Source organism: Lepisma saccharinum, chromosome 1 (genome assembly GCF_977018435.1).
Source record: "Lepisma saccharinum chromosome 1, izLepSacc3.1, whole genome shotgun sequence".
Classification (NCBI taxonomy): domain Eukaryota; kingdom Metazoa; phylum Arthropoda; class Insecta; order Zygentoma; family Lepismatidae; genus Lepisma; species Lepisma saccharinum.
Window position 1 is genome coordinate 11149539 of NC_139229.1, and position 71881 is coordinate 11221419.

General features: G+C 38.0%; 1 protein-coding gene across 1 annotated transcript; it reads left to right on the forward strand.

Annotated features, from left to right (window-relative positions):
- The first annotated feature begins 9738 nt into the window (after positions 1 to 9738).
- Positions 9739 to 43504, forward strand: LOC145984159 (uncharacterized). Its single transcript, XM_083117687.1, has 6 exons — positions 9739 to 9824; positions 26583 to 26763; positions 28503 to 28581; positions 33655 to 33734; positions 34428 to 34479; positions 41511 to 43504. Coding segments are annotated over exons 1-6 (597 nt in total). The 5' UTR covers positions 9739 to 9822; the 3' UTR covers positions 41714 to 43504.
- The last annotated feature ends 28377 nt before the right edge of the window (positions 43505 to 71881 follow it).

The following is a 71881-nucleotide window of genomic DNA, read 5'->3' on the forward strand; positions in this document are numbered from 1 at the left end:
TGTTTCACTGGTGCATATTTTTATCATACTAACAAGCTTCTTAGGTATTCCAAACTCTACTAATATATTATATAATTTATCTCTTTTGACCGAATCATATGCTTTTTTGAAATCAATGAATAGCTGATGGACATTTTGATTATATTCCCACTTTTTTTCAAGTGTCTGTCTGATGTGAAAAATTTGATCTGTAGTTGATCTGTTGCGTTTAAATCCACATTGATAATCACCTATAATTTCATTAGCATATGGGGTTAGTCTTGTTAAAAGAATGTTAGATAATATTTTATATGTTGTTGAGAGTAGAGAAATTCCACGGTAATTATTGCAGTTCATTTTATCACCTTTTTTAAACACAGGAACAATTATGGATTCTTTCCACTGTTGAGGGATTTCTTCTTTATTCCATATTAAACAAATTAATTTATGAATTTGACAAATTAATGAATTTCCACCATATTTAATTAACTCAGCTGGTATTAAATCAATGCCAGGTGCTTTGTTATTCTTTAGCCTTTTAATAGCATCTTTAACTTCAGTCAAGTTAGGTTCTGGGACTAAAGGTTCTGCTGTGTGTACCTCATTCACTTCTGATTTATCTCCTACATGGACATTTAAAAGGTCATTAAAGTAGTTCTTCCATCTATTTAGAATATCGCTAGGGTCAGCTAGAAAATCACCGTCTTTATCTTTTATCAAGTTTACTTTAGGTTGCCACCCCTTTCTAAACTCATTTACACCTTTATATAAATCTCTGATATTTTTATTTTTGCTGTTTGTTTCAATTTGGTTAATTTTGCTTTTCAAGTAATCTCTTTTTTTACTTCTAAACGTGCCGTTAACTTCTCGCTTTATTCTATTATAATTGTTTAGATTTGTATCATCAGAGTTATTTAACCACCTAAGTCTAGCCTGATTTCTTATTTCTATTAGATTATGACATTCATTATCAAACCATGGCTTACTTTTTCTCGGTTTATGGTATCCTATACTTTCTTTAGCTGCTGATTCTATTGCATTACGTATGTGCTCCCAATTCTTATTTACGTCTGTTTCATTTATATTTTCATCATCATTTAAAACTTTACCAGAGAAGTAAAATTAACCAATCAGTTGAAAATATAAAAAAACAAGCAAATATGAAAAAATCCGCCCACATTCTAGAGCAGTGGTTATCAACCTTTTTCAGTCCGGGACCCACCTTGAAGGATATTACACTTCATGGGACCCATAAGCATGAGCGCCGGCAGAATTACTTGTAGGGGTGTGCACCTAGTTTATAATCATATTTTTGCTAACATCGAATGCTTTAAAGAGTCCTCTTTTACGCTTGCTTAAACAAATTACACATACTTCATTCTAGAAAAGTAAATATGTTAATTTAAAGACTAATTTACTCTAGTCTAACTAAACACACATGCTGAAATTGAGAGATGCCGGTAAAAAGCAATGGTAGAGGGCGAATAACAAAAATGTAGAGTTTAGACTACGTACAACACGGGTTGAATTTAAATTGTTAAAACATTATATCTTAGTAATTTAAATGTAATAGGTTTCTTAAGACATGGCAAATAAATTTTCAAGCCCAACTTCGCGATCCACCAAACGCCCCCTCGGGACCCAGCAATGGGTCGCGCCCCATAGGTTGAGAATCGATGTTCTAGAGTTTTCGGGAAATGGCTCATAAGTCAGAAACTGCAATTTCCTGTTGCTTCCATCTAAGTCACACAGTCAAAAAAAAATTTTAAAGGATAATTTTATATTGGGCATGTATAAAGATTCTAAAAACTAAAGATGCAACATGCATATCATATCTGGAATGTTTGCTACTAAAAGAATAAACATTAAAGAAAAATCTGTCTTCTGTAAAATTGCACATTTTGACTTAAGTGTTCCTCCCCCCCCCCCCCCCCGAATACACTAGTATTCATTGTTGATATTCTCGACACTTTTGTTTTACTCTGAATATGCTTGCGCTTCATCTGATATCCCCCTTCCACTTTTAATTCACGTTGTGAGGAAAGCACCAAGATTGTGATGTTTTAAAACCCGTTGTGGAAGTGCTTGCTCTCCTGTGAATGCTGGCTTGTGGTCTCCGCTATGAGTAAGCAGGTTGGAGGTACAAGGAACGCTTTCTGGTGTGTGTATTTACAGTGTGAGAGTGGTTCGTTCGAGCTCGAAGTGCAGAATGGGTACTTGTTTAACTGTGACGTCCATCGTTTACCGCGAGTGCAAGTGATACATTGTGTTGTTTCAAAGATGTGTTAAAGGTGTGATATATTGTGAGTGCGCCGTTTTTAACTTCCAATACACGACTTCGATACTGACTTGTTACAATTTTGAACACACAAGTGATTGCAGTGTCTACCGTCGTGACCACGTACTCCTCTGAATCTGTACTTTTGACCAGAGAAAGGGCGGAACGTCGCAGCCCATGTAAGCAGCGTAAGGTAAGTGCATTATATCCTATATTATTTCCATGTGGCACCGTGTCGATTCCTTTACAGCAACAAATATTGCTCAACGTATCCACTACAAAGTTATCAGTGTGTTGGGCAGCTTGCACGTCGAATTCGCTCTACGTGTTGGTTGAAACGCAAGATAATAGCAAGATTATTATTGGAGGAAACTTATGCAGTTTGTAGGAATATTTAGATATGAATTCGTCTTACAGTAATATTTCAGCCGTCTTAAGGTAGGATCTGAAACGAACCGATTGAAGGTGCACCAAATGGTAGGTACTCCTTTTTTGTGCTTTTTATCTTAATTGTTTGTTTATTGTTTGCTTTCTTTACCTCATCCTTCCACGATAACTGCGAATATCATGGGGTGGGACATAGCTGAACCAGAGCTGCATTTCCAACTTATCGATAGTTACTTCCATATAACACACATATTTGCCATGATTATCGTATTATATCGTTATCTTCATCATCGACATTATCGCGTTCAATATCGTTAACGTGTTACGGTGTGTGTATTTTATTTGCCCAACTATCTAACGGAAACCCTTTTGTCGATGACTGGTTGCTGCACCTATAGCGCATAGATATAGGTGAAACCATAGGCGTAGCTACGGGGTGTGCCGGGTGTGCCTAGACACACCCTAATGGGCTGCTTTATCAAAGAGAATTAAAGACAGATATTTCAATAAGAGAGAAAATAAGCGACAGTTTGTAAGAAGTTGAAAATGTCATTGCTTGGTACAAACGTGTGCATTATCGCTGATGAAACGGGTGTCTATAGATTTTCGATTTTTTGATGTCATTGGAGAAAGAAGATATTTACTGCATTCTACTCTGTACTGCAGCGTCTTTCTTCTATACCTGTCACAAGCTGCACGTGTGAGAGAGAGCTTTCTCCAAGCTTACCCAAGTTAAAACTAGATTAAGAGCAACTCAGAAGCAGGATAGATTGGAAGCCCTGCTCTTGCTATTTGTGGAACAGGAAAAGGCTTAGTCTATTGATGTAAATGAAGTTATTGATGAGTTTAAGAACATTGTACCTTTTGACAGACGTCTCTTGTTATAGATGACGTATATTTTGATGTATTTGTTTGTAACATTTATGAACATTTTGTGTGTGTGTAATTTCTATGCAATTTGATTTCTTTTCTACTACATATACTCAGAAATTTTCAACACTGTCATTTAGTGAATTTATATTCCTTTACAAACATCAGTGCAGTTAAAGAGCCAAGTGATTGTGTTTGCAAAATATGCTATTAAAAAGGTACAAGACCTCATTTTTTTAATTTGTGCACACCCAAATATAAAGTTCTAGCTACGCCTATGGGTGAAACGATTTAACTATCGGTTTTAGAAGACTAGAAGAGAGTTGAAATGTATAAACTACGTGCACAGTACGAATGACAGTAACTTAGATACGGTAAGTGTGCCTTATTACTGCTATGTATCTCTCTTTATGCGCGTTGTTGGGTATCGTTTAGCTTTTATTGTTTTGTAAATGTTTCAAGTTTTGTTTCGTTATAGGTTACGTGTGCTTAATAGTTTGGTATATGCCCTGTTGTGACCTTGAAAAGGTTGGCTGTAACCATGCGCAAATAGTGGTGTAGGCTGACGTAGGTTTTGTTCAGTTTCGACTAGTTCAGGTTGCAATGGAAATAATGAATAAAAACCACCCAGTAATAATCTAGGCAACGAAGTAGCAAGGGCAAGTAACGACAATGGCTGACGTAATTAATATGGTCACTTCTTCTTTACACACACTGTTATTACATTGACTGTTATTAATGTTTAGTATCTTATTTTGTTTTTCTCGTTATAGTTTGTATTTATTTTCGCCTAACATGTTCTTGATGTACTTCCAAAAAGCAAAGCCTAATGCCCGAGGAGGCTGATGACGAAATCTGTTGTCTCGCCTGACAGGAGGCGGCTTAAGTAGAGATTTTAACAATGAGGGGGGAAATATAAAAGTTGATAGGAAGCTATAGAAGTCATACGAAGAAGCAATGACGACAGAGAACGTAGATCGGAGTGAGGTGGTGATTATCACAATTTAGTTTAGTCATAAAGTTTATACCTAGATGTGTGATCTCCCACATAAAAAAACAACTTCTTTTTTAGTTATGATAACTGTGGAACATTTTTTTAAGAAATGAAAGAATTTGAATTTATGACTCCAAATAAACTATATAGGCTACATTGGTATGTGGAGGGTTCAGTACAGTTCAGACAAAAAATATAATTACAAAATGTCTATAATTTAAGTATTTACTAGCGCTATAAGATTCCTTATTTAATAATAGTTTTTTCAATTTGTTTCTGAACCTTATCATATGTTATGCTTTTATATCATTTGATGCGTTATTGACAGTGGCGGCGATTGGGTTCCAAAACCGGGTGGGCAAGGTGCCAAAACTGGGGGGGGGGGGCAAGGACAGTTTATTTCCCTTTGTAGATAAGTTTTAGCATAATACGGGAGCAAAAGTGGCAACTGCCCCTCCTCGCCGCCACTGGTTATAAATATTTTAATTGCCATCTGTTCGGGTTCATCTTGAACTAATGCTAGTCTGGTGGCGTATAGCTTTAGAAGCTGTTTGTTTCGGTTGTTATATGCATGTTCTATTGAGCTCCGTGGCGTAATATTTTTTCTCGCATATAATGCCATTTCATATAGTACAGTGAGGGGAGGGTTAATATTTTGTATTTCTTAAATAACGTTTTGCACAATTCCCTATGCTTTATTCCTGCTATAATCCTAATGGCTTGCTTTTGTTTCTAAATGCTTCTAAAGTTGCCGGTGAGTTCCCCCGAAATTCTATTGCATAGTGAATGAAACTGAAACATTACATAATATAGCCTGAATTAGTGAATTTGTTCTTTGTATTAAATTGTTTGAAAATATAAACTGATTATTGTATTTTTCATTCATTTTTTTCGATTTAACGCATTCTTACTGTGATTATTCTGGTCTAATAACTAACTGAACTTTATTTGGACGTCCGAAAGGGGGAGCAAGGGGGGCCGCGGACCCCCCTGGAAAATCAAGGACCACCAGAAAAGTATATATTCATAGCCTACATAATTTCATTTCATTCACAGTAATTTATGTTCATTATTATGAGGGTGTTAAAGGAACATGATAATTTCAGACTAAAGCAGTGTTTTTTTGAGTGGGCATCACTATTATGGGGAAAAATATGCCTCCTTTGGCCCCCTGGGAAATAATACCTTGCTTGCCCCTCCATGGAAAAAATTAAGTATAAAAATAACAAGTTTTTTGTGTCTTCTTTGTATCATAACTTGAAATTAACTATGCCAATTTCCGGGAAAGGGGTCGACGGACCGTTTCGACCCACCCCCTTTTTCGACGCCCATCCTCTAACCCCTCATTCATTAATGTTGCGTGCGAGTTTTATAGTATCTTTTTTTGCCTATTTCATTCACAAGTGTGTTAACTGATTTTATGTGTGCTAATACGGGAAAATGATGAAAAATCTGCTCATGTTAATCAACTTTAGTACTTATTGTTTATTGTTGTTGCCCTTTTTACCTGCCTATTTTGAGTTTTTAGTGCCTATCGGTCCCCAGCCTAGTAATTACGAATTCCTAAAGCTTATTGGGATAAAAAGTGTAGAAAATGTATTGTGATGTGCCAGACCGAATATATACGTGGAGACCTGTGGCAAGCAACATCGTGAGGCTCCCTTATACAGTCAGTTAGAACTTTTAGACCGTTATGTCAAATAGTTAGTTACATTTTTAAAAAATATTTTACAAAATTTTAAATCTGATTTTTAACGTTTTGGTGCTTTTCAAAGCACCCTCTCCCCCCATTGGAGGTCCCTTAGTAGATGAAGGTCCGGGGTTATAGCCCCCTTCTATTCGGGCAAAACAGTGTTAATTCATTTCATTTTTACTATTTCATTTTTACTATTCTTACTGGTTTCTTAATCTTAATCTTCGACCACCAGTGTTTATTTTTTTAACAATCTTTTGGTTTATTCGCTAACGTCCCCTAAAAAGGTAACTCTTTTCACTAGCAACTATACATAATATACTATTGCAGAATTGTACTTTCTTTCAGAACTTGAATCCTTAGACGTGAATACTTGCAACTTATATTAATCGAAATCCCATTAAATGTATACATATTTATAAACGCCCTGAGGCAAGTGTTTCACAGTTAATCTTTTGTTTTTACCAATGAAGGAAAAGAAAGCTGTGTGCAAGATAAAACATAATTATCTCAATCCGTTTACTTTGTTAGTATCCTTTGCAGTACAATGTTTATGAGAGATGGAAGATTATTGCAAAATAATATATCGTGAAGTTGATCAGGTAAATTCTTATACAATTAACAATTTTTCGTACATTAGTATATCCCGTAACATTTGTGACTTGTGTTTGCAGATATATTTCGAGTCTTGAGTATGCACCTTAAATTAAATATTTGAAATATTTATACTGTTAAATTGAATTGAATTATAATTTTTTGATACAATAATTACACAGACCCTTTATATCGTTAATGTATTTGTGTGTGTGTGGTTGGTGAGAGGCAGTAATAGGTAATGTTGAAATAGGGAAAACATCTGCTTGTACCCTTGGATTTTTTGAAAATTATACTTCAATTTTGAACCGGAAATTATACTTGAATTTTATCATGGTCCTGCATAACCATCTGGGCCCTAGTTCTTAGTAATTTCCCAAATGATGATTTGTTAAAAATAATATCTCTGAAGTTCTGTAAATAACAATGGTTGACCCTCTCTCTTCCTAAGTTGTCTTTAACTAACAATATATTTTGAATAGGGCTGATACCGACGCCGTTACTCTCAAAGATTCCCACCGATACCGATAATTGAAAATTGCATTTTTTTAAAAATATTGATCAATATTTGTGTGTAAATATTTTCCAATTATATGCATGAATTTACCAATAAATTTGCTTTAGAATGTTCAAGAATTACTTCACAATATTAAAAATAGATATTATGTAATAAAAAATAGTTTTCCTTTCATGTGTGCAAAAAGTTTGATTTTTGCATGATTTCCAAGATAATTAGACTCCGCGAAAATGTCGTGTGGCATTTTTGCGGACCCCTTGAAAGACCAAACTGCCGGAAAAGTATTGGCTGGTATCGCTAGATGATCGATACTTTCCGTTACCGATACCTCTGGCATCGGCCGATACCGATGCATCGCTATCAGCTCGGCTTTAATTTTGAATGAACATAAACACAAATTGATATAGAGTAAATATATCAAAAGAATGTTGTTAATCCACCAAAGAATTAACAAAAGAAACGTATAATTAATTTATCATACCATCAAGTCGATACATATTGGCTCTTTTTCGCTACGCCGTATAGTGTGACCTTCAGACTACGAATCGAAGAAACCGCAACCGGCATTGGATCTAGAATATCGCTTACACGTTCCATACTTAATCGAAAGTAGATCTCCCGTTAAAATAGAACGCGACTTTAATCTGAAAAGTTCTACGAGCTTTGTAGATTCACTTAGAAATCCAAATTGAGAATCATAGTCTTATAGAGAATTCTCGCACGTACTCGCAAATAGAAAAAAAAATCACTTTTCTCTCCGCAGAACAGATGAGCCGTTGCCATGGTAACCGTCAGGCGCCACCGCTCAGTGTTTCCATCTCACGAGGGATGTTACAAGTTTGGCTTTCGGTAAGCTCGTATCGTAACAACCACTTTACGCACACTATACATTCAGTTCTCGGGTAGAGTTATTTAACTGTCAACTCAAAATTGCGAAGAACGAACATTTTAATACTATTAGTATTATTATTTATATTATTGAATTTGGCTCATATTGCTGTCTGACCTCCGTGGCGGAGTGATTAGCACCAAGCAACGACAGGATCGCGGGTTCGAATCCCGGCCTGGGCATGGGTGTTCTTTGTGAGTGTCCCTTCATCAATTTCATCGTATCATCACTCATCCTCATCTTCACGATTAACCAAAAGTGGCAGAAATGCAAAGTTGAACAAACTAAAATCATTCAGTCATATTTGCTCTCTCTCTCGTTTTTGTTTTTTTTCTTCTTCTATCTCTATCGATCTTCTGTTCTCTCCCTCTCTCTCTGTGTCTGTCTGTCTGTCTGCGTGCGTATATCTAGCTTCTTTAATCTCTTTATCATCGCTTCTTGCATATCACTTCATTTCTCGCATCTTTAAAACATTTATTTCTTATGATGACGTAATATGACGTCAATACGACCCACTTGGACTAAACTTTTCGATTTTGACTCCACTTGAAAAAAAAAACTTTGTGGTGACAGCTGCGAATTTCATGTGGCTTTTCTGTGTAGAGTCAAATAGCTAATTCGCGCTGCGACGCCAAGGGTCCCGGGTTCGAATCCCGCTCGGGCTTGGTTGTTTGTGAATGTTCATTCATCATTTCATCACTCATCCCCATCTTCGCAAATTAGTCAAGAGGCACAAAACGCGAAGTAAAATAAACTAAATCAATCAATCAATCAAATAACTAATAGTTTATTTTCACTAAATTATCATTAACATTAGCTGGTAGAACAGCCACAGGCTGAACCTCGCCCTTTAATAAAGAAAAATTGAAACATTAAAAGCTTATTCCTGAATACGGTACAGTATTACACGCATACTAGTTATCGATTTATATGTAGAATGATAGGAGGATATCAAAATGTAAATTTGCTTTTAGCGTCTTATGTAATTGTGCTTTTTGTTATTTTGCGTCGCTTTTCTACCCCTTTGGGCTAATTGGAACAATGAGGATAAATTGAGTAGATAATACTGACAAAGGGATACTTGCAATACCCGATGGCGTAGTGGTATCGTCGTCGCCTTGCAGTCAAGGGGTCCCGGGTTCGATACCCGGTCGAGGCACAAGTGGTTAGGATCCCACTTAGAACTCAAACAAGGCCAGAACTTGAATCTGAAACCTTAGATAGCGAGTTCGTGAACCGACCACTCAATGCACTTGTTCACTGTAGTGACTTTTATGCAAAAAAAAATACCGTGTAAAGTCATTGTAATGGCACTATTACCACGTTAAGGCATTAGCACTCAAGATATAATCGAATTGTTAATTAATTTTCCTATTGGTGATGCATACAACTCTCCAGACATTGGTATAATTTTGGTTATATGCTCAACGCATATTTTATGCCACAAGTTACCCTTGCCAACTAGATACGGCTTTGCACAGAAATTTTGGGGAAATAAGATTCTTGGAGTTGGCACCACTGTCGAAGTTGGCAGAGACGTTCCAGGGTTGTGGACGTATCAATAACCCAGAGCTCCAGAACAAGTAGGCCTACATTTGAAGACCCAACACACAAAACCAAAATGTAAGTACTTAATGTTCAATACGCTTCTCATATTACCATGCTTGAATCTTCTGGGGGTAGCAAGAAGTAAAAATCGTCGATTCTAGCACTTTATCTTCGCTTGTAGTTTCTATTCTCTATCGCTAGCGCGTTGCTGCTACCAACTCTATTTTAGAATTATAAGTTTGCGGAAGAAGCGTGTCGATCAATTACTGCTTCTCGAGTATCACGGTGTGGTTAACAAATCAGCGAGCTTGTAATTTGAGGATTTCATTGCGTGAAGTTCGAACTGAAAATTCCCGTAACTTTCAGTACAGCGTTTGTTTGTACGCATTGCGGTGCTTGAAACGGTTTCATTTCTTTGAGCTGTGACTCACCGCTGACGAAATTCTCCTAGGATTAGCCTTTCTATCTGGGAGTTACTACTTCGGTTTTTTCGTTCTTGTAATTTGAGTTGAACTAGCATTGAAACTTATTTACACATAATCCATTTCTTTCTTACGTATCTTCCGATGTATAGCGGGAGAGCGTAATTGATCCCATCTTTAGGCAGACAGGAGGCTAGACTGAGTGGTGCTAATGCGCTGGATCAGTAGGTCGATAGTTCGAATCCACGTCAGAGTAAAAGCATAAGCATTGCAGTTGTGCATGAACACGACTGATGATACTCTTTAGGAACGTAATTGCATTAAAGGGACACTGAACGATACAGTTTATGTAGGGCTAAAGTTTCCTTGCTTTTCTTTACACACCGCTATACGCTTCGTCTATCCTTGAAGTCGTCTTCTTCTGTTAAACGCGTGTCACTTTTCTCGAAAAACTATTCTAAATTTAGAATACTTCTAAATTCAGAATAAGTAAATGTGTTCATAATTCCATTTAGATTGATTGATAGTGTTACCAGATTACAAACTTTAAAAAGGAAAACATTTTTTGATCTCCCAAAAGATTTTACGGAAGCGTTATACTACTCGACAACTCTTTTAATGGCACAACGAGAAAATATAATTTATGCAACAAAACTCTTACAATACCAATTACAAAAATATTAGTGCAGTGTTTCAGGTCAAAACCTATTGTATAATTTGCAATCAAAATGTATGTATGGAATATGGATAGCATTTCATTGCCTTTTATTTAAACATTCGGTATTTCAAAAATTCAATAATTATCGAAGGAAGCATACTCTTACCTATTATTAGAAACTTCTTGAGGCTCACCACGAACCGCGGTAGATGTCGCAAGTGCTTTGAGATCAAAACGTCGCGTGACGTGGCGGTGACAACAGAAGAGACGCTAATATCCAACAATTTTTCTTGGAAGAAAAGTGTCTTGTGTTTGCGCTTGCAACTGTGTGTTCGATTTCTTTACTTTGAAATTGAACACTGAAACAATATTAACAATTATTTACAAATATAAAACTTTGTTACGAATCTTGAAGTAGAAGGAGTTGTCTATACCCCAGAAAGAGGACATTTTCCAATTTTCCTAAAAACCTGCCCGGACCATTTTTAGGGCCCGAAGTAGAGAGCTAAAAGACGACGTCTGGTAACCTTATTGATTCATTTGGTTTATCATACTTCGCATGTCTGCCACTTTTGGCTAATCGCGAAGATGAGGTTGAGTGATACAATAAAATTGATCAAGGGACACTCACAAGTACCCATGCCGGAATACGAACCCGGGACCTCTGGCGTCGTATCGCGCTGCGATTGCCACGGAGGCCGGCGAATTCCATTCCAGGGAAATCCTTACTAAGATTCCATTCTCCGCTGTATAAATGTCAGTAATAGAAGGACGAGGCCTCTGAATTAATTTATTTATTAAACACTACAGGTAAATGCCCAGTTACAGTGCTTTGAGGTTAAATTCTGAGTTAAGTTCACATACATGTTGACAAAACTAAAGCAATTAAGAATTGGAAATAGAAAACAAAAACAATAAGAGAAGAAACTATAAGAAGGAACAGAATAATCGTTACATAACAACAATATATAATACAAGGGTGGTAGGGTGGTATATCATAAAGTATACAACATATTTGGTTACGATGCTATTATACAGGGTTCACATAATATGTTTGCTTTCAGGTCTAAATAGATCAATGTCAGGGGCATTATTAGAGACTAAATTGTACAGTCACGGACACTGTTGGGTTGTAAGGATTCCATTCAAAATCAATGTATTCATTACAACCCGGCAGTGTCCGTGACTGTACAACACGCACATCCTCCTCATGGGATCCGTTTCGGCCATCCTGGTTCTACCTCGTGGAATTTGGAAGAGGTCATTTCTGGGTCTTAATTTTCAGTATGGAACATAAAAGTTTAATTTTGCGAGAAGTGCGGAGGAGTCTGTTTTTCCATTGACAAGTTTGGAAAGGAAGGTTAACTGTTGCATCTGTCTTCCTTTTTCAACGGACGGAACACTCAGCATGTTGCGTAAGATGTCACCCGAAGTGAATTTTGGATAAATGCCATCTAATTTATATACTAAATACCTTAAGAATTTATTTTGGAGTTTCTCTATTTTCTCGATTTCCTTTATAAATAACGGGTCCCGAACGACTGAGGCATATTCAAGTTTTGATCTGACAAACGTATAGTAAAGTAGGAAGAAGGTTTCTGTTTTCTTAAACTGGCTACCAATTCTCATTACAAATCCTAGGTTCCTGTGCGCTTCACTGAGGATGCGCGCAGTGTGTGTCTGGAAATTTAAAGCTTTGTAAAATGTGACTCCAAGGTCAGTTACAGTATTCTCTCTTAAGATTTCAACGTCGGAAATGTTATACGAGTATTGGACGGGATGTTACGTGTGAATTATACTACTTTGCATTTCTTGAGATTAACCTTGTTGTTCTTGCACCAATCAAGTACTTCGTTAAGTTCGTCTTGTAATTTCGTGCAGTCGTGATCGCTTTTAGTGTGTTTGAAAATTTTGACATCGTCAGCAAAGATTAACTTTTCGGGAGTTTTTTAGTGCGTCGGGTAAATCATTAATGAAAATCAAGTACAGCAGGGGACCTAGGTTTGAACCTTGTGGGACACCAGAGATGGCTATGTAATAGGAGGACCTTAGTCCTTTGTGCATGACATATTGTCGTCTATTCCGTAAATATGAAGCAAGTAGTTTTATAAGTTGCGGGGAGAGGCAGATGTAGGCTAGTTTCTGAATTAAAGTATCGTGGTGTACCGTGTCGAAGGCCTTTGAGAAGTCCGTGTATATTACATGACTTGTCCTTTATCTTCAATTGTTGACGAAACGTAATTTGTTAATTCGACGAGATTAGTCACAGTTGAACGGTTTTGTACAAATCCATGCTGGTGTGGAGAAAGGATAGGTTTGACATGCGAGTAAATGTGATTGTGGATTGAATAATGAAACAATAATCTAGACAACAGCGAATGAAAACGGCACGGTGATTCATCTAGCTAGGGAATTCTGAACAGATACACTGTTTCTGAATTTGAAATATCAGCCAAATTGCTCCAGTCGGTAAGACGAGAGACATGGATTCGATTCCCGGGTGCGAATTTCTCCTGCGTAAGTGGCTCCGTGGCTCGCCACCCGTTCACCCAGTGTGCACCTTGTGGTGAAGGTGGTAAAATGTCCGGAACGTGGTGCTGATCACACCATCCACGCTGTGATCGAGCTCAGGAATGACAAAAATTTTGTTTTGGGTTCACTTACCGCTCAAATAGGCTAATCGAGACTGGGCTTACGGTTTAAAGCTGAATCCGAACCACTATGCAATGTGACACCGTCGAGTGATCGAACTCGGACAACGTTCCACTATGCTATCGCGGAATCTCGGAGAGAGAATGTATAGAGCTTTACACAGCTTTCGGCAGAGGAATTTAACCGTTGACATGCGAATGTAGCGCAAACCACACCCTTCGTTGTATGACGTCACGAACACTAAGACAACCAAACTGGTAAAACAGAGCTGTGCACGTCAGGCACTTGTGCGATTTCCGATTTTGCTATGTGTACATTTTGAGTAGGTGGGTTTCATCTATCTAGTATTTCTACACTTTCCTTTCCTTTACTCCATACTTGTCATCTTCACGATTAGCCAAAAGTGGCAGAAAAGCGAGGTAAACTCAGGCTCGTAGCCAGGCAGTGAAGAGTAAAAACGTAGAGTAGATATTATTTTGCTCACAACTTTGGTGAAGGATAAATTCACAGAACATGAACAACAGCTAATACATTTGTTCATCTTATTTATAAGAAGTCTAAATAGCGGCAAATATTTAGAAGATTCTCTTCTCTAGACCCTACAAGGTTCTTTCACAGGGCAGCTTCTTTATCTGTACCTTCGCTGTCCCTGTTGCGACCTCCCGTTTAGATAGAAATCTGTCACTTTGATATGCAAATTACCTCGGCATCTGCGTCAAAGGTCAACAGCTCCCACGTTATCGGAACGAAGGGGAGTTTTATTGCTTCGGCAGGGGATTTAATGTAATGTAGGCACTATGATTGAATATTGTGCATTTTTCTCTTGTTTGATATTAATGTCTGTATCATCAAAAGTAGTATGGAGTGTGCAGCAAGGGATGATTTCAGTACCAGTCAACACTTCAAAAATCAATGTTTTAAAAGATATAGACAAAAATGTAGTATTTGTATGATATTTCAAATTTTAATATAACTTATTGACCTCCCACACACATAATTTACCTTCATTTAATACTGTTAAACTTTTGAAAATTGGACTTGGTTTACAAAGCCCCTTCTGATAACCTTTGAGTCCCCCTGGAGATCAATTCTAGCTACGAGCCTGGATAAAATAAACCAAATCAATCAATCAACCATGACGTCATGATAAATCAGACCAAGAAAGTTAAACAAATGAACACCTACTCACTCTAAGCCATGAAAAAAGTGTAAATTTAATCCCCTCCTGTAATCTACTTGCAAACTCCTAATTCGTAGTTATATTCGCTCATCTAAACGTTCAGAGAACCCACATGTCCCACGGACCTTATCTTTAGAATTCTGATTTTTCTCTTGTTTTGCACATTAAATGTAGACCATATATCCTAATTTACTAGTGTCTTTATCATATTAGTTTAATAAGTAGTGTTTTGAACGAAACGAGAGCCTGACGGTAAGTTTCGGTCTCGACTTTTCAGACGTCTTGTCATATTCTTGGTCTCTCCTCATAAGTCTTGATGTGTCTGCCCTCGTCTTGGTCTCGATTTAACGAATTGAATTTCGAGGTTTCCACATAATCCCCACTCAAGTTCTCCCTACGCACCCGTCATGCAAAAGTTGTTCGGTTTGTATACAACACCCCCTTCCAATTCCATTACAACAGCTTCGTAGACCCAAAGAAAAACTCTGAAGAAAGCTGATCGTTTGTTTTGAGGGTGGGAAGGGGGATATCTCCGCTCTGTCGCCTGTAATGGCTGCAGACCGACGTCTGGCTATCGACCCCCATCCCCTCCTTGGGCGTCGTTTCCCTGACACAAATACTATACTCCCTCGCGTTGGTGATCAATCTACAGGAAAATTGAGCAACCAGACAAGCAGAGAAACACAGGCTTAGAAGAAACACCACTCTTAAATGCCAACAAATTCGAGCTGCGTTCGTTGTGCGTAATAACTACAGTCATAGGCGTAAATTGGCGCCACTTGCCTCCCCCCCCAAAAAAAAATTCGGGTTTATTAAAATTTACAAGCTAGTGTAGCTGAGGACCAAAGTAATACAGAGTAATATTTGTAATTTCGCAAACGTCACACTTATTTAGCAAATAATCCTGGACGCTGTTTTTATGGGATGGAAAACTTTTCGAGTATCTTCCCCCAAAGTTAAGCCCCAGGTTTGGTTCTGCCCCCTCAAATTAGGCCCACTTTATTTCTTCCCCCTCAAAATAAGGCATAGTTTGATTCTGCCCCCTCAAAATTAGGCCCAGTTTAATTCTGCCCCTTCAAAATTACGCCGTTTAAATCTCCCCTCTCAAAATTCCGCAGTTTAATTCTGCCCCCTCAAAATTAGGCCCAAGTCTGATTCTTCCCCCTCAAAATTAGGCCTAGTTTAATTCTGCTCCTTCAAAATTAGGCTCAAGTTTAATTCTGTTCCTAAAAAATAGGTCAAGTTTAATTCTGCCCCCTCAAAGTTAGGCCCAGTTCAATTCTGCCCCCTCAAAGTTAGGCCCAGTTTAATTCTGACCCCTCAAAGTTAGGCCCATTCTAATGGACATTTCCACTTTGACATGAAAAACTTTTTGAATCCATTAATTTTACGGATAATGACACAAACATGAGATGTGCAAAATATCTCGGCGATATTCGTTTTGGTTCTCGAAAAACCCGTCTTCAAACACCGCTGAAATTCATCTCCTACGTCACCAATTTGAAAACGTCCTCTGCACAGACTAGGGGTCCTCTGACGTCATCAGTTAGGTTAGATATGCGTGCAGGCAGGGCGAGGCAGGGCTTCTGATCGTCCCGTCAACTTAGCATGAGCCTGAAAGCGAGAACACAGTCACTTGTTACTGTGTAAAACAAGTATCTTGTAACTTTCAGTGCAAAAATGTGTGCTCCATTTCTTGGAGATGAATTATGTCCTAAAAGTATAGCACTATTTACTACAATTCAGCCACTCGGTAGAGGGTTTTCCCATTAGGGTGACAAAGCAAAACTTGTAACAGTCAATGGCTGAACACGTGAACAGCCTTGTTCATTGCGAATACATAGGTTGGTTCTGACTGGCAAGACCTTATTGTTATAGGAATATCTTTTCTGGAATTACAATTATTTTCGTCATAATATTTTCTTCGCAAATTTTAAAATACCAATACGTTTAGAACACACTGGTTTACACGCCGATTTCTGCAATATAAGAGATGATGCGGTATAAAAAGGTACGGGGAGTTTTTAAATTTCCTGCAGTAAATGACAGTTGTCTTCAGTTAATATATATATTGCAAATTCTTGTATTATCCTACTTTTACGTCGTTTTCCGTCACTTTGTTTAACCGCAACGATGAGAACACATGGTTAATTTAGAATGTATCTTCTCTAACATCACATTTCTTTCCACTTTTGGCTAATCGCGACAGAATGACTACAAGCAGTATTCGAAGTCAGGGAGCAGGAGAACCCCCCCCCTTTCACACACACACACTACCACCAGCACAATCTAAATATAACAAAACCTGCCACGATACGAGACGAACTTTTTGGTCTGTTCCATCTCATTTCGAAAACATTCGCTTGTCCCGTCTCCTTTTATGAGATGAGACGAAATGTCTCGTCTCGTGAGCAACACTATCGTTAATAATAGAAGCATCCCCCTAGCTGTCCCCAAAGTCTCGAGCAAACATCCCCCCATGTAACAATTTCTAGTTCAATGAAATGTCACTCACAAGGAAACAGTCATGCCCAGGTTGAGAGTCAAACCTGGAACATGAGACTTCCTCAGATAAATAATGAATTTTGTGTATAATAATTACAACGCCAGTTCATTCGTGGTAATTGTGAATCTGCGGTTTGGTTTGCACTATATAAGCAGGATAATATCCAGTTTTCGAGGGCTCGTAGCGTCGAAACGAGGAGTCAAACCAGGCTCGCAGCCAGGAATTCTTAGTAGGGGGGGGGGCGAAGTCAATCCTAGAGGGGCAAATTTTTAATATATTGTGTTGCATTGACAGATATAGCAAGGTACAGAGAGGCACTTGCCCCCCCCCCTCCAAAAGTAATAAGTAACAGGAAAGGGATGTTATCTTGAAACTCCAACGAACAATAAAAGTTCAAGCAACATCAAGTAACAATATTTCGATAATAACCTTTCGGACTACCAAAGAATACAAAGATAAAGTTCCAACACGTTCAATTTCATATTAGCTAGTAATAGAAAACAAGCACGCAAACTGTATTTTTCAAAGACAGAATATGCATGACGGACATTATTCTTTTTGTACATATGACATGTACTTCCATGTACACTTCATTCAAATCATTTTGGCTCCCAAGGCTGACTTCCGCCGCCCCCTAGCTATGGCTCTGAACGTGGACTATATGAATAGCAGATATTTCGATTGCGAGCGAAGCGAGCAAGAAAATTTTACGAAATGTACATTTATTTGTATAAAATTTGAAATCGAAGGTGCAATTGCCCCTCTGTGCCCCCTGCAAGTGCCCTTAGCCGTCTGGAAGAAAAGTGCAAGGAAGACTTGAAAATTAATTCCATCTCGAGTATCCATTTGTCCTGCTGCTCTTAGATTCTGCTAGTCATGTTTCTTTACTTCAATGTTTGCCCCCCTAGATTGGACTTCCGTCCAAGATTGGGGGACAATGTCCCTGCCCCCCTGTGATTGTAATACTGTTTGTGAGTGTCTCTTCATCAATTTCACGCCATCACTCAGTGGCGATGCTACATAAATGGCAACTAGGGCACTGCCCCACAACAATTTTAACATAAAAAGTTCATCTGAAGAGACGGTCGGTATATACGCGTAAATATTTTTTTTTTGTTTTTCCCTCAACCCCTACGTTGCTGCAACCAGACTTACAGGGTATGCACCCTGTGCGAGGTTAATATATTTCTCCGTCCTGTTGGAGAGAGTTCAATCTCGGCTCTGCCCCGGGGACGTGACGTCACTGACTGATCCAAACATTTACAGCATCGGCAAGGGACGGTCCCCTCACAATGGAAAAGCGCGAAATTCGTAGCCGTCTCTGGGCAGGGAACGAGGTGCCCTGCCCATTCATGTTTGCCTCATTCACCGTTCAGTGTTTCCAACGCTTGGCAGGCAGCTCATTCGTTCTTCCAGCCTGCAGCAATAAGATAGAAAAAAATCCCTCGAATGCTTTTTTTCTTCGCGCTTGTTCCGGCGACCTGAAAAGTTGACATCACTTTTTATTGCACAAACTAGTCCCTCGTATTTTTAAAAAGATCCTTCTTTCTTCCCATTGTAATACGGATTTGGATTTGAGTTAGTGTGTGAGTTTGCGTTGCGTTTCGTCTGTGCGTATTGGTCGCTTATGAAATAATTAGTTTTTCGGGATTTTATAGTTACTGTACGTGTTTATTTATTTGTGTAATTGTGTCTGTGTTCCAGCAACTTGACATGCAGAATATCTTCGTAAGTATAAACGAACTTTTTGGGGGTACATGGCCATTGTAAAATGTAACTGAACTTAACGCTGCATCATCTTCCTAGTTAGTCATTGATATTAGTGGATACTTGGTGAATATGACATTGAATCATGTAGAAACTTTAATATCTACGCCTTTCAATTCATTGACAATGGAAGAGAAACTGCAGTGTAACATTTTTCTAATCATTCCAGTATCTACCCAAAGTTTAGTTACTGCAAGCGTATAGGGTTCCGACGTCAATATTCGAGTTTTTTTTTTATTCATGTAATTTGTTCCATACGTTGCTGATTTTTCGTATTCCTACGTAGTGAGTATTTAATGCTCTTTGGAGAGATATCTTGATCAGAATGTTAATTTTATTCCAAATTGTTCGAACAATTTACTTACTCCATATCAAGGAACTCCCCTCAAAAACCTTAAAGAGGAATATAGAGGTAAACTGCCCCCCCCCTTCCCCACCCAAAAGAAAAATGTGCCCTGCCTGACTGAAAAGGCACGCGCCGCCCCTGCCATCACTCATTGTCACGATTAGCTGGATGTGGCAGAAAAGCAACGCTAAGTAACAAAAATCAAACATCCACTCCCTCTCTCTATCACATGAATCGCTATTACCAAAAGGAAGAATTGGGAACCAAAAAATTATGCAGTTTAAACCTCATAGCAACACATCCAAGAAATACATCCAAACACATTAGGCACCTTTAATACAAGACTACTCAAATTGTCACAACTGTTCTATATACTGAAAATTGCGAAATCATTTCCCGAAGTCTGAAACTGGAAGGGAATTCTTCTCCCCAATCCTGATACGACATTATACGGAATCTACCTTCATAAATCACAAAATCAATAAATGTTTTTGTTATGTTGCTAGAGTAATACAGAATATAATTGTAAAGATTAGTGAGAATTCCAGGTAGGAATATGTTCTGTATTTTTCACAGGGGGGGGGGGCAGTTGTTCCCCTGCCCCCCTCTAGCTACGGGCCTGAGTCAAACAAACAAAAACAAAAAAAAATCATTCAGAAAAGTTTTTTTTCTTTCTTTGTATTTATAATATCTATGCACTATGAAAGTTTGCACGTTAAGCCTTTGCATACGTTGTTAATTCTATATTTTTTCGAGACTTGAGACGAGAACGAGAATTGCCCTCCGAAACCGAGACTGTCAATGAGACATTTACAAATAAACACGAGACAGACATTTACAACTCTCAACGAGAACGAGACCAAGGCTGCCATGTCTCGTCTCGATAGGATCCTTAGTGGTGAAGTTGTGAACCAACCAATTAATGCGTTCGGGGCTTTTTTCGCAGTAGAAATTCAACATATATCGTAGCATTTCAGTATGGGATATAATGTTATACACATGGGCGTTTGTATATAGTTCACGTAAGGGGGGTTCAACTTTTGGTATGATTGGGGTTTCTTTATTTCGTAAGTGAAGCTGGCCGGAAGCTTGTTGAAGATGACTCGAGGGGGAAAAAAACCTGATTTGACAGTCTCAATGCAGTTTTTTATCGCAGAAATTCTGAAACTATTAGGAAATTGCAGACATTTGGTTTACAGTCCCATCTGGTGTGTGGAATTACGTAATTTCCTTCCCATCCGTATTCCGTCTTCTAATTTAAGAGAATGAAATAAGTCCGAAGAAATTTTATGAACAAGCAGATATAACAGGTAATGTGGTAACTTTACTGAACCAAAAGGGGAGGGGACCCGTTAAACCCCCCCTTAAATACGTTCATGGTTATACACATTATTTCCTTGTAATAATTATACATAAACTAAGTATTGATATATATATATATAGTGTGCAACTGATGTAATCTTCTCAGTGTATTTTCTCTTATCTGCACAAAAATATTTGAGTATAATTTGCGCAACAAAAATGAAACTCAAACTGAAATTGCTTTATGGAAAAGAAAGTAAAATAGGCTTTATAAATAAAGTGAAGAATGTGAAAATTCTTATTATGCGCTACATAGGTTACGGTAAATTTCGATAGATATAAGTTTAAAATATATTTTTGAAAGTTTCGTCAGCAACAAATTTTACAAGCAATATTTTTCGCATGACCTGAGAACACGCACGCAGCAGAACCCTTTCCTTTATCTTGCACGTGAGCAGCAGGGATATTTCATGGAAGAATGATCATTATAAAGCATAGTTTATCTTTCCACTGTCGATTTGTAAAACTGCTGCACGTGTTCGCCATTGGTGTTCGCTCACCGTGGGCTACCCGCAGTAAACCAAGGAATATAGAGATTAGGTAAAGCCATCCGAAGATTGCCGATCTTGCACGAACGCGTGACGTCGCCGGAGAAGCAGTGAGCTCGGCTGAAGCAGACGGCCCCTAGCATTTATATGGGAGATTCAGAGAGCGAAAGTATATTATTACTTTTAGGAGGGGGAAAATAATAATTGTCATCCTCCAAGATGGTATTGAGGCATCCTTTTAATGATTAGTAACATAATTGAAAACGCGCTACTTTTAAAAGGGGGCAAAGTACATGTGAAAAAATGTATTTTGAAAATCCATATTCCTGAAACTTTCTGACCGATGCGCTACAAAGAAAGTTGCGCGTTCTCCTTTAGAATTTCGTCATTTTACAAATCGTAATATAATTTTAACAAAAACGTGGCACGCTAAAGAAGAATTAAAGAGTTAAAAAAAATAATTGATTAATAGACTTAGTTCATTTTACTTCGCTTATCTGTCACATATGGCTAATCGCAAAGGTGAGGATGCGTGATGATATGATGAAATTGAAGAAAGGAAAGTAGACCCATGCTCGGGCGGTGATTCGAACCTGGGGGCACTTGGCATCGTAAAACGCTGTGCTAACCACTTCGCCACGGAGGTCAGCATTACAAGGAAATAAACAGAAATTGGCATCTATGTTTTAATATGCGAGACGTTGTGATGAAAATTATTAATATATCTGAAATATCGGGAGTTGACCTTGCAGTCTCTAAATGTACTTTTAGGGTTACGCAAAACCTTTACTCAAAATTGCTAGTGTAAATTTATAAGCTATTAAAATTTAAAACTTATTCCTGTTCGAAAAGCGAAACTGTCAAGTCAAATTAATATTTCGTAGAAATACATATATTTGTCTTTCATGAGGCCAAGAGAGTATTTAGAGGGGACGCTGGCTTGGGAAGGCTATAGCTCCGGATCTATATCTGCAAAGGGGTTTCCAGTGGGAAAACATTCCTATGAAATAGTCCAGAAGAATGGGCGAAATGATTTTTTTTAAATGGCTCAAGAATACAAAGATATAAGTGGATATTTGACAAGCTTAGTCTAAAACTTACAACTGAAGTCGTACGTGTGTGTGTGTGGGGGGGGGGGGGTGGCTACGTGAGGTAACACAGTGGAATATGATTCACAATACTAAAATTAAAATAAATATGTGGGAACAATAGAAATCAAAATATGTTGTAGCTAGTGACAGCGCAATAGTAAAGATGGAGGGGTAAATCATATTTTCCCGGGCAATCATTTTTATTATTCCGTTACATATGACACAAAAATGCATATTTTGGCTAAGAGAGCATTCATTCATTTATTTATTTTGTCGTTTTACTGGGGGCAGAGAGAAAGAGAGAAATTGTCGAACGAGAATAGGGGGCCTTCCTCCCCCCCCCCCCGTAGTGTGGTCACTGCCTATGGCTATGCTGGAGAAGAATGCACCAATTAATACGCTATTAAATAAAACAGATACTTTTAAAACTGGCACAACCAAATCATCACTCAAAACTTTGATTTTCAGTTGATCTGTGCAGCTTATTTCTTTTTTAATAAATCGCTCCAATGCCCAGCCCGATACTGCCGAAATATTCACTTTAGAGAGAGAGACCTTTGATCTCTTCGTCTTTCGACCCGAACTACTCGTAGCACAACACGAAGTTCCGCTGTCGTCAATGTCTTTAGCTTTGGGACCGAACTGGAACTAGTGGTAGACTTCGTTACTTTACGGTATTTAGTTCATTTCATTTTCGAATCACTAGATCTTATAAAGCAACCAATGAACACTGACTGATCACTAATCGACTGTTGAATTGTCACACTTACCTCTGAAGTCTCCACCTATTCTGTTTTATAGATCAACCGGGAAATTGAAGCCGCGTATTAATATCCTCATTATATTCTAGAACGTTTCGCAGATAAAACGATTCGTAAATATTGCCAGTAGTTCGACTCCTTCTCTTTTTAAAGGACGTTTCCCCTCGCGCTTTCCAGAGATTAAAAAATTACAATGAATCCGAATCGCCCTACCTGCGGCGCTACCTTTGTTGTGCACCTTCCAAATGCTGACAAGTCTCTTCTACATAGTGTTCAAATTCGCTACGACAACACCGAAAGCGTAAGAAAAGTTTACGTGCAATATTATCAACAACAGGGTTATAGAACATTCTCCGTCTTGCCTTGATAAGTATTTCTCTCCTAAAATTATCGTCACATTATTCAAGAAGACAAAAACCTAATTTTATCTAGTGTAAAATGAAAACTTTTCTGGTAGGGGGAGTCCACGAGTTACGATCCCCACCTTGGATACGCGCTATAAACAATAACAGGGTTATAGAACATTCTCCGTCTTGCCTCGATAATTATTTATCTTCTTAAATTATCGTCACATTATTGAAGAAGACAAAAACCTAATTTTATCTCATGTAAACTGAAAATTTTCATGGGGGAGGGGGCTCGAGACACCTGATGCCGACCTTGGATACGCTCTATTAACAATAACAGGGTTATAGAACATTCTCCGTCTTGTCTCGATAATTATTCCTCTCCTTAAATTATCATCACATTATTCAAGAAGTCAAAAACCTAATTTTATCAGTGTAAACTGAAAAATTTCCTTGGGGAGCGGGGGAGGGGCCTCGAACCACCTGATCCCTACCTTGGATACGCGCTATTAACAATAACAGGCTTATAAAACATTCTCCGTCTTGCCTAGATAATTATCTCTCTCAAATTATCACCATATTATTCAAGAAGCCAAAAACCTAATTTTATCTAGCGTAAACTGAAAATTTTCTGAAGGGGGGTGAACCCCCTGATTCCCACCTTGGATACGAGCTGTTACCAATAACAGGGTTATAGAATATTCTCCGTCTTTCCTCGATAATTATTTCTCTCCTTAAATTAACGTCACATTATTTTATTTGACACGACAAGAAACAAAAAATCTCATCTTATCTAGTGTAAACCGAAAACTTTCGGGGGGGGCTTGAGCCCCCTAAACCTAATTTTATCTAGCGTAAACTGAAAATTTTCTGAAGGGGGCTTGAGCCCCCTGATTCCCACCTTGGATACGAGCTGTTACCAATAACAGGGTTATAGAATATTCTCCGTCTTTCCTCGATAATTATTTCTCTCCTTAAATTAACGTCACATTATTTTATTTGACACGACAAGAAACAAAAAATCTCATTTTATCTAGTGTAAACCCAATACTTTCGGGGAGGCTTGAGCCCCCTAAGCCCCCCATTGGATACGTGCCTGGGAAGCAGTCACGTTTGTTACACCCTTACATTTACATACAATATTATAAAGTTCTGCTTTTAGATCTCGCACAATGCCTTTTTCACAAAAATGGGCAATCTCGCATTTTTTTATATCAATCAATATTTTAGATTTCTTCCGTTAGTTTTCTGATAACAGTTTTCACAGATTTCCATAGCATTTAGGCATGATTTCAGTTGACAAGAACAAAATAATCTTATTTCAAAACATAGAGCAAAAAGAAATCCAACGCGCTTAAGTTAAAACTCCCTTACATTGGAAGCCTGGAGAGAACAAAACAGGGGTTCCTTCGTAACACGATTTCTTGAAAACCATTTTACACATTTGAATCAAGTTTGTGATAAATTGATTAGAAAGGATGAATCTTAACAGTAAAAGTTGTAACTTTTCCCTTGCTACTATATTTTAGAAGATATTCGTTGTCAAATTTCTCAATATTTGCATAAGGAACCAGCCTTTTCAGTGCCGAGTGTTTCGATGATGATGTCATGCATCCACGGACAACTGCGCATACGATCTGCGCCGCCGAACGAGCACCCCCTGGCAGTAAACTGGACGCTCGAAGCAGACGACAAACGAGCTCTTTCTAAGTCGTGACGTATTAACATGGCGGGGCGGGTTTTCAGCGCAACGCTAGCCTCGCAACTTTGGAAGTCTCGTTTTTGCCTTAAACTGGACGCAGAGAAACGCGAGAACTTGCAGGGGTCACTTTTCCGGGGTGCAGTATTTAAAATTGTTGTAAAAAAATTGAATGGTAGTTTAATTCTGCCCCCTCAAAATTAGGCCCAGTTTAATTCTGACCCCTCGAAGTTAGGTCCGAAGTTACGCCCATGACTACAGTAATAAGAATTAAGGATAGGGTCTAGTTCGATAAGTTTCTTCTTATTCCAGCCGACCTCCTTGGTGGACTGGTTAGCATAGCACGCTTCGACGAAAGGGGTCGTGGGTTCGAATCCCGGCCTGGCTATGGGTGGTGTTTGTCTCTCTTCATCAATTTCACCATATAATCACGTCCCATCTTCGCAATTAGCCAAAAGTGGCAGAAAAGCGAAGCAAAATAAACTACACAGATCAATCAATCATTTGTTACGTACTTCAAGTTTTTCAATTAGGCCTATATACTTATTTCTCTAGCTTTAACAATATCTGATTCATATCAAGGTTACCGTCAGACCGGGATTTACATCTGGGAATAACAATATCGCAAGCCCCCCTCTCCTCGCACTCTTTTCAAACTTCTAGGGCAAGTTGTGTCAGATGGTTAGCTATATTTTAATTTTTTTTTTTTTGCCACATTTCAAATGTCTCATCTTATTCATTCTGTGACTTTAAAAAGTATACTCCCTATAGTAGAGAACCCTTTGGAGATATATCCGCGAGAAGGTAGCTCCCCTCCCCCCCCCCCTAAATTCGGACCTCGTTTCCGTGATTTCATCCTTTGTATAGAATATGTGTACAAACCATCCTACGACGCTCCAAAGATCCTAAGTTCGACTCCATGAAGTTTCATTGTGTTGTTTCTTCATATATTTGCCCAATTGACCATTCATCCTCATCGTAGCGATTAACCAAGAGACAGATAAGTGGTTTAAAATAAACAAGTCACAAACACTGACAAATATATAACATAACACGCTGTCCAAATATTTTTTGTTTGTATTTTAACTTCATTTTTCTACCACCATAAGTTAATCGCACAATGATTAAATGAGAAAGTCGAAAAAACAAACACAAGGGAACATCCGAGCTCCGTCCAAAAATGTAGAACTTCCATAGGAAATTCAGCAATTTGTAAAATTTGATTTTTTTTAAAAAAAAAGTGCATTAAATTTGTAAATTTTACTTTGTATAAAATGTGTGTACAATTTTAGAAAATTTGTAAATTTTATTAAATTTTGTAGAATTTGTAAAAATGGCAAAATTTATAAAATTTGTAAAAATTGCAAAATTTATAAAATATATAAAATTTGCAAAAAATTGTAAAATTTATAAAATTTGCAAAAATTTGTAAAATTTATAAAATTTATAAAATTTGTAAAATTTATAAAATTAAATCGTTCAAATGTATCACTTTTTCTCGAAGTATTTACCTTTCACTATAAAATGCCAATCACTGGTACATCTTTAAGACAGGTCAGAAGCAGCTCCGGCCGCAACTCCAGCAGGAGGTGATGGACAACCACTGGGGGAGGATGGGGAGCCCCGCCCCAAAACTACGCAGGAGATCGCCATGGAGATGAGAAAAGTGATGGCCGAGCGGCAGAAGGCGGCGGCAACTATGAGACTCCAACAGACGCAAGCGCAAGTTGATCAGGTGAGGTTGTCGTAGATAAACACACAGTCTCATTCATATTTCTTGGAAGTTGAACTGTCTTAAGTTACGTTACATTATGTTCAGTGACGGTGCCCTTGGTGGTGCGGATGGACAGTTGCACACCCAAAATTTCTTCTGTCGACACAACTTAGTAATATTCAAATGTAAATGTTTATGCTTTACAAATATAGGAATGCTTCAAGATAAGTACAAGGAGCGGCTGAAGAGTTCTCGACTCGACCACATTTTCATTCCAAAGGTCAACACACTTGGCACATCGTGTCTCAAGTGTTTTTAACCCTTCCAAAATAATTGTTTTTGTCTGATCTGCAAAAAATTGCTCTGTTGCTGCTCTCCACTCTGAATCCTTGCAAAATTTATGATGTTTTAGTTTCTTTTAAGATTAGTAGTGACTAGGTCAGACAGCAAGGTGGATGGTCTGTACACTGACAAATCAGCCAATGTCAGTGCACAGTGTTGTGTGAAGGAGCATTGTCTTGCAAAAACCCAATACCTTTCAACATTCTTTTTCGCATGGTTCCTTTTAATGCCTTAAAACATTGAAAATATATGGTTTTGCAAATTGGCACATTACACTTTGAAATAACACTCTTTACAGTGACAATGACAAAATTACATATATATTTTCGTAAGGGGATCGGGACGAGAACTTTTCAGCTATTATGGTTGTCACTCCATGCATATTTTACAGCATAACACTATACTATTGGGTATGTATGTGGATTATACAATGGATAATGTCCAAACACTTCACGTCGTGTAACCAAAGCAATTTGCCCATCTGAATGGCTATGTAGAGGGGGTTATTGCCCCCTCTTCCCCCACACACTCAATTTCCAAATATAATAGGACAACACTCCCTAAATAGGAGACAAATACTTCGTAATGCTATTTTCGTAGGTTTTTCTACAATTACTATTTCCACAAGCCTAAGATAACTTTTAACGGACCTCGATCTTAGTATTCGTTAATAGCATTTTCTAAATACTTTCGAACACACGACTTGAGTACAAAAGATAAGCTTTTAATTTTTAAAGTGGACTGCTATATGCAAAATTATTATCCCACAATTTCCATGTACTTCACCTCCATTGAGAAAACGTAGCAAAGTCCTGATTACCTTACTTCATTACAAATCTTTATTTTCTTTTTACACATAAAGAAATTCAAAGCCATGAGTTTTCTTTAGTAAAACACGGTATTATTTCATGCAAACCTCTACAAAAATGAAGCGAAGTAATAATGTTATGAAATTTGGTAAGATTGTTTGATTTGTTGTTTAAGTAGACTTAAAATGTCCATTTTGTGCAAAGATAGGCTAATCGGGACTGACGTACAGTTAAAAGTGGGATCCGAACCACCGTCCATATGCCGGGTATCGAACCAGGAAAATGTGGTTAAATAAGTACAAATGGTTTGTTTAAACTTGTGACTTTTCTCTTTTAGATGGTGTACATAATATATGAGAAAAATTAGATCTTTCTTCGACTTTGTGCAATAAATAATTCAGTTATCCCATCATTTATAAATAAACAAGGACTCGATTGTAGACAATTTAATAAATGAATTCCCGTGTTGAATCTAAATTATGGTTTCGACTGTTCATATTTTAGGCCAAGGTACTTTAGTGTTAGTCTACTCTTTCTTCTCCATCTTCTTTAGATTAATTGGCATTTTGAATGTTGCACTTGTATAACTCTACTTCTCTTTTACCGTAGGTGAAAGAAATTATGATAGAAAATGTGGACAAGGTGCTGGAAAGAGATCAAAAACTATCCGAATTGGATGAAAGAGCAGGTACGTTCTCCATACATATTTTGCGGTGTTAATATGAGTACAGTCGCATTCATAGGTAATGCCAGGCAAATTGTCCATTATTTTTTTTTATTCTTCTTAAATCTTAAGTAAGCATTTTATTGAATGTTATCGTACAGATGCAAAAGTTGTCAACTGCTTTGGGTTGGCGTTTTTGTGTAAATTCTTGACACTTGTCTTGTGTAAAATGAATATGATGCTGGATATAGGCATAAACAGTACTTAAACATCTTGTGCTGTTAGAGGAGGCTCCTTGAGGAGCCTTCTTGCTTGATTTGATTTATTTTACTTCGTTTTTCCTGCCACTTTTGATTAATCACGAAGATGAGAATGAGAGATGAGAAGATGAAATTGATGAAGGGACGCTCACAAAAAAACACCCATGACCAAGCCAGGATTCGAACCTGGAACTCTGCCATTGTGATTTGCTGTGCCAACCACTCTGCCATGGAGGTGCATCCTTCTTGCTGACAGTGGTTGGTGTGACCAAAGCAATGTAGGGAAACGAAATGACTGAAGTTAACGTAAGAAGTGTCAGCAAAAAGAATATATCAGCTGATAACGCACTAGCTTTGTAGTAAAATCAAAGGTCCGCTGTAGGTTCGATCCCCATTCTTGTCAAAAAGAAATTGTTTTATAATATGTATAGGCAAAAGCATTAGAATGAATGAATTAATTGACATTTTTGGGTTGCACATATCACATATGCCCATTTTGTACCCTTCAAACTGTACTACAGAAAATCCTCTTTTACAAAAACCATGCCTTAAAGTTAAAAAACATGTAAAGAGCCTCTTGAATGAGGTTACAACTGCAAGGTTGCAAAGGGACCTGCACAGGACGTAAACAATACATTAATAATGTAAGCAAGGATGTATTTAGGAGGGGTCCAGGAGGTCCGGACCCCCCTCCCTCCCGAAAAACTTGCCAAGTATTAAAATCAAATAATCAGAATATAATTGTTTAGAATTTGTTATTTAATCGATGGTTATTTATGTCCGCTGAACTTATTGGAAGGGAAGGAATTTGGCTCATACGGCTTTGAAGGACAATACTAAAGATTTATCTACACTACTAACAACACTTAATACTAACATGCATAAGATATTGTTAACAACTTTACTTTTCGTCAATTGTAATATGCAATTAAAAGTGATCGTGTAATTTTTTTGCCTATTACAATTAGATCTAAGTACTTTTTTGTTATTCAATAAATATTCAATTCTTTATATATTTGATTTTAATTTCCGTACCAGGGCAGTTTGTATACAAATTTTGGCGATCTTAACTACACGTTAGCTAGATAATGAATACATGCTGCTATATATCTACTATTTTACCATCTTCTTACCTATTCGTGTAATAATAACAATGCAATATTAATTAATTTACATATTTAATTGATATTATTTTAATTTTATTTAATAGAATTACTCTAATTATTATTATTATTATTATTATTATTATTATTATTATTATTATTATTATTACTATTATTATTGAGGCACTTGGTCAGACCCCCCTCCGAAATGTGTTTCTAGATACGTGCCTGAAAGTAAGGACTGACTAAAAGCTTCCTCAGAAACAGTGTAAGATTCCAGATCTTCTCCTTCCTGCCTTCTTCTTTGATTGGCACACACCGCCTATGAGCGATTTCTTGCCAGGGGTCCTATTTGGTTTGTTATGAGAAAGTTTGTTTACATTCCAAGTATCTGTTTGTTTATGTTACAATGTTGTGTTTGCGTGCAAAGCTGTACAGTATCCACATGACATCAGACCGTGGTTCGTAGAGTAGAGTCGAAAGGGACATCGGAAATGGAATACCCACACGTTGTAACTGGTTGTATAGAGTATTGCGATGTTGTTGTCGAATTGGGCATTGTAAAAACAAATGTGTGGTTGATTGTATAGGTTCTCCACACTGACAGGAAGTTGCAGGTACGGTATATGAACTGGGATGTATAACAACGTGACCTGTCCGCATTCGCATGGCAAACACTAAAACTGCACGGGGTAGGTTAATGTGTTGAAACCAAGGACGTTTATTGCCGACTTGTGCATGCCATCTATATGTATTGGTATTCAGGAGTTGCTGGGTGCACCAATCGTCCCATTGTTGTTCTACTTTGATTTTTACCCGTGGGAGGAGGTCAGTGTACGGCAGGCGCATCGGGGTAACAGTTTCTTTCGTTCTTGCTTGTTTAGCCATTACATCAACGCGATCTTGATATTTATTAAGGTCACTATGGGCGCGAATATATGTGAAGGTCGCTGACAGACCCTGACGTTGAATGTCTAGCATGATTCGGAGAATAAGATAGGGAAATACCGTTAATTTATATGCTGCCCGACCTGTTCGTGCTAACGTTTGTAGTACACTCAATGCGTCCGTAAGAATTAAAGAATGATCGACTCGGAACTGCAGGGCGAATTGTAGTGCTTTATAGATAGCATAACATTCCGCCGAGAAGATCGACATATCGGATGGGAGGGAAAATTGTCGGGTGATGTTATGAGATGGTACGTAAAAAGCGCATCCCACACCGTCTGTAGACTTCGATCCGTCAGTATAAATAAAGGTCGATGTGGGCCACAATTCTCTATAATTTTCATGTCTGCCATGATCTTCATATTGTATCTCTACTCGGGGTTCTGTGGGAATATTCAGTTGATATAAAAGCGGGTCCGGATGGGTAAAAGTTTGGTGGTAAGCTTCAGGGTCTATATTGTAACATTGTAAGAAGAAAAAACGTTTAGTGGGGGGAGGGGGCTGAACCATTGTCGTTGAATCGCAAATGTTTTATTAAAGGGATGAGCGTGTCGCGCCCACGATTTGAACAAATATTGCACGGTGAGTTTGATGCGTCGGTGTGACAAAGAGGATTCATTGCTTTCTAAATATACACTAACATTGGGACTGGACGGCATGAGTCCTAGACATGTTCGTAAGGCTCGTCGTTGTAATACGTCTATAGACGTAAGAAGTTTTGGATTGGCCCCACCATATGCTGGTGCTGCATAATCAAACAATGCACGAAAACAATTTTTATAAAATAATAGCATTGTATGGGGGTGTCCTCCCCACTTGGTCGTGGAAATACAGCGAAGTAAATTAACAATGTTTAACCCCTTTTCCTTGAGATATTTTATATGCCTTGCCCAATTCAGTTTCCTATCAAAGTATACACCCAGGTATTTGACATTGTCGACTACTGGAATGTGCTGTATTTCTGTGATATTGTTAGGGTAACTGCTCATTTTTCTCGAGTTAAAAATTATGATTTTAGATTTCGGAATGGAAATAGTGAGTCCTAAGGTATCTAAGTGATCTGTAAGAATTGTGACTGTTTTCTTTAGGGCGAGTAAGCCTTGCGTGGCGTCAGGAGTGCATTTATAGCAGCAAAGATCGTCGGCGTATTGTAACAATTTAAAGCCATGCATATTTAGGTGATGTATATGATGGGTATAGATATTAAATAGTAGGGGGCTAAGGGGCGAACCCTGAGGGATCCCCGTGCGAGCTATACGGGGGCCTTCCAACCTATCTTCAAACCAGAATTGTAAATTTCTTTCGTGATATAAATTCCAGATTATGGTCCCTACTATGGGATGTATGTTTAGTTGGACCATCATTTTATATAAGATCGGGATGTGAACAGCATCATAAGCATGTTCTATGTCAGTGAATAGGCCAAAGCAATAATCTTGAGTAATCTGGCTATTTTGGATTTCAACTGTAAGGGTAGCTATGGCATCTTGGCTACCATGCTGCATGCGAAAACCCATTTGTGTTGGCGAAAATAACTTATTCTTTTCCAACGCCCAGTTAATGCGATGTTGAAATGTTCGTTCGAAAAGTTTGGCAACTACTGGTATTAATACTATTGGTCGGTATGACTTTGCCTCCGCGGGAGGTTTGTTAGGTTTTAATATGGGGAGCACTATATGGTGACGCCACTCGATAGGGATTCGGCCTGTGCGATAGACGGTATTGAATATGTGAGCAAGTAATTGTATACCTTGATGTGGCAGATGTTTGAGCATGTCATAGGTGAGACCGTCATATCCCGGGGAAGTGTTCGGCACAATTTCCAAAATTTGTTGTATTTCGACAGCATTAACAGCCGGGAAATCGGCAGTGAAATCGAAATTCTGTGCAAAGGCTTTTGCCTCTCGTGCGCATACAGAGGGTGGCGTGAGCATTTGCATGAATTCGTCTTCCCACTGTCTATCGAGATGTTTCCGTTTCCAGATCTTCTCAAAAAGCTAAAAACATTTGCTAAGACACTGTCATGATCTCCAAGCATGGATAATAAACAGTTAGGAAGATTAAAGCCAAGGTAACTTAATATATGAGGTAGTGCCATCCAAAGACTACCGATTATGCACGAGCGTATGACGTCATATGAGAGGCTCGACCACCCTTCGGTTATGCTCGGTGCCCCTTCGGTAATGTTCAGGGCTTGGCTGAAGCAAACGACCGCTATCATTTCTACGCGAGGTTCAGAGAGGGAAAGTGTTTTATTTCTTCGATTGATTGATTGATTTGGCATTTTAAGTCCACTTTATGCACAGTAAGGCTAATCGGGACTGGACCTACAGTTTAAAGTTGGATCCGACCATTATGGGGCTCCACCGGGTATCGAACCCGGAACCCCTTGATTACAAGGCGATGATGTTACCATCGGGGAGGACCTTCAGGGTGAAATATTAATTATTAAAGCTTTGTCTGGGGAAAGTAAAATAGGTACGTACATTGATAAGAATATGCCGAACATTTAAAATAACGTTACATGCACGATACATTTGAGGGCCCAGACCTTGCAGGAAATGACCAATGGGGGGGGGGGGTAGGGGCTAGGCTCCTATGGTTCCCAGCCTTCCGAAATTAAGTTACGAACAAATACGATTGTGTAAAGCGTTGCTATAATATAAATAATTCAGAAATGCTTCTTATTAACACTATACAATTAAGTGTTAAATTAATGCACTGTTAATGTGATATTAGTCAACGAAAGAAATGTTTTGAGAATATTATTATTTTTCTTTTTGCAGATGCCCTTGAAGATGGTGCTTCTCGGTTTGAAAAGCAGGCTGGAAAGTTGAAGAACAAGTTTTGGCTTGAAAATATGAAGGTAGCTGTAATTTTAATTTCACACATAAAACTTAGAACACATTTACTTTAAAACCTATATGAATTACTTTATCACATTACTTTAATCTGCTGAAGTAAATTAACGTTGCCAGAACTATCTTGTCCGCCATATTGGATCCAAAGACATGGCGGTCCAGGGTACATTGAAATCTGCATATTAAGAATCACAAGCATCCCAGAATTCTTTTAATTTCGTATTTTATAGTGGGATGATTGTAGTACCAAATTAGGTTTTAATGCCTTGCTTTATGTTTTGAAGCCCCTTGGATAGTTTGCCATATATTTATGCCATATATTCAAGCGTGGCAAAAATAGTAAATCATAAATTTATATTAAATTGCACTGTGCTGGATTGACTCTGAAATATTAATGAATGTGTAGGAAACATTATTTTACACTTCTAACTCTTGCAATTCTTTTTAAAGAAGGGATTTGTTTTGTATGTGTTTTTTTAAAAGCAAATTATATTTTAGAGCAATAGGCATCTCTACATATAAGACTAACACAAATTGCAAGAGAAGTGGTTTGAAATATTTTACTTTGCACGAACTGTGTTAATAAACGCTTTTCCCATCAACGTCACTTTAATAGAAATTCCATTATTTTATAATTTTAATTTCTTTGTAGCTTCTATTACCTATTACGCAAAGTTGATTTATCTTCTCTATTTTAGATGATGATAATCATGGGCCTCATTGGATTGGTAGTAATAGGAGTGTTAGTACGTAAGTATTCTACATATTTGCATCTGCTAATTAAATTTATTATTTACATACCAAGTCTGCACACTTACCAGTTGTCAGTATATACAAAGGTCTAATAACTATTACGTCATAATTTTCTGGTCTCTCTTAAGACATGTATAAGGAAATACATTGTTTGGTTCTTATTACAGGCACATAGGATTTTTTACGAATGCTAGATTGTTCAAATTAAATTTAATTGTTTTTATATGCCAAGTTGTAAGTGTGTCGTGCAAAGTAACCAGAGTTTTAAGGTTGGCGTTGCATTACCCTTCCAACAATAGTACAGACAATTCTTGACCTTTGGTTCACACGACGCTTTTTTACCTCTTTTGGGTCACTGACATAGGTCCGTGAACTTAGCTCGCCACTTGTCTAGAAAAATAACCAAATTTTGTCCATCGTTACCGCTACGTTAGTGCTGTTTTCTGCCGTAAAGAGTTTCGTTAGTGCTGCTATATTTTTGGAACAAGGGCTGTTCCAAAATGGGGCGGACTAGTTTCATGGTTTTCGAATTTTACACAAAACCACAGAACGTTTGCCCACCGTTAGTGTTACTCGTACATTAATGGTGTTTTCTGCCGTAAAGAGTTTCGTTAGTGATGATATATTTTTAAAACAATGGCCGTTCCAATATGGGGCGGTCTAACTTCACGGTTTTCGAATTTTCCAGAAAACCACCCAAAATTTTGCCAATCGTTAGTGCTCCGTTAATGCTGTTTTTTGCCGTAAATAGTTACGTTAGTGCTGCTATATTTTTGGAACAAGGGTCGATCCAAAATGTGGCGGTCTGTCATCACAGTTTTCGAATTTTCCACGAAAGCACCGAAATTTTGCCAATCGTTAGTGGTACGTTAATGCTGTTTTTTTTTGCCATAAAGAGTTTCGCTGGTGCTGCTATATTTTTGGAACAAGGGCCGTTCCAAAATGGGGCGGGCTAGCTTCACGGTTTACGAATTTTCCACAAAATAACCGAACTTTTACCAATCGTTAGTGCTAAGTTAGTGCTGTTTTCTGCCGTAAAGAGTATCGTTAGTGCTGAAATATTTTTGGAACAAGCGCCGTTCAAAAATGGGGCGGGTAAACTTCACAGTTTCTGAATTTTCCACAAAACAACCGAAATTTTGCCAAAACTTAGTGCTTAGTGCTGTTTTCTGCTGTAAAGATTTTCGTTAGTGCTGATATATTTTTGGAACAAGGGCCGTTCAAAAATGGGGCGGGTTAACTTCACAGTTTTTGAATTTTCCACAAAACAACTGAAATTTTGCCAAAAGTTAGTGCTATGTTAGTGTTGTTTTCTGCCATAAAGAGTTTCGATGGACGAAGTTTCATGAGATTTCTACACAAGTGGCGGGAAACGTGAAGTTAGCACGCCCCATTTTGGAATTGCCCTCATTTTGGAATTATATGAGCACTAACGAAACTGTTTACGGCAGAAACGAGCACCAACGTAATACTAACGATTGGCAAAATTTCGGCTGTTTTGTGGAAAATTCGAAAACCGGGAAGTTATCCCGCCCCATTTTGAACGGCCCTTGTTCCAAGAATATAGCAGCACTAACGAAACTCTTTACAGCAAAAAACAGCATTAACGTAACACTGACGATGGGCAAAATTTCAGTGGTTTTATGCAAAATTCGAAAACCGTGAAGTTAAACCACCCCATTTTGGAACTGCACTTGTTCAAATAATATAGCAGCACTAACGACACTCTTTACGGCATAAAACAGCACTAACGATTGGCAGAATTTCGTTGGTTTTGTGGAAAATTCGAAAACCGTAAAGTTAGACCGCCCCATTTTGGAACGGCCCTTGTACCAAAAATACAGCAGCACTAACGAATATCTTCACGGCGAAAAAACTGCACTAACATAGCACTAACAATTGGCAAAAATTCGGTTTTGTGGAAAATTCGAAAACCGTCAAGTTAGACCGCCCCGTTTTGGAACGACTCTTGTTCCCAAAATATAGCAGCACTAACGAAACTCTTTACGGCAGAAAACAGCACTAACGTAGCACTAACGATGGATAAAATTTCGGTGCTTTTTTGGAAAATATGAAAACCGTGAAGTTAGCCCGCCCAATTTTTGGAACGGCCCTTGTTCCAAAAATGTAGAAGCACTAACGAAACTCTTTACGGCAAGATACAGCACTAACGTAGCACTAACAATGGACAAAGTTTCATGAGATTTCTTGACAAGTGACTGCTACATGAAGTTAGCCCACCCCATTTTGGAATTGCTCTTATTTTGGAATTATAGGAGCCCTAACGAAACTCTGTACGGCAGAAAACAGCATTAATGTAGCACTAACGGTGGGCAAAATTTCTGTGGTTTTGTGGAAAATTGGAATACTGTGAAGTTAGACCGCCCCATATTGGAACGGCCTTAATTCTAAAAATTTAGCAGCACTAACGAAATTTTTACGGCAGAAAACAGCACTAACGGTGTGCAAAATTTCAGTGGTTTTGTGCAAAATTCGAAAGCCGTGAAGTTAAACCACCCCATTTTGGAACTGCCCTTGTTCAAATAATATAGCAGCACTAACGACACACTTTACGGCATAAAACAGCACTAACGATTGGCAAAATTTCGGTGGTTTTGTGCAAAATTCGAAAACCGTGCACTTAGGCCGCCCTATTTTGGAACGGCCCTTGTAAAAAAAATACTGCAGCACTAACGAAAACTAACATAGCACTAACATTTGACAAATTTTGGTTGCTTTGTGGAGAATTCGAAAACCGTGAAGTTAACCCGCCCCAGTTTTGAACGGCCCTTGTTCCAAAAATATAGCAGCACTAACGACTCTTTACGGCAGAAAACAGCACTAACGTAGCACTAACGATGGGCAAAATTTCGGTGGTTTTGTGGAAAATTCGAAAACCGTGAAGTTAGACCCCCATTTTGGAACGGCTCTTGTTCCAAATATATAGCAGCACTAACGAAACTCTTTACGGCCGAAAACATCACTAACGTTGGGTAAAAGTTCGGTGGTTTTGTGGAAAATGTGAAAACCGTGAAGTTAGCCCGCCCCATTTTGGAACGGCCCTTGTTCCAAAAATAAAGCAGCAGTAACGAAACTCTTTACGGCAGAAAACAGCACTAACTTAGCGCTAACGAGAGACAAAGTTTCATGAGGTTTCTAGACAAGTGGTGGGCTACGTGAAATTAGCCCGCCCCATTTTGGAATTGCCCTAATTTTGGAATTATATGAGCACTAACGAAACTGTTTACGGCAGAAACGAGCACTAACGTAGCTCTAACGATGGACAACATTTGGTTATTTTTCTAGACAATTGGCGAGCTAAGTTCACGGACCTCAGTGACATGCCTAGAGATTTCTTAAAGGCGGTATATTACATATCCCAGGGTGTACAGGCTCATGGGGCAAATCGTATTTCCCGCCTGTTTTTTTTTTTATTTGATTCTGGTTGTTTTTAGTGCCGTTTTTCTGTGGCATACGGGAGGCTCGTTTAAACTAGTAGTTGAAAGTCTGGTATTAGAATCACTCTCGTAATAGGATTTTTTTCGGGGGAGGCCTAAATTGTAAATATGGATAGCACATAACTTCGTTCTGGGGGAGAGTTCGCGGGATACACAAAATGTTTAGTATATTTGGTCCTTTTTGCTATTAAAATTGTACTGGAAGACAAAAATGGTATTTGTGGGTCATTTTAAGGGAGGGTTGCATTTTCACCTTTCGTTTATTCGAATTCTCTGCTGATTTTCATTTGAAACTTTTGGTTTTCTCAAAATTTCTTGAGGCTGTAGCTCATCAGTGCATACGTCAGTTCTTAGGATATTTTGGGTACAAGTTCCAACAACTTCTTTTTTTATTTCTCATTAATTGGGGCAGTGACAGTTATTCTCTCCCGCATTGTAGCCACTTAAAAGAACCGCTTATGATATCAGTCACAAACTGAGTATTGTAGGCACACACAATTTTTCAGCAAACTGAATTGTGTTAGAGGAGAGGTTACTCTCTCCTCGGTCCGTTCCCAAGAGCGGGCGAGCAAGATGTCCCCCTCAAACTACGATTTTTTTTAATGTGAACCTATAAAATCTAAGAAGTAACATTGGCAATTTTTAACATTTTTGATTTTGTCCTTGAATAAATTAATGGATTGTTTGTGACAGAGTTGTCCTGGAATTGCTTTCTGGAATTTTAAGTAAATTATATTCCGGTCCAGGAGAGAAAATGAGCTACCGTAAATGGATTCTGGACCTTAAAGAACATTTTTATCTGTAAAGTATTTCAGTTCGGTCCAGGAACCTTTTTTTCCGAATCAATTTCAATTCGGTCCAGGTGCCTTTTTCCAGGATCAATTTAAATACGGTTCAGGAAACTTTTTCTCCGAATCAGTTTAAATAGGGTCCAAATTCCGTATTGTAACAAAACAATAAGCAACTTGGATCGAATTTTAAATTGTGCGAGAGAAAAGGTTCCGGTCATATTGAACAACCCTGCTTCTAATTTCGAAAAACAAATATCCACTTACGAGCATGGAAAACTAATCCAGGTGCTGGCTGTCTCGAGAATCTAAGGAACAAGGACGTGCATAACGGTAGAAATGGGCGAAAAACAAACGCTGCAGTCACGTTACCGCTCTCCATGTAACCCCATTCTCTCGCTCGTGTTGCTTCCTTTGCTTGAGACCTCGCGAGTCACTACTTGCGCAGAGACTTCTTGTTGTTTCGTTTGCTTGCTTGTTGCCTTCGTTGAAAAGAACGTTTGAATAGCCATCCCATCTCGCTGCAATGTAAATCTTATGGGAACCAAGTGACGAGCAAAATTATTTAAGGACACTACAGGGGTGGTGTTGGCGCTGGAAGAGTTTGACAATCAACAGCCCTATTTGCTCTGAATTTCCTTGCATAAAGGACAATTTCTCTTGATGTAGCAACACTGCCCGTCCCTCTTGTGATAGCTGCTGGGAGCACAGCAGCATCACGTTACCTCATCCACGGCTCTCCTATTGACTGCGTGGATCGGATGCCGAAGGAACACGTGACGGGTTTGTTTGAACTCAATGTGACGTCCATTGCGTTATATAACACTTCTACAAGGGAGGTTTTGAACGTGTAATGATTTATTTCCTGTGCTACGGTTTCTACAACCTCAGTGTGACATTCCAATGTAAAACGTACTCGCGGACATTTTTAGAAGGCAACTTTTAATCGGTCAACCCAGGGATTGTAAATAAATTCAATCTCTGACTGGGAGAGAAAATCAGCAAACATAAATGTATATAATCTTTTCATATTTAAAGCATTTCAATTCGGTCGAGGAACCTTTTTTCAGGATCAATTAAAATATGGTTCAGGAACATTTTTTCAATGTAACAATACGCAACTTGGACCGAATTTAAATTGTGCGACAGGAAAAAAGGTCCGGTCCTGCAGCGGAACCCAATAGAACCCATTAGAATTTGTGGGTCCCTGGACCTTTAACAACCCTGGTTTGTGAAGAGTCAGTCTCCACAAGCTTGCAGTCTGCAATATTTGCTAATTTTAGATTTATAACAATTGATGGAAGGCTGGCTACCAGACGTTGGAACAGCCTATTCTTTTCAATCCTTGTCTGTACTTTTTTGGTTGATTGACTGATTTGCATTATTTTACTTCGTGTTTTTGTGCCACTTTTGGCTAATTTGCGAATGGGGATTAGTAATGATATGATGAATGAACACTCACAAACATCCATGCCTAGGCCATGGTTCGAACCCGGGACCCCTGGTGTCATAGCGCGATGTACTAACCACTCTGCCACGGGGGACGGCTGTACTTTTTTCATTGGATCTCGCTTATCGCAGGCACAGTGCGGGGAAGTTGTTTGAGGTTTGTGCGATAGGGAAACCTCTACTGATTCAAATGCAGTCATGCGAAAATGTCCCTTTTCCCCCTTTTGGTCAACTCATATTCAGACATGTTCTTCATTACATAGTGCTAATACGTATTATTTCATTTATAAATATATTATTTTCTTAACATAGAATTACCATGGCTGTTCAGTGCTACTGATAAAATAAAATTAAAGGACATTTCAAAACTTTGATAATTTGTGGAATACAGTACTATTCGAATATTTCCAAGAATTGAATGTAAACAATAAGCACCAAGCCAAACTCTGTGCGACAACCTTGTCTGTAAGCGACTGTGTTGGCTGAATGTTTGTCGGGTCAGGGATGTCTTATCGGCGAGTTATATCTTTTCTGTTACTGGACCCATAATAATGTAACTCTAATCGTGTGTCTAATTACAATACTGATACATCTAATACCCAACAGAATTTCGGATCTTCTTGGTTCTACAATTTTGGTTCAGTACCCTTCCTCAAAAAAAATTCTGGGTTCAGACCTGTCCTTGGCTTATTCATGCTTTTAGTTCCAATCCATGGACATCCGGAAGTGAGGGACAAGGATTGGCATGGCCCGCTGGAAAACTAATGTTACCACAAAATACATATTACATATATAAATGTAATTTCAATCACAGGAATTTGTTAATTATTGGAAGGGTGTTGCAGGAACATGATAACTTCAAACTGAAATGGCGCTTTTCGAGGTGCAAAAAAATATATTGCTTACCCCTCCCTGGAAAATTCCTGCGGACGTCCATATGTTTCAATTACGTTGAAGAAAAGAGAATGAAATAACATGGCCATGGACTATTTATTATACTTGCACTAGAATATATTATATTCATTCTTCCGACCAGCCTTCCAAGGACGAGAACTTTTTTATGGATATCCTCCATCAAATTGTCACAAGGTGTTAGATCATGATTTCTTGATGGCCAACGCATGAGTTGTATGTCTGCTGCATGGCGAATTCCAGCCTTCTGCACAGGACCTTCTGACGTCAAGATCAGTGATACCAATTGCCATCCTTACTCTAGTACACAGACATCGAGTATCTATATATTTATAAAATGTTGAAAGTATCTATTTCTGTTGTGGTAACCTTGTACATTTTTTGAAAAGTGTGTAAATTAATATTTGTTTGCACATTTCAGTTAAATTCATGCCAGAGAAGCCACAGCCACAGCAACAATATCCGTATGCAGCTGGTGGAGCCTATCCTCCACCAGGTGGGTTCCCTCCACCCCCTCCTCCACCTCCAGGCCCTAACTCTGGGGCTCCTGCCCCCCCTGGCAGTGGAGCTCCCCCTGAGGCTGCTCCTGCTCCCCCTGGTTCTGCGGCTCCTCAAGCGAAGTAGCTTTAGGTTTGTGTCCAACTATCTTCTTTCTTGCTGAACTTACTTTAATCGCATCTGCAATGCAGTGTTCGACAATATTCCATTTCTACAAGATACAGCTGTGAGTCACTCATATTTTATCCCACTGTGTACTTTGACCTCCACATGTAAAGAATCTTGTGTTATGTACCACAGAGTAGAAATCAAATTTGTGTCTGGAGATTTGAAAAACAAATGTCGCATAAGAAACTAGTTTTATAATGAAGGTTGTTTTTAGTAGATTGGCTAAGTTGAAAAGGAAATAGGTGCATATTTTTCCTTCAGTTTTTTTCAAATTATACCACTTTTTTTATTATTTTTAAAACGGTGAGTGCAATTTTATAAGTACCATACTCGATTACTTGTGCTAAATTCAATAGCTTTAAATACCCTACATAACTCTTTCAAGAGGAAATTCAGGTGAATGGATTAACCACACACACACACACACACACACACACACACACCAATGCCTCTCTGAAAAACTAACACATCCAATATTACTCCCAAGTTCTCTTAACATTCTACAAGACAACCGATGCATATATATTTTGATTAAAATATTTAATTTTACACCAAAAATATCCTTACATTACAATTCCCAACTTTTGCATAAATTACTGTACATACATTTATGTAAGAGATATGCTTGTTTCAATTTGACACCAAGATAAGCTTTTACGCAAAATATATTGCTTTATCCTTGTTAATTTTTTGAAAAAATGTTTTTTAATAGTGGGTCTACAGCTACTTGAGACATATGGTTTGGGCCCACTTCTCATGGCAACTAACTTTATTTTTCGAATCCTAGAAGTACAATATACATAATAGCAATAAATTTGAATGTCAAAATTCTTCACATGTGACGCATTAAGGTATATCGCATACACAATAATATCTTTGACAGTATGTTGAAAATATAATATCCGGTATTTTATTCTCAATATGAAAAGTTGAAAGTAGCACGATTTAAGATAACTCAGACATAAAATACACTTAAATTATTCCTTTTATAAGTAAATTTTCAAATACCGTATTATAGGCATTTGGAATTAAAAGAACAAGTTAGATCTTCGTTAGGTAAATTGTATGAGTAATTATTCTAGATAATGAAAACAACTAGTTTAAACAGTAATATATATTTGTTTCTGCTAGTTTATTTAACACAAAGTCAAAAAGTACGATATAGGTACAAATAATAACTTGTAGGAAAGCTGTATATTGCTAGGAAACTGTGTTGTAAAAAGAAACAATAAATTCAAATAAATACAATAGCCTGGTGTTAGTCTTCAGATAGCAATAAGATTTGCATATATGTACATAAGAAGTATTCTTCTGATGTGTTTATTGATATGTATATTCTTATATATATTGAAATTTATATATAATGTGTATGTTTATATTGTTATAACTGTTTTGAGGATGATTTATAAAAATTTCCTGTTTCATAAAATTTATTTGACAACTAAAAATGGTTGGTTGTATTCAACGTATTGAAAGTTGGATTTAACTTAGAGAATTATAGCCTTAGTGCTGACGCACCCAAAATTTTAAATTCAATATCAAATCAAATAACTTAGACAATTGTTTATTTTATTAAAGTATTTTTGTGAGCTATAGGCTACATAGATAAGCTATTATAATATGTAATTGTTATGAATATTAAAAGTAATAGAATGAATATAATTGCAATTGTTCTAATTTATAGTGTTAATAACAAATTGTAAGCTAATTGTGCCTAATATAATGTTGACAATAATTATTAATAATAAGTGAGCGAATTTATTATTGTTTGATGTATTTGATGCAAATGTTGAGAAAAGACGAAATGTCGATTGTAATTAAAATCCAGAATATTAATAAAGATTAATATATTACTCAAGAAATTACTTACATTTATTTTCATAAAATCATATTTGTTGGGGATACAGAATATTTATGTAAACTCCTATTCAAATAAAGTAACACATACTTCAACTCTCCAACTTTATAAAATGTGGCACTTTATATGAACTTGTAAAAGAAAGTAGTATTTAGTAAGTTCGATCTTACTTCCCTAAAAGAAATGGTTTTCAGATTTAGGTAATGCAAATGTAATAGCAAGCAGGTGTGTGTATGTCCTTTGTAGTTCAAAAGATTAACAATGAAAATCGTTCGGCGTCTTGTGACTGGTTAGTACTTTTGTGCACGTTAGTATATTCATGTATGTCTCTGTGGTATCTGCATAGATGAATGCGTCGTTCGTGTCGTCCAACATTCATGGTGCCACTTTCTGGAAGGCTGCATGCACCACATTTTTTAGTATTTCGCTTGTTAAATAACGATGGTTCTGCACCTCATCCTTGAAGAATCCCCAGAGTGCATTATCCAGTGTCGTTAGATCACTGTCTTAATACGAGCTGGACAATTGTCCGATCCAGCTATTTCTAAAGACTGCATTCACATAGTGTCGAACAGCCAGTGCGAAGTGGGCCGGAGCCCATTCGTGCTGAAACCAAACACTGTTCTGAATTCCCGCGTCTCACGCTTGTGAATGCTCCACAATTATGCACATCATTTGGAAATAACTAACGTTATCAACAATATCAGATTTTCTTTACCCCAAACTGCGCATCGAAGTTGTCAATGGCATTGTTTTCATCAAATTGCTGTTACAATGACACCCATGGACTCGCACAGCGAGATTACTATCGAATTAAATATTATATAGATACTAGAGTTTGCACTCTAATTAAAAATTAACCAGTTTATCTACATAAAAACAAGTTACATCAAAATTTAGATTATTCAATTCTCCGTTAATCTATGCTAACCAAACTTTTTTTCGAGCGTCCCTTATATTTTTATCGTCATGACAACTAAAAGTGCCTTTTTTAGTTTTGTAAACGATCACTTTCTTTGAAATTCTATAAATAAAAAACTGATTACAACTTGCCGCGTTCCACGTACATCTTTACTCCGTTGAATAAAAATGTTTATAGAATCGATTTTGCAATGTGAATTGATAATGATGATGGATTTTAATAACGGATGCAAAGAGTTTCAAAACAAGACCAATATTGTACTTCTTGGATTACCCAGTACTAAGAAAAAGTTGTTTTGCAAAATTGATAAAAACTGTTTTTTGTCAAATTTTAAAAATCTGAACTTTTAGGATTGTGTTTAAAACCTTGTACTAAAATTTCATCACAATCTGATAATCCATTTTTTTAGTTATGGAATTCAAAGAGACCGATCGTTTGCAAAACTAAAAGAACGGGCACTATTATGTTCTCGCGACGCAGGCGCGGTTAGCTGTATAGCGCAAATGTGCAGTGAACCCCCAGTAATATACAAAATAAACAATAACTGAGATGTTCATAAGCGTAGAGTGCCAAATTCTCTTAGTGAGAAGGAGAAACCGCGGGCCAGAGCCACTCAGCTCCCCTCTAGTTCCGTTTCGTGCAAAGTCTCCGCTGAACCTCCGCAAGGCAACCCTTACCATGCCAAAAGGACGGCAAGCAGAAGCTCGACGCGTACATATGGCGAAAATACATGCAGTCTGATACTTCAGGAAGGTCGTCTCGTCAAAACGGACATGCGCAGCTCGTAGGATCACCAGCGAGCTGGAGTGAACCACGCTCTTCTCTCTTCCAGTGTTGCACTGTGTGTTTCAATTTGAATTTATTTGGCATTCTCTTTGTATTATTTATATTTTACAAGACTTATTATGGTAGATTAATGAAGAGGGTGTAATATAAATGTAGAGGTGACCCCAAACGAAAGCTAGATGTAAAGATGATGGGACAAATAAGAAAAATATGATAGGAAACAACTTGCCTACATATTCAGAGTTTTCTTCCTTAAGATCGAAACACTTCAGGTGGAAGGAGCCGAAAAGTAAAAAATAGCGCGAGGGCGAGTGGTCGCTTATCGGACAAGACTTAAACAACCTTTTGGTTCGTAGTCGTCGGCTACGCTTTTGGTCTTCTTACGTCAGACTAAATGCTTTCGTTGACATGTTAGGCTTTTTAGGTTTAGTTGTCTTAGAATATATACACTGCAATTTTCGGTTTCTTTACCGTGCTTGACCAAAAATGTAGTATTTACTATTTATTTAAGCCTAACCTAACAATGAAGGCATTTCGCACTTACGTCAGAAAACGACCAAAAAGTTGTTTGGGTTTCGTGCGATCAGTTATACTCTAGAACGAGACTACAGCTGTAAGGAGAGGCTGTTCGAGGGGACGCGCGCGATTCACTTTGTTACGTGTCATTGCCTCCATACTTGTTAGTTTGTTTTGAAGTGCGTGGCTGGTGATTGAAATATATTTGGTGTGATGGTACGTTGAGTGCAGGGAGGTGGATTGTGTATTGGAAGGAGTGTAGTTGTTGCTGTGTGCGAAGTTAACACATTGCATAGAATATAATCGAATCGCTTTGATTTAGCGATATACTTTCGAATAATTATATAAGAATTATCTTGTAATCAAGGGGTCTTGGGTTCGATTACTGATACATACTCATTTTACCAGGCAGAGATTTGTATTTTTCACTGTAGGTTCAGGATCCAGTTCCAATAATATAGTCTATTTGACAGTGGTGGGACCAGAAAAGCGTTGACAAGAGTGGAAAAGGCAAAATTGAGGCGAGAATATTTTCTGAATTGAGATACTCCTAAATACAATACCATACGAAAATCTTAAATTAAAATGATTGCCTCCTACACACACACACACTCCTTGGTGTTGTCACTGTTATCTGAACACAAAGCAAATTAACTTTGTCAGTAATCTACCGGCCAAAATTTGATAATTTTTCGAGTACTATCTCTACGTACCAAAGCGTGTAGTGTCTCAAAAGGTTTAGATAAGTCCAATTTGCATAATTTTGTTGAACCCCCAGGAAAATTATGCACGAGCCGCGCCTGTCGCGACGTTAAAAAAATATGAGGCATACTTGAAAAATAACTGCAGTAGTCTTTCAGTATCCATGTTTCACATGCATATGTAACTATAGGTCTTATTATGGTATAATGAAGCCTCAGTTTGGCACTCTTTGATATTTGCTTACTTTTGAATAGCTCCAAATTGGCATAAAAAGCTTTGTTTCCAGATACAATTCTCTCCTTGATTTCTTCTAATGTGTTATCTCCATTCACTATTGATCCTAGGTATTTGAAGGATTTTGTCTGCTCTATATTATCATTTATGGTCAGGTCTTCCATTCCACCTTTAGCTCTCGCACATCTTAGATTTTTTGAGCATTTATTACGAGCCCAATTTGCTGGGATTGCTATTTCAGCTGTTGAAATGTTTCAATTAAGGATTTTTTAGATGTTGCTGTGAGTAATGTTGTTGTTGATATGTTGTTTTAAGTACACTTTATGCACAGTAAGGCTAATCGGGACTGGACCTACAGTTTAAAGTGGGATCCCAACCACTTGTGCCTCCACCGGGTATCGAACCCGGGAAGCCTTCATTACAAGGCTGTGAGTAATATCATTTGTATAAGAGATTCATTGTTTTAATCTCGTAGATATATTGCCTCTTAGATCCAAGTGTTTCATAATTGAATCTATGATTATAATAAATAATGTTGCTGATAGAGGGTTGCCTTGTTCACTCCTAGCTCTACTTTAAATTCTTCACTAAGTTCATTGTTTATTTTGACACTTGCTTCTTTGTTATTTAGGGTCAACGCTATTAATTTTTATTAATTTGTATGATACTTCGTATAATTTCAGGAAGTTAAAGGCTCACTTCTGTAGACTGAATCAAATGCATGACTGTAATCAATAAATATGTTGTGTAAATCAATGTCGTATTCGTGGCATTTCTCAAATATTTGTCTTACTATAAATATGTTGCCTATAGTTGATCTATTCTATTTTACAGTAGAAACTATGGTAACACTTTACTATAGGTGTGACGGATTTCTTACTTTTTGAGGAGAAAGTACTTACGCAAATCATTTTCTGTAGCATTGTGGAAGTTCGTGAATGTAATTTTGATCCATTTTAATGCAAATGTATGTTGTTTTCTGTGAAAATCTCTGTCTGACACGCTGTGTTTGCTGCCGCCATTTACTTTCTACACGAGAGCACAATGTTCCGTGTGTTAGATGATGTAAACCCCATAGTCAGTGTTTCAAACTCGCGGTGTTTTTACTATAACATGACGTGTTGTGTATTTTTTTTTTTAACTATGCTTGCCTATCCTATCCTAACCTAACCTTACGGAAAATGGTTTGTGGGGCTAACGTGAATGGTTTGTGGGGCTAACGTCAATGGTTTGTGAGGTTAACGTCAATCATTTGCGTAAATTAGATACTAAACGGCCATTTATTGCTTGTGCACGTTCCACGTGGATGATTTGTCCTTGACAACGAAAACAACTACCGGTTCTCGGTTGTAAAGGGGAGAAAATATGCTTGCAAAAATATATATTTTTTTAAAAAAAATATGTATTTCTCTTTAATGCTAAAAAGAGATATAACAACTTGCTTATACTCGGATTTGGAGCTATTGATCATGTAAGGAGATGTTTATTATATTTATTTTCTGATTACACGACATGTTACAGGTGGACCATTAGTTCCTGTAAGTAATATAAGGAATTTTCCTTGCTCTTGAATAGCCTACGTTGTGAAATGTAAAATATGTTTGCGTTTTCCCGAATGGAAAGAAATATTGAAACAACAGAGGCGCTTGTCCTCTCGGATGTATAATAAATTATGCACAAAACAAATAATATTGGAAATAAAATATGTGTCATTTATATATCGGGAGGAGAGAAAGCTTTACCAACTAAAATGCAACGTGCTCGGTTCTTAAAGAAGTAGATATATACACTACAACCAAAGTTACATGACATGTTCCATTCTGCGGACAACATTGAATTGCAATAACACTTGGCTGGATGCAGTAAAGCGAAATGGTAATATTTTCATACTCCCTCTTCATCCCAACGCATGTTACAATATGCTCTTGCAGTCATTTAAGGCAAATTTCAAGAAAAAAAATACATGGTATTTCAAACAGTAAATAACAATGACACATGATATATGGAAAGAAAGAAAAATGGAAGAAATATTTATCATTGTTCACCTCGTTGTGCATTCTTCTTCTTTATTATTATGGAAACAGGATTTTATGAATTGATACTCCCGTCTTCCCGCATACGTTCACTTGCAACACATTTTACAAGCAAATATTCGTTAGTACAGCCATGTTACAACAGCTGAACTACGGTCAATGTCTGCTGATCGGAGAAAAATCGCGGATCAACTTTGATCCCAGATCGCAGGGACTGAATCTCAGTTCAACTTTTATACAACACAAAATCAGAGTTCAGCGTAACTGCAGATCAATTTTACTGGCTAATCGAGGATCAACTGTTTTATACAATCGGGCCCTAAAGAAATGTTCTGCATTCCAGAATAGTACGTTAGCAATGTAAAAAAGTGTAAAATAAATTATTTATAGGTGTCACCCCTATAGTAAAGTAGTACCGAAACGACTTACGGAAATGAGTTTCTCTAAGGTTTCCAGCGTTCGTCGAGGTATTTTCTTTCATCGTGGAATCTATTTCACCGGCAAATCATGTACTTTTCACCGACGCACAAGTGCTATTGCTTTCGCTACGTGAACCAGATGCTGCATACCTTTCATGACGTAACCCACTGTCAGTATTTCCAACCCTTTTTTTTTAACTATGCTTGCCTAACCTAACCAAACCTTATCCGAAATGGTTCGTGGGGCTATCCGTCAGCTACCGGTGCATAATCTGCAATTTGCACACATGACGAACACGATAGTAGGTATTTTTCAGTGAAGAAGGTTGGTAACACTGCATATCTACAACGCTAGTCAACCTCTGCCCGCCATATTGTGTGTTAAGGAAGCTAAAAAGGAATAACAAAAAATACTCTCTATGTGAAAAATTGTTTCTTTTTGTGTAAAAAGCATAATGGCACCTTGAACTAAAAAAAAAAGTGAGAATCATAGAACTTAAGACCTTCTGTAAACAAAAGCACGTGTACCCTAACAGTGTTGCAAACTTATGGAAAAAAATAATCCACATAGCCTGCAAGGTGTAAAAACATTCCATTTGTCAACAGATGCGGAATAAGCAGTGTATCACTGAGTGATGACCTGTTGAAAGTTATTGAATGTATGTTTAAAAAAAAGTTAAAAAATGTACATCTTGCCTGGTGGCCGATTTTCAGACTCATCACCGAAGTTCCCTGGCTCGAATCCCGGCATGGGTGTTATTTGTGAATGTCCCTTCATCAATTTCATCTGACGATCACTCATTCTCATGGTCGGGATTAGCCAAAAGTGGAAGAAAAGCAACGCTAAATTAAAAAAATCAAATACAAAATGTACATCTTATTCCCCAGAAGTAAGACTGTCCCGTACCAAAGGATTAATTTTCTCTCATATTTTACTAAAAAAAACCTTGCTATAAGAATGTGACACATGAGATAAATTACGTTTTGAAACCGGGGTTTCTTCATTAAATTTATTTGATGTTGGAAAGTGTTATGATTTATTATTATAGATAATGAAAGTAAGCTAATACATATGATTTGATTGACTAAATTAATAATTATGCAGCAAAGCTACCAAGGGAAACTAAAACGGCAACTTAGAGAAGCATAAAAGTGATGAAAGAAGACTGTAGAATACAGAAATATTTTGAGGCAGTCACATTTTATTGTACGCTACATATAAAATAAAATGCATATTTGGGGGTGAATTTTTAAATATTGTCACATTTTTCTTCTCTCTTGTTAGGTGTTCATTTTAAATCAAGCGCCCTCACCCTACGGCCTGCCCTCCTTCACCCGCAAAAGTATTCCGGAGTGTGAGAATATCACCATCCGGATGGTGAACACCTCTGTATTATAGATCGACTCCTGCGTCCTTCCCCATCTCCGGAGGATCGTCACTGACAATGTGAAATCACACTATCATATGCCGACAATCGACATACCACTTCCGTTTCTGTACTTGACTTAGTGAGAAGTATTGTGGTTGGCAACAGCCTAATAACGGATTTCTTCCGCAGCATGTAGTCCGTTCTATGAAAGTACGCTAATGGAAGAAAAACTTGTAAATTACATTGGATTATACATTTTAAAATATATTTTCATTAAAGGTTTCTGTTTATAAGAATAATACGTGATTATTGTATAAATTACAATCGATCACGTGAACAGCAAGAAAATAGCGCCAGTTTCGAACATGGCGACTTCCATGCGTGCAGGAAGGTCTCCCGTGTTTTCAGAGCAGTCTTTCGGAAATACAGCCGTTTGAAAAGTGGCAAGAAGCAGGTTGTTCTTAACGTTTATGTGACGTTGTGTCGGTGCTATCCTGAGCAAGCAGTGAAGTTGGTGTCCAAGTGTAATTGTGTGTCTGCGTCTTTGTGTTTTCGGTGTGGTGAAAGAAAGGAAAACGACCGGTCAATTTGTGAGTCCCGCGGAAAAAAACACATTATTGCTCGTATATACAAGTACAGCGATTTTGAGATAAGCGCAATACAATGCGAGGTGCTTTCGTATTCTTTCAATCAAAGAGCCGTCCTGTCCACTGTGGAGAAGATGTTGATAGTGATGATTGATGACGATCTCCCCAATTTTAGCAGTCGACGTTAAATCGTCTCTTGTGCCACGTTGAGTTCCTTTTTGGCAAGCAAATTTGACGGACTGTACTCTGACAGGATGATGTCTAGCGCCGAAAATGCCTCAAGTTCTGAATCAAGGTAAGAAAATACATTACTTGCATGAGACGTGCGTAAATAATGTGCTTATTATCGTCTTCTTGTTTTCTAATGCACGAAAAACCGAGAGAAAGATAAACAATCTCTTTTTATTCCCCGGCTTATCTTTGTTTAGCTTCTGCTAAAACTGGCGGTATATTTGTTGCACAAAGGAGAAAACAATACTCCACATGTCAACAATGTTGGGCAATAATTTGGTGGAAATTAAACCAAAAGGCTTAAATTACTGAAGCGAATCTCTCTCTCTCTCTCTCTCTCTCTTGTATAACTTTGGCGCTGTCATACTGAGAGAGGAGGGGGAAGGGGGATCTGTTAACCCAGTGTCAGATAAATTGAACTTTTGGCGTAGAAAAATATGTTCATTCTTGAACAAGAACACGTATTTAATCACTTGTAGAAAATTTATTCTACTTCAATGTGTAGATTATCAGTTAAAGTAAGAATACGTTTTTCCACGTTACGTAAAATTAAAGGTTGCGAGTGAGCAGCATATGATGGCCGCACCATTCACGAACAGTTGGCGCGGAGTGATACGTTACTCGAAGTGAGACGGTTGTTTACAGAAGGTCGGAAGGTTCGTGATTCTTACTTTAGGCTAGACTCTAGTTTACGTCCCACACTCCTTCTTGCCCGTTTACAAAACCGTGCTAGCAGACAGCCGGCGCTCCGGCATCCGTAGGGTAAGTAAGTTTTTCTTTTTACACTTTCTGTCACTAACCATTCACGGGAACGAGGTATGCCTACGAGGTTAGGTTAGGCCTGTTAGGTTAGGTTCCATTAGCACTCACTTCACCCCTAAATATGTGCTTCATCATCGAAAAATGTCCTCAGTACCAGTGGCGCAGGAACGTTTTTCATTTGGGGGGGTACAAAATTCAGCCTCCCATATATTAATATATATATATATATGCACTACACACACACACACCTACTATACCTAGCAGGCACGTATGTAGAAATTCATTTCGGGGTCCAACAAAGTGTTGCAATAATAATAATAATACATGAATAATTATATTTAATTCAATTAAAATATTAATTAAATATGTAAATTAATTAATGTTGCATTTTTATTATTACATGAATAGGTAAAATATAGTAAAAGAATAGATATACGGAACAGAACGTACTCATTATCTAGCTTTCGTGTAGTTAAGATCGCCAAGATTTGCATAAAAACAACTGCCCTGGCAGTGGTGTGGCGTGACTTTTTAAAAAGTGTTACCGGCTATCAGTACGACATTTATGCCTGCTAGACGTTATTACAACCCCCCCCCCCCCTTCGGTAAAGAAAACATTTCTTCGAGCTAGGTATTTGTTCATTTCGTTCTTGTTTTGCAATCAGCACACTTATTTAGCTAGAAATACTCCTAGAAAGAACTACCACTCATGAAACAGTTACCACGAAAAACCAATGAATATACCTTAGTGCAACACAGCCCTGGCCCATATCCATGGTAACGGTTGAAGTTTTTGCTTGCGATGACGTGTAACCGGCCAAGTGAATGCATCACTTCAATGTAAAGTCACGTGAAATGACAGAACGACAGTGCTGCAGTATGCAGACATTAAACGCCAGAACAAGAACAATGTCTAGATGAGGATGTGTACTACAGGCTGTGGAAAAGGAGGTGTGATAGCCACTAACGCCGTCAAACGGTTGGGCGGGAACTTTACGTCACATACCATGGAGAAGTAATGGGATCTGAGCTGATTATGTCCTTTGCGATTAGTCCACTCAGAATTAGTTCACTTCATCAAATGATTTACTAAATCTCATCAAATTATATTGTCGAGTTCATTATTTGTGTTCTTTTTGGTTTAGGTTCAACATCTTCTCCGAAGAGAAAATTATGCTAATTTCTTTGTTTTCCTTGTCCCTGTACATCCAGGGTCAAGGAAGTCAGTAATAGCCTAAGGTGTGTTATATACAGTGTACACCTATAGATTGAATTGTATCTTCTCCAAATATGATGTATAAAGAAACAAACTGCCGGAGAACTAAGTGAGGTGAGTGTACATTTTTATATTACTATTATAGTGGAACCACAAGCAAAGAAACCTGCGCAGACTCGCGACTCCTGTGCACCGTACTCCAGTGTGGAGGGGAGGGGGAGAGTGGAGCATGCTCTCTTATAGCCCGAGTTGAACGGAAGAGGAGGAAGGTGCGCGGGAACTTTTCGACGAAGGTTCTTTTTCTTGTGATTGGTCATTCATCTATTTTATCACTTCTTCATCATCTCAATTGACTTAAATGGCCGGAAAAGCAAAGCAAATTTATCAAATATAAATGCAAACACATACCGTTTAATATATAACCTAAATAGAATGAAAAATTAGCAGATTGTATTTTCATTGCTTTATGTGAATATGTAGGGAAAAACGAGAGAGAATTGTACACCAATGGCAAAAGAAATGGTAGGCGAATTGCCCATTAACATTTTCCTCCAGTCTGTTTTCCCCAATCTGGTGATCACAAATTGAAATAAGCAGAGGACAACATCTGCTTTCCATTATTTAAAACAACACAGCATGAAGAACAAAAAATGAAAATAGCGATCGATAATTTGCCTACTATTATCTATCTCTTAAAGAATAAAAATACATCTAAATTTAGAAGCACAGTAAAGAGCTTGCTAATGTAACATTTGTTTTATAGAAGATTATTTGGGTCACATTTTCCATTAATGGACATTAACTTTAAAACTTTTTCTTATTATTACAAAATACATTACATTACTTCTTAACTTTCTTAAAGTATTATTGTTTTTACTAATTTAATAGATATAACTAGATTATAGGTTAATTTCCTTGTATTAAAAATTAGACATTAATATTATTGACATATCCCATATCAAACTTCCTGTATATTTTGTGCTTATAAAATATCGACAAGAAAGTTGTCGTATTAATCATTTTACACATTGGTAAATTTCTACTGCAGAAATTAAAGACTACACATCGAAGGGTGGAAAAAATGTGCCCTTGAATGTTAACCTGAGACTGCAGTGGCGTGCCCAGGATTTTCGATGGGAGGGGTTACTTACACTATTTTTGGTAGTCATCCCTCATTTTGCCATCTTTTCCTACATTTGACGTTCTTTTTTTTCAGGAATACTGGGCCAAAGGGGTAGTGTTATAACCACCACCAACTCCCCCTTGGGCACGCCACTGCCTGAGAGAATGAAATATTACTTCATGGCTGAACGAAAATAAATAATAATAACAACTGGTGTGCGGTATCTCGAAAAGTCGGAACCGGGATCGGAAAGAAAAATTACGTCCCGATCCCGGCTTCAGCAAATGACTTCCCTACTTTTCTGGATCCCGAGCAGTCGGGGAAATACCGAATGGTCATTTTAAAACGATATTAATTCTTGACGTTTTCTACATTGCAAGTGTCTGGAACTTATCGGAAATTGTTAGTTTTCAATCCAGAAATGCAAAGACTTAAGGTGAAAATGACGTGTAGAATTTGAGATTTCCAGAACCTCTGGAAATTTCCCGTCCCGAAAATTGAGAAATTGCGAATATTTCCCGTCCCGAATGTCGGGATTTAAAAAAATAACGTTCCGATCAATAATATTCTGTCCCGCATAACAATAAGGTCCCATCGATATTTATTAATGCTCATTTGTGTACTCGATTTCGTGTGTTCAGTTTCTGGCATGGTTTCCTATCTGCATAGTGCAACACTAACGCATAGATTTGGAATTCATTTCATGGATAAATTCACCTCTTACCGTTGTTTCGTCATCACGAGTAAACAACGGATTGGCCCAACCTATACTTCTAATTGATAGACCCTTGTCAATTCTTCATCTGTCTCCTTTTCTTTGCAATGAGCTGCGAAGGGGAAGAAGAAGAACCACACTTTTCTCGGGTCAGTTTGACGTTTGTGTGGTGAGCACTGAGCAGACAACCGAACTCCGCTCCTTCGTGGAAGGGAAACCCAGCTAGCTGTACGTGTACTACTGTTGGCAACTTCGGATTTTGGAGCAAGGTTTGTCCAAATCACGAATCACAACAAGGAACTATATTTTCGGTAAGAATTTACAATATAGAGAAAGTCTCCAATTTCGTTAATTTTCGGTATACTAACTAATTTTGGCCTCCTAATCACGAATCTGTTGTAAAAAACCGGGGGTCACGTCTGGAAATTGTACATTTTGATGAAAAATTGTTCGTTAGCGCCAAAAACCATCCACGGGTAGCCCCACAAACCATTGACGTTAGCCCCAAAACCCATACACGGGTAGCCCCGCAAACCATTCACACGAGGTTAGGTTAGACCTGTTAGGTTAGGTTCCATTAGCACTCATTTTACCCCTAAATTCATCGAAAAAATAGGGATTGTACTAGAATTGAACATCATAAATCATTTTCTTGTAAAACAACGGCGTGGTTGGACACAATGACAGGAGATTACATTTTTGTTCGTAAAACTACGCGTATACACCTATATACAAAAAAAATTCAATCGACTTTTTTCAAATTTTCAGACGTGACCCCCGGTTTTTTTTCAACAGATTCGTGATTAGGAGGTCAAAATTAGTTAGTATACCGAAAATTAACAAAACTGGAGACTTTCTCTATATTGTAAATTCGCTTCATATTTTCGTCTATTATCTAACTGGTCTCAGTTGTAGTTTAATCCAGCCTTGGCTCTGCAGTCTACCTCTAGTTGCTTCACAGAAATAGTATTCCTATTTAGGCGGGATTTAGCTGTTTTCTGCCAATCCGATGTGACAACACTGGCTGCTCCGGTGGGTCTGAACGGCAACAGGGCCCCTTAACAGGTATATGAATACCCCATAAAGTGATTCCCCGGTCTTTCCTTTCATTGGCGCCCTCTTCTCCCTTGTTGCCTCTTCAGGGTATCGGAACGGTCTCCCTCTTCGCTTCTGTCGGCTGCAGAAAAAATGTCCTAGGCAATATCTACTCGACGGCAACGGGGTTCATTAACGTATTTAACAATGTTGTCATTTTATTGAAACAACTTTTTAATTCTTTACATTTTGCTGTTACCTGCACACTTGCCAGTTGTCAGGACATACAAAGGTCTACTGTTAAAGGAACCTATTTGAAATTCGTCCAATCAAAAAGTGAATATTTTTTATAACTTATAAGCATTATCTTCCTTACCACAGAAATTCAAACCATTGTAAACTTATTCTACTACATTGCTCTTGATACTGCAGCCAAATTTGAACCAGAGAAATTTAAAATATCTGCAAATTACAAACTGGAATTGCGTTTTCAAAGTCTGAAACTACTATCTTACAAACTATTTCGCCATTCATCCTCCACATAAAACTTTCCAAAAAAAGAAAATTGCATGTGGGACTTTGATCCGTAAATAAATATATGAAGAAGGTTGGGGATTCTTTCGAATTCAGAGTGTTTCAAATGCAGAGTAAAATTTTATCTAGATTGTTTATTGCATCTTTCACTTGATAATTTGAAAAATAAAGTTACATTATGGAGAACGATAAAGATTGGATTTTAAGTATATCAGTATAATGTTAATACTTTCTCATGTTATGTAAAATTTGAAATGTTCTTGGAAATGAATTGCAACGTTCTGAATGAATAAGAAGGAATGATTCAGTCAGAAAACTAAATATTAGGTTTTTGTACTGCGTTGTGTTTAATGTTCTAAATTGGTTATACCGGACTACTACCGGATTAAAAATTAGGGATATTCAAGTTTGGACTCAATTAAAAGTTAACCAGTAAAACCACATAAAAACGAGTTACATCAAAATTCAGCTTATTCAATTCTGTGTCAATCTATAGTTACCAATTTTTTTTGGATTATGCCTTCTATTTTTATCGTCGTGAGAACAAAATAGGATTTTTTTTTAGTTTGGCAAACTATCGCTCTCTTTGAAATTCTATAAATAAAGAACGTTTTTTTATTTATAGATTTTATATTATATAATTTATTTATTTATTATCCAAACTTTAATATCCATAATTTATAATCCGATAGTACTCCTGTGACGTTCTGTGAGGCCCCTAGTACCTCGGAGGCCTCTGACGATCTCCGTGGGGAAGTTGTTAGAACAGCGCACTACGAAGCCAGGGGTCCCGGGTTCGAATCCAATCGGGCAAGACATTGATTTGTCCTTAATGAGAAAATTGAGAATTTAGTAAATGTGATAGTATATGTGGAAACAAAGATTGATTGATTGATTTGATTTACTTTACTTCCCTTCTTGTGAAACTTCTGGCTAATTTGCGAAGATAGGGTTGAGTGATGAATAGTGTTGCCCACGAGACGAGACTTTGGCCTGTCTCGTCTCGTGGAGTCTCGTGGAAATGCTGTCTCGTCTCGAAAATATTCGTTTGTCTTATGACACATGGTCAATCTCGTCTCGTCTCGAATTTTTAAAAGCCTGTCCCGTCTCGTCCCGTGGGCAACACTAGTGATGAAATTATGCAATTGATGAATGAACACTCACAAACATCCATGCCCAAGCCAGGATTCGAACCTGGACCCCTGGCGTTGAAGCGCGATGTGCCAACCACTACGCCAAGGAGGCCGGCTTGTGGAACAAAAAAGAGAACGACGGGGGGTGGGGGACTACCTCTTATGGGTTTTCCTTTCATATTTAAAAAAAGACAGAAAAGCAAAAATAAACCAAATCTGTCAATCAATTCTTTCTTTGTAACTCTTTCACTATGCAATTCTTCTTTAGCATGCAACGTTTTTTTATTAAAATCATAATACGATTTATGAAATGATGAAATCTGAAATGCTAATGAGAACACGAACAACCTTCTTTGTAATATCGTACCATGCCCTGTTCGATTAAGAAATATTGACCCTGGCAGACCTTGTCAGCTCCTTGCTCAGAAATGTGATGGATAAGCTTTCTACAGGAAATGGTAAGAACACTGGCCTTTGGCAAGAGGTGACGAGAGGCCAAGCGAGGGTTTAAATAGGTGCGCATGAGAGCGACACGAGGTCTTTTAATCTGGAATCATCGGAGAAGCAGGAGCTACTGGTCTTCAGGGGGTGCTCGTTCGGTGGCGCAGATCGTATGCGCAGTTGTCCGTGGATGCATGACGTCACCATCGAAACACTCGGCACGGAAAAGGCTGGTTCCTTATGCAAATATTGAGAAATTTGACAACGAATATCTTCTAAAATATAGTAGCAAGGGAAAAGTTACAACTTTTACTGTTAAGATTCATCCTTTCTAATCAATTTATCACAAAGTTGATTCAAATGTGTAAAATGGTTTTCAAGAAATCGTGTTACGAAGGAACCCCTGTTTTGTTCTCTCCAGGCTTCCAATGTAAGGGAGTTTTAACTTAAGTGCGTTGAATTTCTTTTTGCTCTATGTTTTGAAATAAGATTATTTTGTTCTTGTCAACTGAAATCATGCCTAAATGCTATGGAAAGCTGTGAAAACTATTATCAGAAAACTAACGGAATAAATCTAAAATATCACAGCTTGATTGATATAATAAAATGCGAGATTGCCCATTTTTGTGAAAAAGGCATTGTGCGAGATCTAAAAGCAGAACTTTTTAATATTGTATATAAATGTCAGGGTGTAATAAACGTGACTGCTTCCCAGGCACGTATCCAAGGGGGGGGGGCTTAGGGGGCTCAAGCCCCCCGAAAGTTTTCGGTTTACAATAGATAAAATGAGATATTTTGTTTCTTGTGGTGTCAAATAAAATAATGTGACGTTAATTTAAGGAGAGAAATAATTATCGAGGCAAGACGGAGAATATTCTAAAACCCTGTTATTGGTAACAGCTCGTATCCAAGGTGCGAATCAGGGGGCTCAAGCCCCCCTTCAGAAAATTTTCAGTTTACGCTAGATAAAATTAGGTTTTTGGCTTCTTGAATAATATGGTGATAATTTGAGAGAGATAATTATCTAGGCAAGACGGAGACTGTTCTATAAGTATGTTATTGTTAATAGCGCGTATCCAATGTAGGGATCAGGTGGTTCGAGGCCCCCTCTCCCACTCCCCAAGGAAATTTTACAGTTTACACTGATAAAATTAGGTTTTTGACTTCTTGAATAATGTGACGATAATTTAAGGAGAGGAATAATTATCGAGACAAGACGGAGAATGTTCTACGGACCCTGTTATTGTTTATAGCGCGTATCCAAGGTGGGGATCGTAACTCGTGGACTCCCCCCACCAGGAAAGTTTTCATTTTACACTAGATAAAATTAGGTTTTTGTCTTCTTGAATAATGTGACGATAATTTTAGGAGAGAAATACTTATCGAGACAAGACGGAGAATGTTCTATAACCCTGTTATTGTTAATAGTGCGTATCCAAGGTGGGCATCAGGTGTCTCAAGCCCCCTCACCCAGGAAATTTTTCAGTTTACACGAGATAAAATTAGGTTTTGTCTTCTTCAATAATGTGACGATAATTTAAGGAGATAAATAATTATCGAGGCAAGACGGAGAATGTTCTACGGACCCTGTTATTGTTTATAGCGCGTATCCAAGGTGGGGATCGTAACTCGTGGACTCCCCCCACCAGGAAAGTTTTCATTTTACACTAGATAAAATTAGGTTTTTGTCTTCTTGAATAATGTGACGATAATTTTAGGAGAGAAATACTTATCAAGGCAAGGCGGAGAATGTTCTATAACCCTGTTGTTGATAATATTGCACGTAAACTTTTCTTACGCTTTCGGTGTTGTCGTAGCGAACTTGAACACTATGTAGAAGAGACTTGTCAGCATTTGGGCACAACAAAGGAAGCGCCGCAGGTAGGGCGATTCGGAATTTTTTAATCTCTGGAAAGCGCGAGAGAGAACGTTCTTGAAAAAGAGAAGGGGTCGAACTACTGACAATATTTACGAATCGTTTTATATGCTGAACTTTCTAGAATATACTGAGGATATTAACAAGCGGCTTCAATTTCCCGGTTGATCTGTACAACATAATAGGTGGAGACTTCAGAGGTAAGTGTGACAATTCATACAGTCGATTAGTGATCAGTCAGTGTCCATTGGTTGCTTTATAAGATCTAGTGATTCGAAAATGAAATGGACTAAATACCGTAAAGTAACGAAGTCTACCACTAGTTCCAGTTCGGTCCCAAAGCTAAAATCATTGACGACAGCGGAACTTCGAGTAGTGCTACGAGTAGTTCGGGTGGAAAGACGAAGAGATCGAAGGTCTCTCTCTCTCTCTAAAGTGAATATTTCGGCAGTATCGGGCTGGGCATTGGAGCGATTTATTAAAAAAGAAATAAGCTGCACAGATCAACTGAAAATCAAAGTTTTGAGTGATGATTTGGTTGTGCCAGGACCAAATTTTGTGTATGCAGTCCGAGAATTTCATGGCATAAAAAAATACTTTTGTTTAAGGCTACTGGGTTCGACACACACTCAACAGACAATTTTGGACACTTGCGAGTGCTTAGGCATGAATATGAACAATTTGGTGGGTTTCGGCTTTTATAAGAGCTGCAAACATGGGAGGACAAGACACATTAGTGGTGTTCAGGCTCGAATGAGAGAGAAATATTCGTGAACTGTCTGATTCCAGTTCCCAGCACACAGTTTGAATCTTGCGTTGTCGAGTGGATTGTGCATTCCGTGCATGTGTAACACCTTCGTAAAAACACTTCTGGTACATAGATGTTTTGATGCCTGATGAGAAGAAATGGACAAACACACATACTGAGATGGTTCCGGCACACAATATTAATGCATGGAAACAGAGGAGTTGAGTGGTAGAAAATGTCCCGATTTCACGTTCTGATTAAAATGACAGCCTTAAACAGTGGCGACGATTTAGGAGATAGTTGCTCCCCATTCTTTTGCCTCCACACTATCACACTATGGCCTCTTAATGCTTGTCTCCTTGTCCACCCCCCCCCCCCATCTTGGAACCCAATTGCCACCACTGGCCTTAAACATACAATTGTGATACCCCTTTAAAAAATGGTGTTCAGCCGCCGCCCCGAAAGGAATTCCTGGATACGTGCCTGCTGCTTCCCGTAAAATATCACTGCACTCTCCACGTTCTTCTTCTTCTGTCTTTTCTTTGGCGCCGTCAATAGCTTCAACACGTTGTTTTTTTATATATATATTTGTCACATATTTGTTTTAATAAGTATTCTGCTCGTTCCGCCACCTGAACGCAGCAGCTACGGCTCAAAGGGCAGTGTAGTTACACCGGAAGAAGGCTCGGAAATGGCAGGCTTCAGAAGTTAACTCATCCAAATTAAATTAAACAGGTATGTGCTCTCTCTAAATTTAAATCATAGTTCACAAATAATTTGATTAAAAGTTTTAAAAGTATCTGTTTTATTTAATAGCGTATTAATTGGTGCATTCTTCTCCAGCATAGCCATAGGCAGTGACCACACTACGGGGGGGGGGGGGGCAGGAACGCCCCCCAATTCTCGTTCGACAATTTCTCTCTCTCTCTTATCTGCCCCCAGTAAAACGACAAAATAAATAAATGAATGAACGCTCTTTTTGCCAAAATATGCATTTTTGTGTCGTATGTAACGGAATAATAAACATGATTGCCCCGGGAAAATATAATTTACCCCTCCATCTTTACTATTGCGCCGTCACTAGCTACAACAAATTTTGATTTCTATTGTTACCACATATTTATTTTAATTTTAGTATTGTGAATCATATTCCACTGTGTTACCCCCCCCCCACACACACACACACGCACGACTTCAGTTGTAAGTTTTAGACTAAGCTTGTCAAATATCCACTTATATCTTTGTATTCTTGAGCCATTTAAAAAAAATCATTTCGCCCCTTCTTCTGGACTATTTCATAGGAAAGTTTTCCACACTAGAAGCCCCTTTGCAGATCGAGATCCGGGGCTATAGCCTTCCCAAGCCAGCGTACCCTCCAAATACTCTCTTGGCCTCATGAAAGACAAATATATGTATTTCTACGAAATATTAATTTGACTTGGCAGTTTCTCTTTTCGAACAGGAATAAGTTTTAAATTTTAATAGCTTATAAATTTACACTATCAATTTTGAGTAAAGGTTTTGCGTAACCCTAAAAATACATTTAGAGACTGCAAGGTCAACTCTCGATATTTTAGATATATTAATAATTTTCATCACAACGTCTTGTAATAATTATTTGTTACTTCAATAACCTCCTCGCAAATGTTTTTTTGCATATTAAAACATAGATGCCAATTTCTGTTTATTTCCTTGTAATGCTGACCTCCGTGGCGAAGTGGTTAGCACAACGCTTTACGATGCCAAGGCCCCCCAGGTTCGAATCCCCGCCCGGGCATAGGTCTACCAGAGCGTATAGAAGAGAAAGTGTGTGCACTTCGGTTTCTTCCCGTAAGCCAGGTGAATAGAGCGGTGCCCCACCGAAACACTGGCAGCACCTTCGCTTGCGACGAGCGTCTTCTGCTTGCAGTGCGGCCGCGCTTTATGTAGAGAGTTGTGTTTTGTTGTATCAGAATAACATTGTGTACTTTTATTAAAGACAACGTTATTACGTTATTCACTTTAGTGTCGTTAGATTTGTGATTGATCCGTTGTGACTAGTTTGTGTTGTGTTCAACGCATTATTATTGTGTTTGAGACAGCAGCGAGCGAAAACTACAAGATGCCTACGTGTTTCGTACCCGGCTGTAGATCTAGATATGACCGCTGTTCTTCAGGTAGTGGACATTTTTTTTAGGCCACTAAAGACAAAATAGGAGTGTGCCATCCCTAGAACAGATAAAAAACTAAGTCATAATTGCTATGTGTGTGATATTCATTTTTCCTCTGACCGTTTAGTGAAAGTGCATTCGTTCATAGTGGATGGCGATACAGCAGAAATTCCACGACAAAGGTGGAAATTAAAACCAGAAGCTGTTCCTCATATATTTCCTAATCTGCCCAAATAACAGTTGGGCTGAAAAGTTCGTAGGCTGACTCATAGATGGCGTTACTAGAATTAAATCCATGTGATTTTTACTTAGTACTAACCTTCAAAAGATACGTGTATAAATTTCACAGCTGCCGGATAATTAGTTCGTGAGATATAGCATTGTGAGTGAAGCAGCTTTTGTTATTGTGAAAAATGGATAAAAAAGAATTTCGTGTGTTAATAAAGCATTGCTTTTTGGCGAAAAAAAATACTGTTGAAGCCAAGGCTCGGCTTGATAAACATTATTCGAACTCTGCACCAGGAAAATCAACCGTTGAGAAGTGGTTTGCTAAATTTAAACGAGGCGAAATGAGCATCGAAGACGATGCACGCAGTGGACGCCCCAAAGAGGCTGTTACCGACGAAAACATCAAAAAAGTCCACAAAATAATTTTAAATGATCGTAAAGTGAAGTTGATCGAGATAGCTGAGACTTTAAAAATATCAAAGGAACGTGTTGGACATATTGTGCATGAATATTTGAACATGCGAAAGCTGTGTGCAAAATGGGTGCCGCACGTGCTCACAATCGATCAAAAGCAACAACGTTTTGATAATTCGGAGCAATGTTTAGCGATATTCAACCGTAATAAACACGAATTTTTCCGTCGATATATTACGATGGATGAAACATGGCCCCATAACTACACTCCAGAGTCCAATCGACAGTCAGCCGAGTGGACTGCACGTGATGAACCGAATCCAAAGCGTGGAAAGACGCAACAGTCGGCTGGCAAGGTTATGGCATCAGTATTCTGGGATGCGCATGGTATTATATTCATCGATTACCTCAATAAGGGCCAGACCATCAACAGCGATTATTACATAGCGTTGTTGGAGCGTTTAAAGGATGAAATCACGAAAAAACGGCCCCATTTGAAGAAGAAAAAAGTGCTGTTTCATCAAGACAATGCACCGTGTCACAAATCAATGAAAACGATGGCAAAATTATATGAATTACACTACGAATTGCTTCCCCATCCTCCATATTCTCCAGATCTGGCCCCCAGTGACTTTTTTCTGTTTGCAGACCTTAAAAGAATGCTCGCTGGAAAGAAATTTAGCACTGATGAAGCGGTAATCGCCGAAACTGAGGTCTATTTTGAGGCTAAAGAGAAATCGTACTATAAAAATGGCATCGAAAAATTGTATGACCGCTATAATGGTTGTATCGCCCTCGAAGGCAACTATATTGAATAATGAAATCTAATTTTGTCAAAAAAATATTTTTTACTATGTTAGCCTACGAACTTTTCAGCCCAACTGTTACCTCTCTAAGACAGTTAAGAAGCGAAAATCTCCCATGAAAAGGCAATCCTTGCGGACAGATGATAATAAAGTAAGTACTCGTCGCAATGTATCATTAAGCTTATCAGTAGAGGATGATTTGCTTCACACTGCGGATGCTAGCAATACAATAGCATTGCTAAAGAAAAACTTAAGAATCAGAAACGCAATTAATTAGAACGCAGAATAAACTAAAGATCGCACAGGCTAAAATAAATTTGCTTGAAAAAGGCGTTAAAGACAACGGTCACACAGTCGAAACAGTTCGCGTCTCTTAGCAAAAATAAAAAAATTGTAATTGATACAATCTTAAAGAAATGCCAACTGAAAAGTAAGACAGGAATGAGACACAGTTCTGAGTTTATACTGGAGTCTCTTCTTTTAAAAATTAAGTCCCCAAGGGGTATAGACATTGTTTGCATCACGATTTGCTACCTTTGCCTTCTGAAGATCACTTAGAAAAATTGGTGAAGGGTCTTATATGTCCTTATGCAATCAATTTACTTACCAGCAAAACTTGCTTTAATTTCTGGCGGAAACTGTGAATACAGGACTGAATCTCCTCTGACGTCTTTTGTTAATCAAATGCGAACTCTGGCAAGAGCAACCGAAAATAAAAATCTTTCGGTGAAGAAGCAAGCTGAAAATGAAATAAGGGAAAAATTTCCATTGTTGAAGATGAAATTCAAATACCGAACTGAGAAAACAACATACCGAACTTAAATGAACAAAGTGTTGGTAAATAATACTTGGCGTACCATTTGGCAGGATACATAGTGCGGTATATTTCCAAAGTGACGGATTGTAAACTGTGTACAACTTTTCTGCACGGGGAACCAACTAATGTGCCTGCCCCACTTACGCTAATCCAAGCCTATGGTTCGGACGACGGCTGTAATACCTTACCTATGTATCGAAAAGTGTTTATGATGTTCTGCTACGAGTGGAAGAAGTTGTTGCAAAAAGAATTATCATGTGCTATTCGCGATTAAAATTACCACCTGAGCGCTAGTGTCGCTTCCAATATGGCCGCTCTAAGTAGGACAAATCTTTGTTTACATTCAGCAGTAGTACAAAATAGCAGCGTGTTGTCATGACTGGTATGGTAGAAAACGTTTAAATTACGCATTATATTTAAATATTGCGAATGCGATGTGAATTCCAGGTACTCTAACAAACGTGAAGCTGCACTGAGAACGAAGGATTTAATTATGATATGCAAAAATAACACTGAAAATGCAGACGAAACTATGTATACGCACTGGTTGTCCAAAGCAGTGCTGTATCATCTGCATGTCATGTTGTAACTGGGGTTCTCGGAAATTATTTGAAAATAAAGGAATTGAAATTGACCTGTACTTGAAAAGCTGGGACAGGAGAAAATTGCGAACATATCGATGCAGTTCTTTCTCGAAAGAGAAAGGCTGGTTTAATAATAATATTCACGATTTCATGACCAGGCTATACTCACTGAAAAAAGACATCGTACTGAATGAAACATGAAAATTAGCATGTCCACTTTTTTTTCTGGTTACATTTGACATTAATTCGTTCTCAAACTATTTTCATCTTCTCTCTTAATCGACTTGCACCTGTTCCAAATTTCACACATACGTAATACCGGTAATACATGGACGCATTGGGTAAGACCCTTCATGATTTTTGGGGAAAAAAAGCTTTATTTATAAAGTACAATTTAAAACTTTACTTTCATGAATATATATATATATATATATATATATATATCGAAAAAATAATGTAAGCAGACTCGTGCATTCTTCGTAATTTCCTTGCCGAATTACAGTGTTATATCCCCCATACCAATCTTCTGTCAATTACGTTTTCCTTGACTTATTAACAAATTTCATTTTGTTGATTCCACGGAGTGGAAACACATGAAACCTTTTAATTTGTTCTGACCCATAAAACGATTTAGAGCAAAAAAAAACCTGAACAGTAGACCTTATACTCTCTCGCATATTCCCCATGCTTTAAACGACTTCAACACAACGTATCCTACTTAGAGTACTTCCTGAAAATCCCACCAAATGGCACATCGGTTAATTTTAATCGCGAATAGTGCAGAAGGCCTTAGAAAGAGCGTTTCGCGGGCTAACAGCAGACGTCGCTCGCACACTATTCGCGATTAAAATTACCACCTGAGCGCTAGTGTCGCTTCCAATATGGCCGCTCTAAGTAGGATAGATCTTTGTTTACATTCAGCAGTAGTACAAAAGAGCAGCGTGTTGTCATGACTGGTATGGTAGAAAACGTTTAAATTACGCATTATTTTTAAATATTGCGAATGCGATGTGAATTCCAGGTCCTCTAACAAACGTGAAGCTGTACTGAGAACGAAGCATTTAATTATGATAGGCAAAAATAACACGGAAAATGCAGACGAAACTATGTATACGCACTGGTTGTCCAAAGCAGTGCTGTATCATCTGCACGTCATGTAACTGGGGTTCTCGGAAATTATTTGAAAATAAAGGAATTGAAATTGACCTGTACTTGAAAAGCTGGGACAGGAGAAAATTGCGAACATATCGTTGCAGTTCTTTCTCGAAAGAGAAAGGCTGGTTTAATAATAATATTCACGATTTCATGACCAGGCTATACTCACTGAAAAAGGACATCGTACTGAATGAAACAGTAACATTAGCATATCCACTTTTTTTCTGGTTACATTTGACATTAATTCATTCTCAAACTATTTTCATCTTCCCTCTTAATCGACTTGCACCTTTTCCAAATTTCACACATACGTAACACCGGTAATACATGGACGCATTAGTTTAGACGCTTCATGATTTTTCGGAAAAAAAAGCTTCATTTATAAAGTACAATTTAAAACTTTACTTTCATGGAAATATATATTTATCTCTCGATAAATAAAGTAAGCAAACTCGTACATTCTTCGTAATTTCCTTGCCGAATTACAGTGTTATATCCCCCATACCAATCTTCTGTCAATTACGTTTTCCCTGATTTATTAACAAATTTCATTTTGTTGATTCCACGGGGTGGAAACACATGAAAACTTTTAATTTGTTTTGACCCATAAAACTATTTAGAGCAAAAAAAAAAACAACAAAAAAAAAAACCTGAACAGTAGACCTTACTTTCTCGCATATTCACCATGCTTTAAACGACTTCAACACAACGTATCCTACTTAGAGTACTTCCTGAAAATCCCGGCAGATGGCATATCGGTTAATTTTAATCGCGAATTGCCGATACTCTCGTGTCGTCTGCTCCTCAGCCGAACAAACAGGCCGAGGTAGCAAGAGGCAGAGGTCATTCACCCTTCCAGAAGGGTGCAGCGAGAGCTAGCTGTGGCAACCGGGCTCGCTCATTCGCGGACCTGATTGGTTCTCGCAGACACCCCCCCCATATTGTTGTCTGCTGTAAGCCCGCGAAGCGATCTTTCTAAGGCCTTCTGCACTATAATAGTTTATGGGGTGATATATTTTTTGAGTGTTTGGACAATTTAAATATAATTGCTGTAAAAACTACGCAATTAGGATGCTGTGAAGATCATGTGCTGCGTACGCTATCTAAACTCGTATTTCACTATCTGAAATGTCTATTTTTCTTCCGCACCAAAGAGATAAGAAAGGAATTAAGTGCCTCGAAGACAGCAAAATCATCTCGGAAATTCTCCAAACTATCCAGCTGCTGAGCTCTTCTCCAAACGTAAGTAACATGCATTTTTGTTTCTTATGTAGTTAGTTATGTAAGCAACGCGCCGTCTCAAACGTCACCACTGCCATCTATTCGGTGGACCACGGCAACTCAGGGAGTGCGCACACTATTTCTTCTATACGCTCTGGGTCTACTTTCCTTTCTTCAATTTCATCATATCATCACGCATCCTCATCTTTGCGATTAGCCATATGTGAGAGATAAGCGAAGTAAAATAAACTAAGTCTATTAATCAATAATTTTTTAAACTCTTTAATTCTTCTTTAGCATGCCACGTTTTTGTTAAAATTATATTACGATTTGTAAAATGACGAAATTCTAAAGGAGAACACGCAACTTTCTTTGTAGCGCATCGGTCAGAAAGTTTCAGGAATATGGATTTTCAAAATACATTTTTTCACATGTACTTTGCCCCCTTTTAAAAGTAGCGCGTTTTCAATTATGTTACTAATCATTAAAAGGATGCCTCAATACCATCTTGGAGGATGACAATTATTATTTTCCCCCTCCTAAAAGTAATAATATACTTTCGCTCTCTGAATCTCCCATATAAATGCTAGGGGCCGTCTGCTTCAGCCGAGCTCACTGCTTCTCCGCTGACGTCACGCGTTCGTGCAAGATCGGCAATCTTCGGATGGCTTTACCTAATCTCTATATTCCTTGACTGGTCTTATTTCTAAACCGAACAGGGTAAGCTAGTCTACACCCATTCTGCCATTTGCATTGCTCTCTTCAGTCTAGAAACGAATCATGAGTCTATTTTAATGAATAGTTAGATATTTGTACCTGCCCGTTCAGGGCTGTCTCTACCATCAACAGTATTAATCGGGAGGGGCAAGTTACATCCCTATTTAAGATCCCCGCGTCCAGAGGAACGCTACGTAGTGGAGTTGCGGAATTTTTTCATTTATTTCACTCTGAAATAAATGAAAATTGAAATTTGTTAAATAGTGACATGTCAGAATTGTTTTTTTCTCCGCGAATCTTTATTTTTGGGGAAAGCTGCGTAGCACGCAGTTTTAATGTTAATGATGGTTAATGTCGATAATCAGCTTTAATTCAGTCCTTATCCACCACACCCACCCAATAGGCTAATCACCCGCTGCATTAAAGCACATTACAATGCGGAGGAAACGAAAATAGAATGTTTCCTTTGGTAGCCACGGGCAATGAGGCAACAGCTCTGCGCTCTTGCTTCGTCGGGGTTTTTCCGCGTCGATGCGATGTGGCATAAGGTACGTCCGTCATTCCGCGCGCCGGAAGGTTCGATGTCGGACATTCGAGTGTCATATTCCGCCCAGAATTTGGCCAGCCCGGGCACGTCTACCGACGAGCCCTTGTCATTCCGCTCCTAGTAACGCCGTGGTTCGCTCGAACCCGGTACCTTCGGTCAGGTCCTGATGGCTATGACAGAACTACCACCTGGGAAATTTTCATCAATTCCCAGGATTTTATCTAAATTTTGAAAGTGGCACTTGATTTTGATGACCCTTGTTTTTGCAGTAGTCTCTTGAACAATTTGGTATACTTTTTTTAACGTAAATTTGGTGCGTGACTTATGATATTTCGGCTATAAACGATACGACTCAATCACACCATGGTGTGTGTACTTAGTGGATCACAGCAGAGAGTATTGCTGAAGTTAATTGTGTTTTTAATTAATTAAAGTCCTTTAAAGTTTCAATTTCATATATATTTTTAAAACAGATCGTAACTTGTTAATGATCCGAAAAATAACGCCGTTTGTGTTTATGTGTTTTAAGTTTAAACTGTTAAAGATTTTCGCAAGGAGGATATTTAATTTTATCACGTATAGTTTTGAAATGCACAAGGATCAGTGGTCGACTCACTCGTAATTTAAAATGACTGAAATCTCCTCGCCCCGAAGATGGGAGCCTTGGTACTAATAATTGTAGTGCAAATTGATAAGGAGATGGTCGAGAGAATACACGAGTCAGTCGCAGAGCATTTTTATTTTTACCTTGTTTAAGGAATTTTTTTTTACTAAAGTAAAGTTAATATGTGAAAAAACGAAACGCTAATTATATTTCTAGGAATAGAGGAGCAATTATATGTCCGCTACTATACGCTGGCGTAAGTAGTAAGAGTGACGCTACCATTCGGTTAGAGTATAACCCGCTCGTTGATTCAATGTTCTAGCTAAGGATTAACAATAGGTGTTTTAGTTGTACGCGCAGAAATACCGGTAGTGAAATATAAAAGAGTGCGCAAGTGTTTATATATATGTTTTAAGGAAGAGAGGAGCAATGATGTCCGCTACTAAAGGTAGTAAGTGTGACGCTCCCTTCCATTAGTTTTGAGGTTATGTCTTCCCCTACGAATTAATTGTGTACACAGAGGTACCCGTAGCAAGAGGAATGACACTGTCATTGTAGCGCAATGACATAAGAATGACTTAGTCTGCATGACTTTTAGTTTGTTAAAACACCATAGTTAGGCGTAAGCCAACTTGTAATGAAAAGTAGAACGAGACGTAAACGGTATTCAAGGCGTGGAGTATTTCACATATTAACGAGATTTTTTTGTTATTATCCATATATTTATTGTCTCCTTCAGCTATTTATTAAAGGATAGCTTAATATTCCTCCTTTTGCGTTTTCTAGCTTTGAATTTTAAATACCTTAAATTTCATGTGTATTTATATTATGATATTTATATTTCAAGTTACGGCATTCCTTAATGTTTAAATAAACACTCTTCAGCATTATTCAACAGATTTCGTGTGGTTATTTAATCGCATCGCAAATCACTAAATCACTAAATAGCGATAAATGTTAAAAAGGTTGTTTAAATTAAGGCAAAACTGGTTGTCATTTTCTTTATTAAATAACGATGAAGTATTGCGAATAGTATAATCAATCAAGCCCTCCCCTTAGGTATAATCACGTTTACATTCCGTCAGCTTACGATAGGTTTAAACAAGCAAGTTTAATCTCTGCACCGAAAGCACGATTCATTCGTTGTTTTCCTTTCGTTCTTTCGAACTCAGGATATGTGCAGTCGCAAGACTCAAGTCAAAGATTTTCCTTCCATGTAAGTCGCCAGATTTCCGTGCGGAAATTTTCACATTCGAGTTAGCGGAAGAAACATATCTTATTTCAGTCTCGGAGAGAGAGAATTTGATGACACCTTTCTTTGTTGTAGATGAACTTTACACTCAGCTGGCTTCGGCAATGAAATTTCTAGTCTCCAAACGAGGTGTGAATAATAGCCTCTTCAAGGGCGCTTATTTATGCGACGTTTTCTCGTTCCTTCAGAATTTTCAAAAGTTTCCCGAATGAAATTTAATTACTTCTTACAGATTAATTTCATGTTAATCTTCGTAAAGTAGGTAATAGCGAGTAATTGTGCTTATATCTTAATTTCCCACACGTCATAGACTTTAGTTGAAGCAATATCATACGAAAGGAACGTGATAGCCAAGAAATGTTTTCTAAATCAATAACCCAGATTAGTTTC

What these genes read in the sequence shown, in the direction of transcription:
- LOC145984159 (XM_083117687.1), top strand. An exon ending in CGCAAGCGCAAGTTGATCAG is followed by an intron (nt 26,764 to 28,502) that starts GTGAGGTTGTCG and finishes CTTTTACCGTAG; the next exon opens with GTGAAAGAAATTATGATAGA. An exon ending in TTTGGCTTGAAAATATGAAG is followed by an intron (nt 33,735 to 34,427) that starts GTAGCTGTAATT and finishes TCTCTATTTTAG; the next exon opens with ATGATGATAATCATGGGCCT.